Below are 67,415 nucleotides of genomic sequence, written 5' to 3'. Positions count from 1 at the left end.
AAGGAAGGAAGGAAGGAAGGAAGGAAGGAAGGAAGGAAGGAAGGAAGGAAAAAGAAATGTGATGAACAGTTACTTAAACCTTACCAGGAAAGATAGCTTTAAACTGGCAGCAAAGTTACTGCATGTTAGGTTTTTCAGAAGCACACAACCAGAGGAATTTAATTTATTGGAAGAAGTGCAAGGATTATAATAGTTTATATTCTTGTCAGTACATTTTATACCAATGTTCTCAGACCTTTTCATTAAAACAGAAAAATAAAAACCCTACCATTAGGTAGAGAGGCTGAAGTTGCAAACAGTCCATTCAGTTTTCTCCTGCCCTTCACTTTGAGGTTCTTACATATAGAAATCCTGTTCTCATATTTGTTTGCAAGTTTTCTCTCTAGTGAAAAATACTTTATCATTCTGTCTATGGGGAATTAATTAAACAGAATGTGGAAAAATGTAATCTCCAAAGAGCCTTGCTGTCAGTACTCTCAGTAAATACAGCACAGCCAAGAGACTCTACAGAGACCTGACCTAGAGTGGACTGAGACTGGCTTTAGAATTGGCCAGCTTCATACCCTATGACCCAGCAATTGCACTACTGGATATTTACCCCAAAGATACAAATGTAGGGATCTGAAGGGGTACGTGCACCCCGATGTTTATAGCAGCAATGTCCACAATAGCCAAACTGTGGAAAGAGCCAAGATGTCCATCGACAGATGAATGGATAAAGAAGATGTGGTATATATATATATACACACAATGGAATACAGCCATCAAAAGGAATGAGCTCTTGCCGTTTCACAACAACATGGATGGAACTGAAGGGTGTTATGCTGAGCGAAATAAGTCAATCAGAGAAAGACATGTATCATATGACCTCGCTGATTTGAGGAATTCTCAATCTCAGGAAACAAACTGAGGGTTGCTGGAGTGGTGGGGGGTGGGAGGGATGGGGTGACTGGGTGATAGACACTGGGGAGGGTATGTGCTCTGGTAAGTGCTGTGAATTGTGCAAGACTGTTGAATCTCAGATCTGTACCTCTGAAACAAATAATACAACATATGTTAAAAAAAAAAAAAAAGAAGATAGCAGGAGGGGAAGAATGAAGGGGGGGAAATCGGAGGGGGAGACGAACCATGAGAGACGATGGACTGAAAAACAAACAGGGTTCTAGAGGGGAGGGGGGTGGGAGGATGGGTTAGCCTGGTGATGGGTATTAAAGAGGGCATGTTCTGCATGGAGCACTGGGTGTTATATGCAAACAATGAATCATGGAACACTACATCAAAAACTAATGATGTAATGTATGGTGATTAACATAACAATAAAAAATTTAAAAAAAAAAGAATTGGCCAGCTTCAGAGAATAATTTTCTTGAGTTTTGAGCAACTCACATCATTGTTTTGTAGCCCTCTGATTTGTAATATTGGGTCTAATCACGTCTCCATGATTTGTAGGGAATATTTTTTAAATACATGAAATAATTATCATCATTAATAAACTGAGTTATTAATCTCCTCCAAAAATAAGGTGCTGGCATGTAAATAAAATTTACCACTGACCCTTTAGGGCTGGTCCAGTATTAAACTGGCCTTCAAAAGTCCTAGTCAGGGGTACCTGGGTGGCTCAGTTGGTTAAGCATCTGCCTTCAGCTCAGGTCATGAACCCAGGGTCCTGGGATCGAGTCCCGCATTGGGCTCCCTGTTCAGTGGGGAGCCTGTTCTCCCTCTTCTGCTCCCCCCTATTTGTGCTCTCTATCAAATAAATAAATAAAATCTTTTTAAAAAATTTAAAAAAAGAAAAATAAATAAATAAATAAAATCTTTAAAAAAAAAAAAGGAAAAAAAGTCCTAGTCAATTTGTTGCATGGGAAGAACACACTACCAGGATCAGGAAATGTTATTCTACTCCTGGCTCTGCCAATAACTAGTTCTGTGATCACTGGTAACCACTTTACCCCTCAGTTTCCTCAAATGTAGAAGTAGAGAGTTGGACAAGATCAGGGAGGAAAAACACCTAATATGTGCCACTACTCCTGCAATTCTGTGTCCAGGGCAGACATTATTAATCAATCACTGAAAATTTTCTACCAAATTGGGAAGCTGCTTCTGAATTCTCAGCATTATAGAGTTGGCAGTCAAAGTAAACCATACTTGCCACCTTTGGACCAGAAGATCTTTAAAGTTTCTTTTAATTCTAATATTACTCAAAGGCCAAAATGAGAGTCTATGAAATAGCAAATGCCAAAAGACAAATACCTAGGAAAATCTTACTTCTCTTTTTCACATTCCAATCTCTGAGAGTGTTAAAGACTTTGTCTGAAAGGCCTGTCCATGAGGATACTTTGCTCTTCCATGATGGCATTCAGCTTTTTGTTTGTCCAAAATGAACAGAGTTTCATTTTTTCCCCTAATTCTTAAAAATGCTTACTGTAAAAATTTGAACAGTGTAGAAAAGTACAAAATAAAAGTGAAAATTATCTGATACCCAACACCCCTTATTACTATTTGGTAACTGGTCTTGCAAACATAGCTCTAGGTATAAGTGTTTTTCTGTACTCCATTTATTTTTTTAATATGGCAATGTTATGTGTGAGGAACTTTGAGTATCATTCCGAAGCTGTGGTTCTTAGTCTCTACTCAATGTACTCACAAAATTCCATCTTTGTCTGGGGGCTCCCCTTCTAAGTGAAACTTTGCAAATATAGCAGTAGACTGAAAGAGCAAGGGACCTTTAGACCCTTACCACAACCGCACTTAAAGATGTGGTTAAATTCTCCAGGCTCCACTCTAGTAGATACAGAAAGGAAAGATTTGCAAAGCTTGTGGTTAAAATTCAATTTGGAAATGAAATGGACCCAGTGGCTTGGGAGAAAAGCAAGTGTTCCTCCTTTACCCCATAACCCACCCCCACTTTTCTTGCTTATTATTGTAAAAGTAATATGTGTTTATTTAGGAAAATACAGACAGGCAAAAATGAGAAAAATAAAATCATAAGTAATCTAATCAGAATATTTATGATTGGGGCACCTGGGTGGCTCAGTTGGGTAAGCATCTGCCTTTGGCTCAGGTCATGATCCCAGGGGCTCAACCTGATCCCAGGGTCCTGGGATAGAGCCCAAGCAGGGAGCCTGCTTCTCCCTCCCCCTTCGCCCTCCCCCATGCTCTCTCTCTCTCTCAAATAGATAAAATCTTTTTTTAAAAAAAAGAATATTATGACTAACATTTTGGAGCATATATGTTCAGTCTTTTTTTTTCTATGCATATATATTTATATAAGTATCAATACATAATTCAAAAGCGCTCTTTAAGCTGGGGTTTTCTCTTCACTCACTGCACTGCCATTCCTGCACAGCACTGTTTCTATTATCAGCAGGAAACTATACAAGTTAAAACTGGCTTTGGAGATACAGAGTTCTTTGTATCAGTAGTTTGCATAGCAGGGTATGCACACCAAGGAACCAAGGTTATGGGTATGTTTTGAAATTAATACACCAATTACTCTGAATACTGCTGTACGGGAGTTCAGTTTATCCACTGGGCAAGCTGCTCCTGAAGTTCAAATTCCCTCAGCCGATATTCAGCAAGTATCTTACATAACTGGTATAAACGAGGTCATGTCAGGGCCAGAATTTCTAGACGCATTTCTATCTCCATCTATTTAATTGATGAAATGTCTGTGGTCCTTAAGTGTTCTCATAAGAATATCTCATCATCCACCATCATCTATCTAATGGTATGACACAGACATATGCTGTGAGAAGGGGACTTACTTTGTATGTAGCAACAAGTATACATTATAGGAAAGATCTCCTTCTCACTCACAGGGAAGTCAATTTGCTTCTAAGGGTTTGAGACTCTATTAAATTGCAAAATACCATCCCTATTTGTGTTCCCAATGATGGTTAACAAAGAAAAAGCAGCCAGGAGAAACCTTGCCTTTGATATTTAATATATGCTGCTTTGTTATCTATTGCTGAGAAACAAGCCACCCCCAAAATTTAGTGGCTGAAAACAATTGATTATAATCTCTTGCAATTCTCTGGGCTGATAAGGCACAGCCAGGCAGTCTTCTACGGGTCTTGCTTGGAGACTCTCATTGACGATGTCAGATAGCAGCTGGGGCTGGAGCTCACTGGGGGCCTAAGTGGGCCGGAAGGTTCCAAGATGGTTTCTTCACTCACAGGTCTGGTGCTTTGGTTCACATAGCCTCCCTTTCCACCTGGAGTCTCAACCCCAGGGTTTTCTCCGTGGCCTCTCTTCCCACGAAGATAGACTTCTTCCATGATGGCTGACTTGTAAGTATAAAATTAAAAGCTTTCAGGAGTTTTTAAGGCTTGGGCAGAGACCTGGCATAGTATCAGTTTCAGCCTCTTTCCATAAGTTAAAGCAACTCAGAGCCAGCCTTGATTCAATGTTGCGGGGCGGGGGTGGGGGTGGGGGTGCTATACAAACACATCAATATGAGGAGAGGTGGTTCACTGGGTGCCATTTTTGGGAAACTAGTTACCCAGTATTCTCCAACTGTACGCTGGACAAAGTTAGAATTTCGACTATAATTTCAAAAGAGTCTGGATATTTTCTGGCTCAAAGACAGAGTACAATTAAAAAGAAAGTGACTAAAAAAAAAAAACAGTGAAAAGAAGAGGGAAGGAGCCTCAAGGTGATGAAGGATTTTGAAGCAACAGGTGCTTTAATAACCTTGCAAACTTGGTGGATTAGATCACAGAGAAGAAGTTGAAATAAATGGGTCATTGCATCACCACTATCCAAACTTTGTGTACTCAGAAAACTTAGCTGATGATGCTTATTTTTATGATAACTCTAGAACAAAATATTATAATTCTGAAACATCTGAAGCATATATGGAGGGCTGTCTTTTCCAAAGACAGCGGAGAATTCAGACATCAATGGAAATGTGCAAGGGTTAGTAGCATTTGAAACAAATTGGGGGAAAAAATTAGTAGTTAGGGGAGCAGGCAGTAAAGATTCCCATGGCACCAGGACAGGAGAAGAAAACCTGCATCCTCTTTCCTATTCCTCTGGAGCTTCTCAAAATGCATACTATCTGTGCCCCCACAGCACAATAGGTAAGTTTACAGGGCAAGGAAGGGCCCAGGTTCTCACATAAAGACAATGTCATTTCAGTGTCTGCAAAGACTGGGAACCTCTTTGACGTGGATGGTCTGAGACTAGGATTCCCTTTTCTGGTGCGGAACAACCATTTAACACCAAGCAGCTTTTCATTAATGTTTATTTTCTTTAACATGTTTAGACTGTTATCATCCTCCTCCCTTTGAAAATATGTACTCTGGAGGTGCCTAAAATAATACTCTCCCAGCAGTGGCAGTTTTGAAAAATAAAGGTTATTTCATTCATTAAACTCAATGGAAATTTGTTGCTTAACAAGGAAATACCGAACACTTTATAAACTCCTTGAGGGCAGCAACCCTGTCATATATGACTTTGGTATCTCTTACCTCCTGGGTTCATTGTCTACTTTCTCCCATGTAGTAGTTTTAATAAGTAACCAGAATTGTTAAACAATATACTCCTGTGCCCTTCTTTGACGCAGAAATGTCTTTTCATTATGTCTCGGCATGTTTTATGTCAGGCTCATTGTAAATAATTGCTCCTAAGCTTGTTTTCAGTGTGCAGATCATTTTGCAGGCTTTTCAAAGAACAGCTGAAAAGGTTTAATTCAAGTTGAAGAAGTTTGCCTCAATTACAAGCAATTAATTTAGGCTTCACTTACCTCAAGGAATATTTGAACCTATAAATTTACAGATAAATCCTGGGAGTGTCAAATTATGCAACCAAGAGCGGGTAAGTTCTTTGCAGTTTTTCTGGGCGTTGATCTGCAATAATCAGGCTTTTTTTTTCCCGTCAGATTTTTGAATGAAATAGTAAAACTTCTGCCAACACTGTCTACTTCACCTGGCTTTGCATAATTCCAAGAAACTAGAAACTAAAAACAAGGATTCTTAAAGAGTTAGAAAGACTGTCAATGCATAAGAGAAAACAAAACAGAACAAAACCATTTATCTCTTCTAAGAAAGATTTCACAATATTCCTGTTTTCAAGTACTTGAAGTTTTTTGTGGACAATTACTTCTTAAATAATCGCTTTTAATGTAAAACGTAATACATGTTCATTGTAGATTTAAAATTTACTTAAAGTAACAACGAGAAGGATAAAAATCATTCGTGATGTTACAACTACGATTTTGGGTAACAACTTTCCATTTTTTCCCCTACACACCACATGTTTTTACAAGACGGGTCCATACAACTCAAACTATTTTATAATTTGGTCTTTTTTATTCTTATTTTTAAAATTATACGCGTGGTACGTGAAAAGAAACTTGTACAGATTATGGCATGTTGTAGTACTGCAGTGTTAAAAGACGCCATCTGTGGTGTGGTGTGTGCGCTCTGGTGGGAAGAGAAAACTCTTGCTGGGCCAGCCTGACCACTCCCCGACCAGAAGAGACCTCGGCGTTTGCCCTTGGCGATCTGGCCTAGCGGGAGCGCCAGCGCGGGGGAGTAAGCGCAGGGCGTTCAGGGTGACTGCGAGCACGAGCTCCCCGCGCGGTCCACATCTGCCCTGGGCAAGTCCCGCTGGCCCCGGCCCCGGAGGGGACGCAGGGCGAGAGGGCAGTTCGCGTTGCGCAGGGCCTGGGTCCAACCTTTAGCCCCCGCCCCCAAGGCTGGCGCCACTCTCGAGCGGTGGAGTGAGATAAAGCCGGGCAAGGTTCTGTAACTCCAAATCAGGGAGGCGCAGCTCCGATACCCGGTCTCCAGACGTGTTTGTTCCAACTGTTTAAACTGTTTCAAAGCGCCCGAACCCCAGCGACCTTCGGCAAACAACTCTTAATCTCGCGGGCCGAGAGCGTAGGTTTTATTTTCCCGGGGGGGGGGGGCGGTGAGCGCCGGGAGCAGGGAGCTAATGCGGCCCTCTTCCGGGCACCCCGCCCGCCCGCTCGCGGCCACCCACGGCCGCCCACAGGGACCCCCGCCCGCGGCCAGCGAGCTTCTTGCGTCAGCTGGAGCGGGGGTGGGGGATTTTCAGAAGCTCGGCCCGCGCCGCCAGCCCGGGAAGGAAGGCCCCGGCGCTTGCCCCGCCCTCGGGGGGCGGGAGGCGGAGTGGGGCAGGAGCCCCGCTGGCCACTCGGGCCGTGTCGCGGAGTAGCGAGTGACGGGGAGTCTCGTGGAGCCGCCGCTGCCGCCGGGTCCGCGCCGCGTCTCGGCAGCTGGGACAGGGCCGCCGTCGGGGAGCGCCAGAGCACGGTCCCCAGCTCATCATGATGGACTTGGAGCTGCCGCCGCCCGGACAGCCGTCCCAGCAGGTGCTGCCCGCGACCCTTGGAGCCCCGCGGTGGTGCCCGGACTGGGGCAGGGGCGCGAGGGAGCCGCGGACCCGGCGGGGACAGCCGCAGCCGACTTCTCCCGTCTACGGCCGGAGTCCGGACTGCAGCGGCCGCACACTGGAGCCGCTGCGCTTGCGCCGGGCCCGGGCGGGGAAGGGGAGCGAGAACTCCGTGGGCCGCGAGGACCCAAGGGGCAGCGAGGGGCGTGGGGGGTGCGGCCCCCGAGGGCGATTGGGTGGAGGTCTGGAGGCTACGTTCGCGTGCGTAGGGCGAAGGGGCCTCTCTAGCCGCGTCCCCAGCTTCCGGAGCTGGGACTCGGGAGCCCCAGCTGGCCCCCGGAGTTTGAGCTGCCCAGAGGTGGCAGGGCTGAAGGAGGGGGCGGACGCTGCCGGTCTGGGGCGGACGCTGGCGGTCTGAGCCGGCGCGGCCCGGCCCTTCCGGGGCTGCGCTGCTCCTCCGCCTCGGAGCCGGCAAAAATGTGCCTAGTCACGGGGCCGCTCTCGGGGGAGTTGAGGTCTCCTCCGGACTGGGACCCGGCGCCCCTGCTCTGCCACCGCCCCCATCCACGGCCTCCGTGGGCGCGGACTGTGGCGCTCTGCGCCCACCCCGCTGGGCCGTCTAAGGGCGCTCCCTTGCAAAGTAATCAGTCCATCCGTCGATCGCTGGCAGGCAGCTCGGCGAGAAAGCCCAGCCCCCAGGGTGGGGGAGGGACGAGGTCACGAAGTGCCCAGCGCGCTCCGATGCCCCGACGTGCGGCGGCCGAAGCGGGCTTGCGCGCTCGCTCGCGTAGTGGGAAAGGCTCGGAGATCCGAGGTCAGCCTCTGGCAACCCGCAGGTAAGTGCGGGCGAGCCAGCGGGCTGAAGTCGGACGCCGCCGTGCCCCAGCTCGATCCCCGCGCGGTGCCTCCCAGTGGCGCACGCCGCGTGCGTGGATTCGGCCTCCATGACAGTGGCCGGTTGGCTGTCACGGCGGCCCTTGGTTGGCCCTTTCCGGCTTTATAGCGTGCAAACCTTGCCGCGCCGGGGCCAAGGGACAAGTTGGAGCTGTTGGTCTGTTGCGCAATTGTTATTTTCCCCAGGGCGGCTTTGTCTTTGGATTTAACGTTTCAGAATTGCAGTTCCAAAATGTGTAAAGCAGGGTACTCCGTTCTGTGCTGTCAAGGGTAAGAGTTTCTCGAGTGTAGATTAGAATTTCTATTGATTTTAGGCTGTTACCGAATTTTCTGCCATCATACACTATTTCTTCCTTGGATGCTTTATACAGTTTTTCTCTTCTATTTAAGAATTTGCCTCGATTTCTTAGCATGTTGCTTCTTTCGCTAGGGCAGAGGGAGGGACACTTGTGTTTCATAACGTTTTGCAAACAAGTTTTGTAAGTTGTTGTAAAAGTGAAAACAGGTTTCTATTCATAGTTTGTAGGGATTTTTAAAGGAGTAGATACTTGTATTTTCAACTTTTTTGGTAATTGGGTTCTTAGGAAAAAATATTTGGTTCAAGGAAATGTGTAACGTAATAGGTACAGTAAGAACATATGTTTATATTCTTAAATGTGAAGTTTGAGACTAATCTTGAAGATTTAAAGTAAGATTTTAAGTTATTGATAATTTATTAATTGCGCTTTTTTGTTGTTTAAAGCTGTTTGCCTGGAACTTTCTCCCAGTTACGATTAGGATCGTATTCTCCCAGTTTGCACTGGTATGAAGTCAATTGTGCTTTCCAATTTAGCCGCTATTCAACAGTAACTCCTATAGCCATTTATATAGTAATCTTTGTGATCAAAGGCTGTGAGGCTAATGGACTTTTGCTTTTCTAAATTGTAGCCTAGAGCCCTCTCTCATTTTTAAATAATAACGGCAAAGAACTGTAATTTAATATTCCATACATAGAAAAGCTCATAAAGCACGTGTACTGCTTTCTCTTTTAAAGGTGAATTTTCAGTTTCATTTGATAAGGTAACTACTTTTCCCCCTTTAATCAGACACAATTTCATATCTGAAGACTATGCAGAAAGAAAATGGAGTAAAATTTGGAATCAGTTTCATGTCTGTAACTGTGATTCATCCTAAATAATTGTTGGTATTCTGGAAAGATTTCATCAGAGTCAGAAATGGATTCCGACCTCTGTCAAAGAAATTGCAGGTGTGAGGTGGTACTAGGATACGGTTTTTCATCCTGTGTGTGGAGGGGGTATTGATAAACAGGGTAGCAAGGAGAGCCTTAGGTTCTGTATTTCCGTTAAGTGGAAGAAACCATCCATTACCCTTTCCAAGGGTGTCTTGGAGAGAGAAAGTACTTTTATACAAGAAGGGATGAAGTTGATCTTGGACTAGACTGATAAGATTATTTTTAAAAAGAAAAATGGGACAGGCCTCTCATCTGAATGAATGTTGAGCAAAGAACAACTTGACTTTTTAGATACGACTTTTTAGACTTTGGAGAGATTATGGAAGCTGCATGTCAGAGAATAAATTCACAATTCACAATAGTCTTTCTGCATTAAAAATAACTTGGGCCATTTTGGAATCTTTCTTTCTCATTAATTTGTGTTTTTATAAGCAATGCCAGAAAAAAGAACTCCTGTCTTTCTTTAAGACTACCAGAATGAGTTGAAAGCCAAATATACCATTTTTCTTAAGATTTCTTTTTATTCAGGATGAAATATCCTTCAGAGCTACATAGAAAAGGAACCCTCTTTGGACTGTAAGCACATTTTTCTGGGAATTGCCTACCTGCTGGCTGAACATAATTTAAAGGGGGTTTTGCATAAATAATATTTTCTCCTTAATTTTTCCTTGATCTGGGGTTAATTTTTCAGGCGAACTCTTGGGTGCAGGAAGAATTTGGCACTAAGATGATAATAGATGAGTTATTGGGCACTTCTTGCGTGCCGGGCACTGCAATAATTGCTTCACATGCATAATTGCACACCAACCCCATGGGAAGTACTATTCTCTTAAGTTTCCGGGGGGGGGAGGGTGGAGAAAAGAGGCCAAGAGTGCTGCTTAAACTGCCCCAACTAGTTTTTTAATTAATTCATCTATTTATCTAAATAATCCCTGCACCCAATGTGGGGCTCAAACTCATGATCCCGAAATCAGGAGTTACAAGAGCCAGCCAGGCACCTGAGATGCCCCAACTGTTGAGTGGTAGAGATGGGAATCAAACCACCGTAGTCAGACTCCAGTGGCTTTTACTCGCCACTTCCAAGCTAGACCAGGACTACTTAAACTTTAAACAGAAGGAAAAGCTCATACTTTATTTAAAGTGGATTAACTGGGCGCCTGGGTGGCTCAGTCGGTTGAGCGACTGCCTTCGGCTCAGGTCATGATCTCAGGGTCCTGGGATCAAGTCCCACATCGGGCTCCCTGCTCTGCGGGAAGCCTGCTTCTCCCTCTCCCACTCCCCCTGCTTGTGTTCCCTCTCTCGCTGTGTCTCTCTCTGTCAAATAAATAAAATCTTTAAAAAAAAATAAATAAATAAAAAGTGGATTAACTGAGAAAAACTCAGGGAAGGAGAGGCAGGAGTTAAAAAGATTGATCTCTTCACCTTTTCCATTTAACAAGAAATTCACTAACTATGTGTGTATTGGGGGAGGTGGACCTTCTTAAATACAGTGAGAGTAAATACAACCTGTCAAAGGGGCCTTTTAAGGAAGACACAGATCTAGAAGGGTTTAATTGAGAGAGGCAGGACCTTTTTTTAATATTTTATTTTTAAGTAATCACACTCACTCAGCGTGGGGTCAAACTCACAACCCTGAGATTGAGAGTTGCATGCTCTACTGACTTGACTGAGCCAGCCAGGCACCCCGGGACCATTTCTTAATATCATAGTACTTTAAAAAATCCCTGGGATTTCAGCAGTGTTCCAGATTAGGGTTAGAGTTAGGTTAGGGTTGGGGTTAGGGCATCACATTTTTCAGGGACCATTTTCCTTTTTCTTAACTAAATCTGTTAGCTACTGGAATCTTTGTTTACCTTTGTTTGCCTTGTTAGTTGGTACATTCTCCTGTTCCATTGGCTTTTTTTTGTTTTGAAGTAGTAGTCAAAAATAAATTTGATTGTGAAGATACATAATATGGCAAAGAGTGGGAGAGACTGGGTTAAGCCAGGTTGAAGGTCAGTGGGTAGAATGGGGAGAATTTGAGTGGAAAATGGCTAGGAGAAACCTGTTGGCTCAAATTAAACACTAATCTCTTGTTTGGGGCATTTCTGAATTGAAGCAAGTGTAAGAGCTCAAATCAATCTCGGTGAAGCCTACTTAGGGTTTTGAGTACAGTACATTTCAAAATTAAATATATTATTTCTTAGTCTTTATTGTTAAACAAGTCACTTTCAGAATTGTCTTATTTGTCTGATTAAGGCTGCTGCCATCCAGTGGATGATTTGCCTGAAAGTTAGTCTGGGTAAACCCAGGGCATTTAAATGCCTGGTCCAGCCACTTTGAAAGTTTGCTGAAATCTGTTGCACACCAAGGTATAGGAAGATAGGTTTACTAAATGCAGTATTTGGCCTGCCTCCGTTACCTTTGGCTGTATGTTTGTTTTAAATTTACTGTAACATGGAGAAAAGAATTTATATTTGGTAATACAATTTCTGGGAGTTACTAAAATTTCATTGCCACCTGCTTTTAAATATGCTTCAAGAAACGTTTATTTAAAAGGCTCTAAGATGGGGCGCCTGGGTGGCTCAGTCAGTTAAGTGTCTGCCTCCGGCTCAGGTCATGATCCCAGGGTCCTGGGATCGAGCCCCACGTCGGGCTCCCTGCTTAGCGTGGAGCCTGCTTCTCCCTCTCCCACTCCCCCTGCTTGTGTTCCCTCTCTTGCTGTGTCTTTCTCTGTCAAATAAATAAATAAAATCTTTATCAGCACCACGCTCTAACCAACTGAGCTAATTTTGCTAAACAAAATTCTGTTCTGCCTAAAGTTGGGAGTTTTCTGTGTGTCAGCCCCTGCCACAATAAACACTTTTCAGCTATTAAGAATTTTAGGAATAGGGCACCCGGCTGGCTCAGTTGGTAGAGCATACAACTCTGGATCTCAGGGTCATGTGTGTGAGCCCCATGTTGGGTATAGAGATTACTTTAAAAAAAAGATTAAGAATTTTAGGAACTCTCGCGTAGGACACACTTTTAACCAATCATCTTCACTGCACATGGCCTATAATACCTGGGTGTCATAAAGCCTCATATATGAGAGTTCCTTTGTGTGTAAGCACGTACATTTATTTGGCCTAAACTCTGGTGGTAAAGACAAATCCAGGATATAAGAAGAATTAGAGCACCAAGTCCATCTTTCGATGGCCCTGTTGATAACTGACTCTTGCGACTCATTATAATCCCATCAAGAGCCTGTGTTGTGGAGGATTAAAAAAAAATTCCTTGGCAATGCTAAGTACTCACTCCTTTCTCACAAGCTCGGAAATTGAGACTTTGGGGTCTGTAGTAACAGCATACCAGCCAGATCTGAGCTCTCTGTAGCTTTTTAAATAAAAGAAGAACAGTTGTGTAAGAAAAGAGAAAATTGGATCATTGAAGCCTTCCTTTGAACTTAAAGAGTTTTTGTTTTCCATATTAGCAAGTCTATTAAATCGCCTTTTAAAATCTCTGATAATTTGTCTTGACTGTGTATCTTTTTTTCCCTGTACAACTAGATTGTAAATTTGTTGAAAGCTGGACATAGAATTTATATTTCTGTCCTTTTTTTAAAAGCAGCTTTATGAGATCGAATTCACATACCGTATATTCCACCCATTTAAGACAGAAGTTCAGTGACTTAGTGTATTCAGAGTTGTGCAGCCATCACCACAATCCATTTTAAAACATTTTCATTACCCGAAAAAGTACTTATTAGCAGTAACTCCCCATTTCCCTTCAACTCCCTTAGTCCCTAGTAACCACTTAACCATTCTCAGTCTCTAGTCCCTAGTAACCACTTAACCATTCTCAGTCTCTGTGGAGTTGTCTGTTCTGGATATTTCATATAAGTGAAATCATGCCATATGCGATTTTGTGTGATTGGCTTCTCTCATTTGATGTAGTGTTTATAAGGTTTAACCTTGGGGTGGCACATTCTACCGTATGGATACACGCCCCATTTAATTTATCTTCTCATCAGTTGATGGGCATTTGGGTTGTTTCTACTTTACATATTTCTTTTTTGTTCCCTGCAGCAAAGGTTCTTAAACTTTGTTGTCTAGTAGAATCACCATTAGTATTTTAAAATCCTGACATCCAGGCCATATCCCTCATTAAATCAAAGTCTGTGGTGGTGGGACCCAGGCATCAGTATTTTTTTTTTTAAGGCATCTGAAAAGGCACTCCAGTTTGCAGTCATGTTTATGAACAAGTGCCCTAGAGCACCTGGCTCAGTGCTTGGTACCCATTGAAGGTATGGTATTAGGGTGTCTGTCTTAAATAATGAAAAGAAGTGTTTCTGTGTTTGGTCACTGACCTTCATAACCTAAGGTTGACACAAATCTGGGAACTGTTTTAAGGTCCTGGCAAAATGTTTGAAATTCAGTACATATAACTTGAGCTCTTTAAGCTCTTTAAGTTGATTTGGGTGATAATTTTGTTATCAAAACATTTTCTCCAAGTGGGTCAGAATTTTTCTGTTTGGTCAGGAACGTGACCTGTGAGAATGTGCAGTCTGGATTCTTTGAGACTAGCATAGAAGAGGCCTTGAGGACAAAGTGCTTGGGCTAGGTGTTGGAGAGCCTGGAGCCCAGGACAGACTTTGCCTTACTCTAGGAAGTGCTCTGCATTCCTCGGCCTCATTATCCTATTTAAAAAGAACAAAAACCTTAAATCTACAAGGCAACTTTTAGCAATTCATTTTTTGACTGCCTGTAATCTGCCTGGTGAAGTCTACTTTATATTCTGACCTCAGTGGCTGCCATTTGTACATAGCTGAGTGGCTTTCTGGTGTACATCTTTGGAAACTGAGGCTAATTTCTGAATCATTGGCGAGCGCTGTACAGCACAGCAGTACCCTCAGGAGACCTGAAGGTGTGGTTCAGGGCTCCTGAGGCTGGCTTAGCCCCGCCTTGCGGACAGGGTGGGAACAGGCCCAGAGGGGAGCAGGCACCCCGCTCCTGCCTCGGCCTCTCTACAATGTGGCCTGGCCGAGCCGAACTTTTGCAGCCCATCTCCAGCCCTTCCCCACCATCTGTCATTGGAGGGGTACCGTTGAAGTCACCTCTTGGGAAGCTGCTGCTTTTTTCACTCTAGTCAGTAGTTCAGAATTTTTTTAACCCGTTCTTCCTCTTAAGATTTAAAAAACAGTATCTTACTCTTTCATTTGTTCTTAAGAGTTTTGTGCTAAGTGGTGGATGTAATATATGTTTAAAGTACCTTAAAACAGAAGGATTTCAGCGTTAATATTTAGGGTTATATGCAACGCATACTTGTATTTCAGAGAATTACTTCTCCCATTAAATGTCCTTTTCCATCTTTGCAGGAATGTAGCCATCATTCAGGGTAGGGTAGTTCCCATCTACCCCCGCCCCCATGTCTGTGTAAGAGGTGGGGACAGACTGTCCGTGTGGGTGGCCTAGTGAGAATGGGGATGGAATTTTGCTTTACTCCAGACTTGACAGCCTTTTGTCTGCTCTGCTTCAGCACAAAATAATAATGCACATGCATGTAGAACCCAGCCTTTTCCAGTCTGAGGGATTAGAATCCAGGGGAAAATGATTATGGTGTTCTGTTGCTTTCTGTGAACAGAATTGGAACAGAGGTATGACAAACTGAACTACGCTATTGCTTCTTTAGGAGCTTGAGGGTTGACTAAAGAACCTGTCCTCTTTGCCGCTTTGTTTTATAGTATTGGACCTAGGGAGTCTTACTGCTATGTCTAGAGAGTGTTGAAGAGCCCTGACTTTTTTGATACCGCAAAAAAAAATAAAAAATAAAAAAATTTATTAACATTAAAATCCTGGTAATGAAAACCACCAAAAATAAAACCTGTGTTTTTTAATTGCAGTAGGAAAAATTGCCAATTTTTGAAGAAGTTGTTCTTGGTAATTCTCAGTGAAACTTAATTAAAATATACATTGAGAAAACAGCCCCAAAGGACAGGAACAGGGCTGGTTCACTTTGTGCCAGCTGTGGTCCCTGGCCCGTATGTTCTTCTGCTGGTTCCCAGGCTGAGACCAGGACCAAGAATAAGAACCATTCTGTGAATTCAGGCTCTTTTCTTCTCCAGAGACAGAGGCTCACCCTCTGCTGGAAAATTCTTTACCAGGCTGCGTGTTTGGGAGAATTCTTGGGGCAGTGGATTGAGAGTAGGATGATGAATGACTCTGTGAAGGAAAATTCCAGGTTCTGTTTGACTTGGGAAAAAGGTTCTATCATGAAAGGGAGAGAGATTGGGAGGAAAAAGAAAACTAGCTTAAGGGATTTTTTTTAATGAACCCAGGAGGAATACAGACCTTTTGGACTCTTCCTGAGGAAAGCTTCAGATGGACCTGGAATTTTTACCTGAAGATCTCCTAAATCTTTAATCCTTAGATTTGCTCTTCAGCATGCAGCTTGCACTTAGATTCTCCATGTGAGGAAAGGGAAAGCGTTTTCGAGTATTTACTTGTGCTGTTTATACTCATTACCTTTAGTTCTTGTCACAACCCTGTTAATTGAGGTTTGGTCGTTCTTGAGAAAAGTCTTTGGAAAGCTTAAGAAAGAGTCCAGAGTTGAGTTTAGGAAACCAGAAACCGCAGGAGATATTTCAAGCAGGGAATTTAATATAGGAAATTAATTCTATAGGTGATGGACAGACAACCCAGAGATGAGCAGCCTCAGGAGGACACTACCCTCTGGAAGCTGGTACTGCATCAGGAGCTGGCAACCCTGAAAGCAGGGCTCTCCCTCCCACCCTCCAGCACCCCTCCTGTGCCCCTTCTACTGCACTGAGTGCACATATGTGACCACTGGGCAATTCAGTCATAATGTAATCTTAGAAACTCCTGTAGGGGACAGATGCAGTCTCCATTAGGGGAGTTCCCAGTTGGGGGGAGTATTCCCATTGTTGGTAGGTCGTGTGCCTCCCTTCCCCTGTGAGGTGTCCCTGGGATGCCAGGGCAGGATTGATTCCATGTAGGGATGTTTCTGGTGTTGCTGAAGGACTTGGGCCGCTGGGTCCTGAACTTGGGGAAAAGTTCAAAAGGAGGGAAAGTATCTTAAGAGCTGGGGAACCTCACATCTTTTCTCATTGATCCTGATAAATAAAGCCTTTTCTCAAACTCCAGAGGGATGGCAGTAGAAATGACTCCCCTAGATAGCTCATCGTCTCCCTTTCTTCAGCACTCGTGTGTGCTGATGAAGATAGTAATGGAGACCGGGGCGGGGGGGTGGGGGGAGGGAATTAGTCTTTCTGTGCAGTTCACCTTTTACCAGCTCACTTCCAATTTGTGAAAAGAATCAGCCTTTTGATGTTACAAGGCATTTGAATACAGACAACTAGCAATTTCATAGGGAAGGAAAGGAAAAAAGCGAACAACACCTGCTAGTACTGTAGTATGTCTTGGACATGTTTTCTTACTTGATCTTGACAATAAATCTATGGTCATAAGGGTCATTACCTCCATTTTACAGACAAGGAAACCTGTTCAGAGAGGTTAAGTAACTTGTCCAGGGCCATGTCCCTCTCAAGGGCAGAACAGGGATTTAGAATGCCCATAATCCCTGTTCTCCCTTCCCTCTTTTCCTCCTTCCTTCCATTTCTTTTCTTGTCTAATGAGCGACTCCTTTACAAAGAGTAATTAATTAGGGCAGTGTCCCTACCTCACGGAGCTTGCTTCTTGTTTATCAGAAGGAGTGCTCCTGGGCTTCTCTTTGGGGTGGAGGATGTTCCCACATTCCAGGATATTCAGCACCATTGTGACCACTAGAAAATCCGTCCCCATCCAATATCAGTTGCTGGTTGGTGGTGGTGCCAGCCCCAGCAGAACGACTGTGATCCGCTGACTTCCAGAGGTAGTTTGAAGCTAGGACGTTACCGTTTCCAGGAAATCACAGTAATCCCCCATTATTCGTGGGGATCAGTTCTAAGACCCCCAGTGGAAGCCTGAAGCCAGGATAGTACTAAACCCTATATATATTGTGTTTTTTCCTATACCTACACACCTAGGACAAAGTTTAATTCAGCAGTTAGGCACACTAAGAGATTATAACAACAGCATGATAAAATAGAACAGTTATAACAATGTAATGTAGTAAAAGTTACGAACGTGGTCTCTCAAAATACTATGCTGTACTCTTCTCGTGACGATGTGAGAAGATAAAATGCCTGTGTGATGAGGTGACGTGAGTGACGTAGGCCTTGCTGTGGCTGCTGTTGAGCCTCTGACGATGCATCAAGAGAGGGTGGTCTGCTTCTGGACCTTGGTTGAGTGCAGGTCCCTGAAACTGGTGGAAAACAAAACCGCGGATCGGGGATGCTCCGTGGGTACTTCCCTTGTTCTTTGTAGGGAAGCCCACCATCTCCTCAGATGGCAGCCTAGTCACACCTTTTATTCTAAACTAGAAGGGAGCGATAGAGAAAGATGAAAGCTCCAGAAACCAGAGGGGCCCAGTACATTTCATTTATTCTGGTAGTGTGTCTGGTCCAGTTCACTTAACTGATCCCTGGATCAGTGTCATTTGATACGGTAATACTGTCACTGCTGGTATTTACCATTTCTCAGGCCTACAGCTGCAAGAAACCTGTCCTCCCAAGGCAAGCATCGTTTTAAATTTTCAAGATGAAGTTAAAAGTCATATACCATATCTCTCTGAGTCTTTACTGCCTTTTCTACTGGGTACTTTGTGAAGAAGTCTGAGTACTGACTATAGAATAGTTGAAGAGGTTAAGATATTGTGATAATAGATTGATGCTTTGAAAAAAAGTCTAGAATATGGGGGCAAAGTGAGGTTGCCATGTTTGACCATCAGTCTGAGGGACATTAGTGTTGTCCTCTAAGAACATACACTTAGCATTTATGTTGACTGATTGATGTCTTACTCAGGTTCCAAGATTCTTTGATGGATATTTGAAGATACTGTCATGTTGATTCCCTCAAAAATTCAATTTTATTGTTAACCTGAAGGGGTAGGTGTTTATAGTTTTTAAGGTGTAATACGTGGTTTTTAGTAAAGCACCAAGGGATAATTTGAAGTATTGGTAACTATGAAATAAGTCTAATAATTAAATTTTGGGGCGCCTGGGTGGCTCAGTCATTGAGCGTCTGCCTTCGGCTCAGGTCATGATCCCAGGGTCCTGGGATCGAGCTCTGCATCGGGCTCCCTGCTCAGCAGAACCCTGCTTCTCCCTCTCCCACTCCCCCTGCTTGTGTTCCCTCTCTTGCTGTGTCTCTCTCTGTCAAATAAATAATAAATAAAATCTTTAAAAAAATAAATAAATTTTCTATGACTAGTAGGTCATAACTGATATCAAACATGGTATCTTTGTTATTTAAGTAATTAGAATTCTTTGATCCCAGATACCTTAGGTATACAATTAAAATCCTGAATCCTGAGCCTAAATGTATACTTACTCATTCCACAAATATTTATTAGGTGTTTACACACCCTAGGAACTTTCAGGGCATGAAGTTGTTACTCTTCCAAGGTAATTCAGCAAATACATTGTCTTCCTTGAAGGACATTGGCTTTTCAGATGGCCCCTCCTCCTAATCAATCCCTTTGTTCTTTGTACACCTGGATTATACATGTTTCATATCAGTGAGCAAAAATTACTTTACATCTCTGTCCGCTCTGCTTAAGGTATGACTTCCTCTAGGGCAGGGATTAAAATGTATTTTATTCATTTTTATAACTCTGGTGTGTGGCATCGTGCCTAGTGTTTACGTAATGGTAGTCGTTCAGTAAAGTGAGGGTGGGCCTGTTACTGCCCTCTGCGAGCTTGGTACTTCTACAAGCTCATGGGTGATGTGTGACGGTCCAGAGGAGAAAATGTCACTTCCACCTGGGGTGCTCAGAGAGGACATCCTGGAGGAGGTAGCATTTTAACTAGATTTTTTTTTTTTTTTTAAGTCAGTAAGATTTCTTTGGCTCAAGCTTCCGTTGGAAGCCTGAGGAAGGGTGCAGGCAGGAGCTGGGCTCTGGCAACAGATTGGGTCACTAGGGATGAAAAGGTTAATTTGGGGCTGACTGTAGAGAGCCCTGCAGTGCCCACGTGTGGCGTTTCAGGTTTTATGTATGTAGCTCAGAATCACAGAAGGCTTTGGAAAGGGCAAGACACATGAGCTGGACGTGGACAGGAAGTTATTGTGGCCCATGAATCAGAAGAGGGATGGGCTGGAGGCAGAGAGAAGGATGGCGGGGAAGAGGGGTCTGGGGTGGCTTAGCTGACTTGGCCTCAGCACATGTACTGAGGATCTGTATTGGTAACTCGAATCTGTACCACCTTTGTTAGCCATTTAAGAAGAATTTTTTCAGCCCCCTTTTCAAAGGAGGGGAGATTTCCTCTTCCCGTTGGTCCCGTCATGATAGCACTTGTGCTCAAGCACCCTGCTGTTCCTGTGTGGTGAGAGAAAGCATCCGCCACTGTATTCGTGCCCCTGATGGAAGGGGAGGGAAAATGAGCCAGAAATTGCGCTTTGCTGGAGGGATGGATTGTTTTCTTGTCCAAGGTAGCACAGAGGGAGTTTGTCTCTTCGTGCCCTCTAAGATCAATTCACTCTTACTGCCTTTATTCAACTGTTAAGTGTCATCCTTGGCGTCCAAGCCCAGTGATTAGCAGTATTCACCCCAGAGAAGAAAGCATAGACAATATCCTCTCTTTTTCTCTCCCCTGCGTGCTTTGCTTGTAAGCCCCAGGTGAACAGAGGTGGGCATCTGACGCTATCCGTGGTGGCCGCTGTGGTCTCTCGGGCTCTTCCCGGTGCTGGCCAGCATGCTCATGCTTCAGCATACTGATCTCGTCCTGTGCGCTCCTGATTCTGCCCTGTGAGGTGGACCTGATCCCTGTTTTGTAGGCAGAGAACTGAGGCCCAGAGAGGCTAAGCTGATTTATATTCCAGTGGGATGTGCTTCATTTTCATCATCATTAGAATGTGGAGGAGCCCACCATGGCGCTCTTGCAGTTAAGCCAGAAAAGAACTGGGCCCGAGACCGAGCAGACTGTGCACATTCAACAAACAGTGGCTGTGCTTATTGTTCTCATGATTGTGTCTCTTCTCCGTCAGGGATGTTTGATGTGGGGGGCTGAGATTTCTTTGGCACACCTGAAAAAAACCCCTCCTTGAATTCTAGCTGTGTAGTGGCATAAACATTCATGCCCTTTTTTGCTCTGTGCTGTAAACTTATTCTCCTGTGCTCTTCCCTATGCATGTCCCTCACGTTGGGCACTGAAGTTTCCAGAGACAGAAAACCAGTCTGTGGTGACCACAGAGGGGCTGCCTGCTGCCCCGGGTCTCCCCTTTGGGACCCTGCAGCCTATCTGCTGGATTCCCTGTACTGATGCGGATTGATAAGCCATCTCATTGAACTCCTTCCCAGACAGACTCCTTCACTCGTGGCAGAATTTCTTACTCTGGGGTTCTGGGCCTAGGAAAGGAGCAGTGTCCACAGGCAAGTTGAAGGAGTAGAGTTTGGGGAATAGAAGTATATTAGTAGAAGGCCAAATCCAAATAGGAACTGAGCTGACTCCGCACCTTGTCCTCTTCCCAATCGTACCCCTTCTTTTAGTCTTTCAGGACTGAAATGTTCCTTTTGTAACAGCTACCCCCGAGTAACGCTGGCTTAAAAAAAAAGGGGGGTGGGGGTTAGGGTGGTGAAGGGAAAGAAGACATCTAGAAAACCCTCGAGGGGAGATGACACAGCTGAAAACTTCTTACGTTCATTTACCCTTTGATGTTGCCATGCAGATGTCTGTACGTAAATAAATTATGACCTCACCTTCTATTTTTTATATAGTAGTTAGACCCAGAAGCCTAAAAATTAGATGCTTCTCGTGTTCATTTGACATTGCAACAGAAGTTGAATTTATTAACAGTTTTAATACCTCACCCCTGATTGCCCTTTATATTTTTAAGGGGCGTTACATACTTTTTTTTCCCTATGGAAAACAGCTCTATGAGGCTAGCCTTAGTGTCCTGGTTATTCCTGATAGGTGTGGCACAGTGAGGCCAGGTGGCAAGGTCCAAGCCTCACAGCAGAGGCCTAACTGGTACCACACTGGGCAGTCTCCCTGAAGAGATCCTAGGTTATTCTGAAGAAAAGCCTGTGTTATTTTTGAGTGCTCCTGTGACATACACCTGCGTTGGATCTCATTGTCATTTAGTAGTGGGGGTCTTCAGGCAAAATGACTTAACCTCTTCGTGCTTTGGTTTCCTCGCTCCAAAAGGGCGATGGTTATAATACTGCCTGCCTTGCAGATTGGTGTGCGTAAATGAGATAATAGACACAAGCACTTGTGGAAATGTTGAGCACATAGAAAGTGCACAATAAATGGTAGCCATCATCATTAGTATTACTTAAATTGTGTCATACCTCTCTTTATCTGGATTCAGAATCCTGTGGCACTGTGATCTTTCATTCTCAAATCTTAATGTGAAGGCTCACCAGGTAACCCTTGTCTTTACATATTCATTTAGCAAGTTAATTGAAAAGATTTGCATTAAGGAAAATAAAAGATTTCTGTACTGGTCTTAAGAGCATGAAATACGGTAGATACACTAATTACAGTTTTTCTGTAAGAGGTCCAGATTGCTGCCTGGCTGTTGGCAACAACAGTGGGTGTTGTGCATCTTCAAACCTGTGCATCTGAAAGTAGCTCAAATATAATTTCCAAACTCAGCTTAATTCATATCCTTAGTTGAAACAGATAGTGCTTTCCCATCACCTAAGCCCCCTATTTCTCCCCATTCTTCAGATGACCTTTGCAATAGTCTGGTAATTGTGTGGTGTCTGGACTAGACAAGTGCTGAGTAAGGACCATCAAGGTCCCGTCAGTCATTAAGAGCCCCTTTAGGCATTCAGATTCAACCTAGCACTTGCTGGTCACTGTAGTAGCTTTTTACAAATAATTGCTAGCAGTGTAAATACTACCTAGTGAGGTTTGGAAGACTTAATGTTCCCAGTGTATCCTCAGGAAGTAATTTGCAAAACAGAAGAGATTGGTGCACTAGAATTCCCTCCATAGGAGTGCGGAGGGCTGACTTTGCAAGCTTCCGCCGGAGCTGCACTGTCATTAACCACCTTGTCACTTTTGAGCACTTGAAATGGGGCTAGTGCAGGTGAGAAACTGAATTTTTAATTTCAATGAATTTTGATCTAAATTTAAAAACAGTAAAACAAAATTAAAAAGAGTATTAAGATTTATTTTTTTGTTAAATATAATTTTATTCTGGGAGCACACTACATTTCATGTGGTCATATCCATGAGATTTGTTGTAGTGTATATTAGGTGTATTCACCACTTCTGATACCTCATTGATAATTCTGAATTTTTGGTTATGTGTTAAAATAATTTTTTGATATATTGGATTAAATATATTATTAGAATTAAGTTCACTTGTTTATTTTTTGGTCTTATTACTAAGGCTACTAAAAATTTTTAAATGATACATGTGGCTTACATTATATTTCTATTGGACGGTACTGCTTTAGAGCATCTGTTACAGGTAGCTAAAATTAGCTTGTCGTCAAATTCAAAATTAGATGTCAGACTTACATTTTGGACATCATAGAATCAGAGGTATTTAGAGGAAGGGATCTTAGGAGTTACCTAACCCAGCCGTGTCCTTTGGCAGAGGAAGAACCCGAGGCTGAAAAATACTGTAAGATGGCAAGACTAGATGGGGACTGGAAGCTGGTGTTCTTAATAGCCTACTGCCTCGGGTCTAAGGTTTGCTTGGCCTCGGAAAGTTGGTGGACGTCAGGGCTGCGAGGAACTTAAACTTCCCCCAGATCCAGACTGAAGAAAAGGCCTTTCGGAAGAAATTATTTTAGATGGTAAGGAAAAATCATTTTCTTGCTTCACCTACCAGTGGACAGGATGGTGGATTCCGTGTTCGACACGTGTTTTTGTTGGGCTGTATAATGATACAATCACGGGGAATAGTAATAAGGTAATAAAAATAATTCCCATGCTTTGTGTGAACATTTACTTTGGGAACCTCCACACATCTGGTTTTCATACTTAAAGTCATTTTCCCAAAGCCCGAAGATTTTAAACCAGACCCACAGCTTTTGTCCTTAAGAAAATGACTGAGAGGGGCGCCTGGGTGGCTCAGTTGGTTAAGCGACTGCCTTCGGCTCAGGTCGTGATCCTGGAGTCCCGGGATCGAGTCCCACATCGGGCTCCCTGCTCAGCGGGGGGTCTGCTTCTCCCTCTGACCCTCTTCCCTCTCGTGCTGTCTCTCATTCTCTCTCTCTCAAATAAATAAATAAAATCTTAAAAAAAAAAAATGACTGAGAGCTTGACTTCATGTGTTTATTATTTAGGTAGGTTGTCTTAGGTCATTTGGTAAAAGTCTAGGCCTGTTTTATGGTTCTGTTTTCTTACAAAGGCAGCAAAACTGATTTAAAGAAAGAAGCCACCAGCAAACTACAAGGAACACCCTTAGAGCAAACCCGAACTTTATTTGTATTTTGAGGCGTGGAAGAAGAAAGGGAGACATTACGATTTACCAAATGGTGATTTGATTTATGAGTATGTCCCTCAGATTAGAGGAGGCTACTTCTGCTTAAATTGCAGGTGACAAGTGTGTGACCTTTGACATTTAGCCTTTCTCAACTTCAGTTTCTTCATCCCACTGATCTTCGCACAGAGTAGCGTGAGGATTAAATGACGTAAGAATACCCGTGAGGGGCGCCTGGGTGACTCAGTTGGTTAAGTGTCCAACTCTTGATTTCCGCTCTGGTCATGATCTCGGGGTTGTGAGATCGAGAGTCCTGCGTTGGGCTCTGCCCTGGCAGTGGAGTCGTTTAAGATTCTCTGTCTCCCTCTCCCTACCCCTCTGCCCCTCGCTGGTGTGCACGTGTGCTCGCTTGCTCTCTCCCTCTCTTAAGAAAAAAAAAATGCTCGTGAAAGTGTTTTCTGATCTTAAAGCACTATAAATGTATGGGCTGCAGTCTTCAAGGGCTTGCTTTCTCCAAGACAGTGTAGAACCATCTCTTGGATCACACTTGTTCTCAGCGAACCCTTGGATGATTCCGTCAAGTTTGGAATGTGCATTTAGTAGGTACATGGCCTTGTCTCTGGGATTTGGGGATTTGGTGGGGGGGGCCCACGTTGATTCTGAGTTGCTTTTGTTGTGGTAGCAGAGGTGATCTGTCTGAAGGGGTTTAGTTCTGCTGTGTTGAGCAGGGGCGCAGTCTTCAGGAAACTATTTAGAGCTTGGGGGTGGCAGAAGGAAAGTTCTGCACAGAAAAATGCATGTTAGACATTGATCAAATAACATGGTTTTATAGGCCACTAATTTGGCTGCAGGGTTCAGTGCCACACAGCAGTTTTGTGAAGGTCTGTTTTCAGAGTAATTCCCAATATTTTATGAGTCCTAAGTAATGGATGTTGTAATAGAAAGTCTACCTTAAAATCTTAATTTGTGTTAGGTTGACCATATGACCCCTCCTTGGTTCTGCTTCATCATAGGAGACCTAGGGACAGTTACTCATTTAGCATCTCGTGGCCTCAGGAACCTCATTTATAAACCTGGGGTTTGGACTGTGGTCTCCCAAGATCACGGTCAGCTTTCCTTAGTCCGTTGTGTACTCTAAATGTAATTTAGTGACCAAGAAACATCTGTTCCTGAGAGACCCATCCCTAGAAAGAATGCTTTCTCCTGGTCTTTAAGAACTTGGGACAGGGGTCAGCTAGGCTGGACTTGCTATTTTCCTTTGGCATTTGCCTTGTCTATGAGAAAGGCAGAGGTTTCTGGTTCTCCCTGGCCTGCTGTGGTTATTTCCGCTGGTGAGACCTTGGCCAGCCTCTGTCCTACCTGTGGTACCACAGCCTCTCCGTTTGTCACTCCGGCACGTGTGCCGCTAGCTCCAGAGGCACCAACCAAGGTTAAGTTGGCAGGAGCAAGGCTGGATGTAGACTGGTGGTTAAAGAAGTGCTGCTTGCGAGCCAACCGACTGTAATGTTTATTCTCACTGTAGAGGGAAGGGCTGGTTTTGAAATGATTCTGGAATTAATAGAGGAGACCTTGTACAGCTAATACGTGTTTATCGTACGGGGACCATGTGCCACTATGATGCCAGCTGTGCAGGACACACGAGTAGGAAGCGGGCACTCACACACATTGCTGGTGGGGGGGTAAAAGGCACAGCCACTGTGTAGAGCTGTTCGGCAGTATCTGTCACAAGTACAAATGCAGGTGCAGTTAACCCTTGAACAACACAGGTTTGAACTGTACTGTCCGGGTCCGCTTACACACAGATGGTTTTGGCCCATGTATTTTCTCTTTCTTCTGATTTTTTTTTTTTTTTAAGATTTTTATTTATTTAACAGAGAGAGCACAAGTAGGCAGAGCGGCAGACAGAGGGAGAGGGAGAAGCAGGATCTCCGCCGAGCAGGGAGCCCGATGCGGGGCTCAATCCCAGGACCCTGGGATCATGCCCTGAGCCGAAGGCAGCCGCCTAACCGACTGAGCCACCAGGCGCCCCTGTTTCTTCTGATTTTAATATTTTCTTTTCTCTAGCTTACTTTATTGCAAGAATGTAATATATAATTCATAGAACATACAAAATATGTGTTAATCTCCTCTTTGTTACCTGTGAGGCTTCTGGTCAAAAGTTACGCCCGGGTTTTTGACCGTGTCGGGGGTTGGTGCCACAAAGCCCACGGCGTTCAAGGGTCAGCTGTACCGTTTGACCCAGAAGTTGCACTTATAATTCTTTATTCCACGGATGTCTTCACACACTTTTATGGAATGAAAGGATATTCATTATAGCATTATTTGTAATAGTAGAAGATCCAAAATAACTTAAAAACCCAAGGAGGGACTAATTAGTTATGTTATCAAATAATATATTATTCTAGTGCATCTTTATGATGAAATACTGCTCAGCCATTAAAAATAATGTAACAGGAGCCTGGCCTCGGCGGTGAAGTGTGTGACTCGATCTCAAGGTTGTAAATTCGAGCTGCTCTTTGGGTGTAGAGATTACTTAAAAATAAAATCTTTAAAAATAATAATAATATGGGCGCCTGGGTGGCTCAGTTGGTTAAGCGACTGCCTTTGGCTCAGGTCATGATCCCGGAGTCCCAGGATCGAGTCCCGCATCGGGCTCCCTGCTCAGCAGGGAGTCTGCTTCTCCCTCTGACCCTCCCCCCTGTCATGTACTCGCTCTCTCTCATTCTCTCTCTCTCAAATAAATAAATAAAATCTTTAAAAAAATAATAATAATAATAATATTAGAACATCTCTATGCCCTGATTTAAAACTGTCTCTAAAATACATTAGTAAGTGTGGAACACAATGATGATATGCTATTTTGTGTGTATTTAATAGAATATCTTCCTAAGAAAACACAAAAATTTGATGCCGGCAGTTGCCTTGGGGAAGGGTAACTGGGAGGTTACTTTTGCATCTTTTCAATTCTGTACCACATATGCATGTGTTACCTATTTTAAAAAGACACTGGGGCGCCTGGGTTGCTCAGTCAGTTAAGCGTCTGCCTTCGGCTCAGGTCATGATCCCGAGGTCCCGCAATCGAGCCCTGCATCGGGCTCCCTGCTCAGTGGGAAGCCTGCTTCTCCCTCTCCCAGTCCCCCTGCTTGTGTTCCCTCTCTTGCTGTTATCTCTCTCGGTCAAATAAATAAATAAAATCTTAAAAAAAAAAAAAGACATAACGAAGTATGGGGAAACTACTGGCCTTATGGGAAGGTAGGTTGATTGACTGATTGATTTTTAAAGATTTTATTTATTTGACAGAGGGAACACAAGCGGGGGAGTGGGAGAGGGAGAAGCGGGCTTCCCGTGGAGCAGGGAGCTCAGTGCTTGGCTCAATCCCAGGGTCCCGGGATCATGACCTGAGCCGAAGGCAGACGCCCAATGAGCCACCCAGGCGCCCAGGAAGGTAGATTTAAATGCAAACGTCTCCTGGCGCAGCTAAGTGGACCTGACTTACCAGCAGTCATCAGGGTAGGCAGGCCCTCATGTAAAGAGGGACGGCTTCCAAGTCTGCCTGTCCTGCCTGGGGAGAGGGCATTGGGGCTAAAGCAGTTTCCAAGACCTTGTCCTGTTGGGGTGTGAGTGCTGGGGAGTGGCCCCACGGCTTGGGAAGAGCCTGGCAGGCCCGGAGGCCGTTCTGGGTTGGAGTCCTGGCTCTGCCGCTTGCCAAACATGTGATTTGGGGCAGGGTTGCTCAGTGCCCAAAGCCGAAATGTGTTCATCCCTAAGTGAAGATAAAGCAGCTCCCTCGGGCACTGCAGTGAGGCTGGAATGAGAACTGCCCGCGGATGCCCCTGTAAACCATGAGTGCTTGGCAGACGCCAGCCACAGTGCAAGCCTGCACGCTGGCAAGTTAGAGCCAGAGAGGGTCATTTAAAAATTAAGGTGGAGCAAAAATGTATCAGTGTATCTCTTCCTCTCTGCCAAATAACTTGGAAGAGTTGTAGAGAGGTTGGTGATTTTGGAATCCTTGACCTCTGACCTTGGGGCAAGTCATTTCATCCTCTGGCCTGTTTCCTGTTTGAAAAATGAAAGGGGGGCGCCTGGGTGGCTCAGATGGTTAAGCATCTGCCTTCGGCTCAGGTCATGATTCCAGGGTCCTGGGATCGAGCCCCACATCGGGCTCCTGGCTCGGCAGGGAGCCTGCTTCTCCTTCTCCCTCTGCCTCTCTCCCTGCTCATGCTCTCTCTCTGTATCTGTGTGTCTCAAATGAATAAATAAAATCTTTAAAAAAAAGAAAAATGGAAGGGGCCGTCCGTGTGAGTCCTGTGGTCCCTTCAATTGTAGCATTCCGGGATGGTGTGGCATTAGCAGTAATACCCAGCTCAGCTGACGTGAGTCATGCTGACGGAGAAGTCCACGTGTGTGGGGAGGAAGCCTCTGGGTCTGAGAATCGTCCTTGTGCTGGGGAGTCTGAGCCTCTGTGGGGAGAGGAGGTGACACACTACTGCCTCAAAGAGGGGAGACCAGGAATGCATAAAGTGAGTGGTCATGTGTTCTGGTTCGCTCGTCTCTCCACCTCCATAACCTCCTTTGCTTTCGAATGTTTCCTTGGATTAGACCTTTGGAAACCAGGTGTGACACCCTGGTTTATTAAGTGGACATTCACATTCACACAGTTGTGACTTGGTCGGTTGTGACCTCTCTGCAGTTTAGTGATACTTGCCTTGGGGCTGCCTTGGCTCCTATATGCTTCTCATCGTGTCCAAACTAAGATCAGAGACTATCTTATTTTTTTCCCCAGGCACCTTGCACAGTTCCTGGCACCTGAGAGGTGATCTGTACATACCTATTAGATGGGGAGATGGAGGGCGCCTGGGTGGCTCAGTTGGTTGGGCGACTGCCTTCGGCTCAGGTCATGATCCTTGAGTCCCGGGATCGAGTCCCGCATCGGGCTCCCGGCTCAGCGGGGAGCCTGCTTCTCCCTCTGACCCTCTCCCCTCTCATGCTGTTTCTCTCTCAATTAAATAAATAAATAAAATCTTTAAAAAGAAAAAAATTTCATTCTCAAAAGAGAGCATGCTAAAAAAAAATAAAACAGACCCCTTAAAATGTATTTTAACAGTCTACAGTAAAAAAAACGAAAAACAAACAGTGTTTTAGATAGTTTATATGTATTACCACGTTTAATATATCTGTATCTAATATTCAGCACCCACCCCACCGTGGCAAACAAGGTCTCTGGCTAGCGGTGGTCAACCAGCATATAGTACTTACTCAGCCTCCAAGCCTGGGTGACTCTCCTGATTCTTTTTAAAGCTAATGGCGGGCAGTTAAATCTGAAAAGGAGCTTTAAGATTGAAATAAATAGAAAATAAAAGAAAATAATTTCTTCTTACAAATGCAGGACCTAGGGACGCCTGGGTGGCTCAGTCGGTTAAGCGTCTGCCTTCTGCTCAGGTCATGATCTCCAGGTCCTAAGATTGAGTTCTGCATCAGGCTCCCTGCTCAGTGGGGAACCTGCTTCTCCCTTTGCTTGCTGCTCCCCCTGCTTGTGTGCTGTCTGACAAAATCTTAAAAAAAAAAAAAAAGCAGGACCCAAAGAGGCTAAAGATGACACAGGGTATTTAGAAGTAGCAGAAGTGGCTGTAAAGAGTGCCAGCAGTTGAGGCATCCTGGAGCACTGCTCTCCCTCCTGGTAGCTGCCCCATAGGAGGAAGGCACACCAGGATGGGCAGACAGGGCTGTTTGACCTCAGTGTGGATAGCCGAGCCATGTGGTGAGTCCACGCCCAGTGAATTTCAGTGAACCTCAGGTAAAGTAGGTAGAGGAGTTAGATCCAGTGCTCCTGAAGGTTCTTGAAGGGCGGGGGGGTTGTTTCCCAGTAGGATCATTCTTTTTTTTTTTTTTTAAGATTTTCTTTATTTGTCAGAGAGCAGGGGAAGCGGCAGGCAGAGGGAGAAGCCATACACAGGACTTGATCCCAGGACCCCCGGGATCATGACCTGAGCAGAAGACAGCCAGCCGCTTAACTGACTGAGCCACCCAGGCGTCCCCCAGTAGAATCATTCTACTAGGGTTGGGAGACCTACTCACAGAACTCCTTTTGTGTGTGGAGGACAGTGTCCAGAACTGAATGTGATGTGAAAGAGATTAGAAAAATATATCCTGAAGTTTGCTTATCAAACCAAGCCATTCTCCTGCAAACTCACGATAAACCTTCCCAGAAGCCCTCACAGGCCTGGCGGCAGCATCAACCCAAATACAAACCACCAAGTAAGGAGTCTGTTAGGGTGCAGGTGTGAAACTTCTTTAGATGAGCTGGATCCGTGTACTTTTTGTAGCAGGTGGGATCACCTACCTTTTTGGAAATTCAGTGTCCTTTCTGACTTCTTTTTGGCTAAACACATATGTACCTCCTGAGAAAACCAGCAATCCAAGTTCCTATTCTCTTCACTCTCCAGTTTTGCTTTATCTTTGCATCGTGTTTGCAGCTTGCAGACAAGCATAATGGGTGAGAGTTCCAGTAAACTGGCTGGATCATATTTCTTAGATTGAGTCATTGCTGAGAAATTTGTTTGTGAACAGGAAGCAGCCCATGAAAATGTCTGTACATAGTAACATTGCCAGACTCCGGAAACTGGACTGTTTTCTAGTTGAAAGACAAAAGGGTGGAAGGATGATTCCACTCCTCAGGGAAGAACAAACTCGTGATCTAGGGTTTTAACTTGTTGAATAATTGATCTTTCGGTGTATGTGTGAGAATTTTTATTGTTAGGAATCACTGGGGGCACCTGGGTGGCTCAGTTGGTTAAGCGACTGCCTTTGGCTCAGGTCATGATCCTGGAGTCCGGGGATCGAGTCCCGCGTCGGGCTCGCTGCTCAGCGGGGAGTCTGCTTCTCCCTCTGACTCTCCTCCCTCTCATGCTGTCTCTCATTCTCTCGCAAATAAATAAAATCTTAAAAAAAAAAAAAAGAAAGAAATCGCTGATTGTTGAAGATTGGAGAAATAATCCTTAGAAAGATTTCTCTAAAAGGAAAACCTGGACGAGTGGTAACTACTACTACCTACTAGGAGTCTCTGCCGACAGAACTTTTTGCTAGGCCAGTTATTTTTAAAAATGGAGCTGTAGTTACACAGAAGTTAACTCGGTGACATTTATACTTGGCCTAGACAGCTAAGAGGCCCTTTCCACGCCTAACATTCTGTGGTTTTACATATGTATATACATAACACAAACTTTGTGACTCTTACTACTTCACAATTCCTGTAGCAATTATATTTAGACATTAGCACATCAGTGCAGAACCAAAAGTGCAAGAATAACCTGTTATCTGCCTTCTCTAGAATGCTCACTGAAAAAACACTTGGCATTGTCTTGTGTATCTTCTTTTTTTTTTTTTTTCCTTTTAATTTATTTGTCAGAGAGCACGAGCAGGGGAAGCTGCAGGCAGAGGGAGAGGGAGAAGCAGACTCCCTGCTGAGCAAGGAGCCCGATGTGGGGCTCGATCCCAGGACCCTGGGATCATGACCTGAGCTGAAGGCCGATGCTTAACGACTGAACCACCCAGGCGTCCCTGTTGTGTATTTTCTTGTAATGACGCCATGGGAGAGAAGCTAAGGGAAGTAAATGGGCAGATAAATATTTATGAAATGTAATAGTCATCAGTGAGATGACTGCAGTTGCAGAACCTTCAGGAGCACTGGATCTAACTCCTCTACCTACTTTACCTAAGGTTCACTGAAATTCACTGGGCGTGGACTCACCACATGGCTCGGCTATCCACACTGAGGTCAAACAGCCCTGTCTGCAGTCACAAGGAGAGAATCAAGGAGAGATTTGTTGTTTTATCAGTTCTTCAGAATTTGAGCATGCCCTCGGTTCTGTTGTAGCCAGCTATGGCGCTTCGTGTCAGAAGGCGGGGTAGGATATCATGTTCCACTGGGCTTTGCTCAAAAATATTGGAGCAGCTTCTGTGGAAAAAAAATATATTTTTTAAAGATTTTATTTATTTATTTGACAGACAGCGAAGAGGGAACACAAGCAGGGGGAGTGGGAGAGGGACAAGCAGGCTCTCTGCTGAGCAGGGAGCCCGATGCGGGGCTCGATCCCAGGACCCCGGGATCATGACCTGAGCTGAAGGCAGCGCTTAACAACTGAGCCACCCAGGCGCCCCTTCTATGGAAAAAATATTAAACCAGATTTCATTTTCAGGTGAATAATATAACCACCTGGGCATAATCTAAAGACTGACATGGATGGGGGAAAAAAATTACTGAAAAAAATAAGACTCTGAATGCCAATAATTAATATTTGAATGAAGGAGAGATCTCAGAATAAACTTTAAAAGACTTACTATCTTCTTAATGGAAATACATGATTTTAAGGAGTAGCTGGAGACATGGTTTCATGCTTACACAGTAAAATTGAAAGTGAGTAGCAGTTTTCATTTTCTGTTTACAAGCTTAGTAATCTGTGCAGTTTTTTTTTTTAAGTTTATTGGTGAAATTTATTTTTAGAAGCAAACCTCCCACCACCTTCCCATCCTCGGGACAAAATAAAGGATGGAAGGGGGGGGGCAGGGCAGTGGGTTGAGAGGTGCAAGCCTCATTTACATGTGTGGATATATTATAGAAGTCATTTTATCTTTCATTTCAGATACTTTCCCAAAGCCTCGGTTTACAGAATTACTTAATTTAAGAGGAGATGGTGCTATCTTGCCTTATCTTTTCTAATTTTTTTGGTTCATCTGAGTATGAAAAATGCTGATTTGTTCAAGGCCTTTCTCCTTTCTTTATCCTGGAACAAAAATGTTTGTTTCAAAATGGTAGGAGTTAATAATCCAACTTCAGATTCCCCATAAAACATGTAATAGATTAAACAGATGGCAAATGATGATATATACATTTTAAATATGAAGATTTCCGTTGGACCAGATGGTGATTTAATGCAAATTGCCAAACATTTATGTTTCTTATTAAATTGTCATCTTTTGTGTAAGCCAAGCTAGCAGCATAATTTGCAACACACTCAGGAATCACTAAAGGACAACAACAAAAAATTCAGATACAAGTGGCTCCATATGGCATGTGAAGGCTCACAGTCAGCTTTTTCCCTAGCCCTAAGGAAATACCTGTTGGAATGCTGTAGAAACCATTCCCCTGCTTTCCTCTCCTTCCCCAGACTCTACTGACCTGCCAATTAACGTGGCGGCCTTCCTCTTTAGGGGCTTGGAGGGGTTAAGAAGCTATTCTTTCTCAGGGCCTGGGATTTATATGCCTTAGAGCAGTTTTAGCTTTTCCTTAGGCATTTCCCTTCCCCACTGTCTGGTGTCCTGTTTTTGTTTGTTGATGGGCTGCGCCCAGACTCCTTCCTCTTAGATGGTGCACGTGCGGGGATAGGTCATTTGTGGAAGAAGTCATGTGCCCCGTCACAGGGCTCCTTGCAGGAAGTGCCCCCTGCCTGTGAGGGTAGCACAGAACAGTCCCGAGGCCGTGGGGCTCGCCAACAGCAAGTCTTGGGTGGACACAGTTCTCATTTTCAACATAAAGCTTTGAAGATTGCATACTACAATATCAAATCCCTGAAGGTGTTTTCTTCTGAAAATGATGTGAAAATGTGAGTAAGACAGAGGATAATATATGAAGGCCATGACAAGAAACCCATTGTTGCTTCATTCTAAATTTGATCAGAACATCTGTTTTAAGGAATTCAGGGTAGTTAAGACCACCCTTGCTTTTATTTTTAAGCAGAAGTTTTCTTCTAGAGACTTCCCATAGCAACAATAAACATTACATAAAAATAAACGTTAAAACACAGAGGAAAACCTTTGAGGACACTTTGAAACCTATTTTGGTCCCACTATGATCTCATGGAAGGCTGCCCAGTCTGCCTTAAGAACAAATAGATGTTGGGGCGCCTGGGTGGCTCAGATGGTTAAGCATCTGCCTTCGGCTCAGGTCATGATCCCAGGGTCCTGGGATCAAGTTCCACGTCAGGCTCCCTGCTCAGCGGGGAGTCTGCTTCTCCCTCTCCCTCTACTGCTTCCCCTGCTTGTGCTCTCTCACTCTTTTTGTCAAATAAATATTTAAAAAAACCAAGTAGATGTTGTCACTTGAAACATCTTTTGGTAGCATTCCTGGTGGAGACAGTAAGCTTGGGCTGTAGGAGATGCTCCGCCTCCCTGGGCCCAGCATTGTTTCAGATCACAGGAGAACAGGATGCTTAAGAGCTGATCCAAGTGATGCTTTGTGATCTCTTTTTCCTGTTTGTTGATAAAGATCCATCAAGGTGTTCTTTTCTGAGTATGTTAGGGGAAATTTTTAAAAATTGAATCAGTTTGGGCGCCTGGGTGGCTCAGTCATTAAGCGTCTGCCTTCGGCTCAGGTCATGATCCCAGGGTCCTGGGATCAAGTCACACATCGGGCTCCCTGCTCGGCAGGAAGCCTGCTTCTCCCTCTCCCACTCCCCCTGCTTGTGTTCCTGCTCTCGCTGTCTCTCTCTCGTCAAATAAATAAATAAAATCTTTAAAAATAAATAAATAAATAGAAATAAATAAATAAAAATTGAATCAGTTTGGCTGTGCATTGAAGGGTAGTCCTATCAGGAATTGAACAACAGTTGAATGGGTGTATGTATGTACATAAAAGTAAACAGGAAAGTGTATGTTATGTGTTTTTGTTTTCAATACATGTTGCACAAGCCCAGTAGTCCATTTCAGACCCTCCCTGAGGAGCAACCAAGTAGCTTCATTGCTGAATGTTATTGCAGGCTCCCACTACACTTAGGTCCACAGCTTCATGATCATCCATTGGCCTTGCGTTTGATCTTGCTTATATTACAACAAGTTCTAGAACCATCACTGTCAGCATGCACAGAAACATTTGCATAGACTTTACATTTATGGAGAGATTTCTTTCACGTCTCACTTGATCCACCAACATCTGTATGATAGGGGTGGGATAGAATAGTTATATACTGAATGTATAGCTAAACCATCTGAACCCACTCAAGACAGCTCATCTGGTGGGGGGAAAGGGGAGGAAAGGAAAGAATAGAGTTGTATCAACTCTTGGTGTGGCCGCCACTGATAATTTTAGAGTAAATTACAGTAGAAATTTTCTTTCAGCCCATAGAGCTGGGTTCTGGGGATACTCTGGAAGTCTGGTTTGTGAGCAGGTATTTGCAGCATAAACTGCTTCAGTGTTCTTTTATGAAAAAATCAAAACTGGATGATGCTTTTTATCCTGGGATCTCTTAACAAGGAGAGAAGCCCCCGCCGAGGCATTCTGGGCAAGTGAGGAAGGGATGCGCCAGAGTGACCCCAGGTGCCAGGACACGTGTTTGCATTTCTCTTCTGTTGATCTGAAGAGGTCAGCGCACCGTCTGCATCAGTTCTTGAGAGGGACTGGAGTTCAACTGAGACTATGTGATCATGCATTCTTTTAATTTTTAGTGCTGGCTTTCAGTGGATGTGAATAGTCTGAAGACCTCCTTAATACCTTGCTCCCTTTGCTCCAGCTTGGAGAACAGCCTAGTTAGGATTCTCTGCTGTATCTAAATTCACTAAGAAGATATGACCTACCAAATCAGAATTTTAAAGTAGGTTTCTCTCTGCCTTGGACCTTTGTCTTTCACATGACCTTTGGATAAATGTGTCCATTAAAATGGTGGAAACACATCATTTTTAAACTGGAAATGATTTTCATGCTCAGTGTTAGTGGGGAGCTGTCTGAGGGGAGAGCCATGTATGAATAAATGCTCTATGGTTGCTATGCTCTTGTGGCCAGGAAGACGATCTGAGGCTCAATCCAACCTTCTGTATTGAAACTGGCCACTTTTTCACACCACCAAGATGTGAAAGCAAAGTATATATATGACAATGGATTTTATATCCTGCCCAATTTTTTTTTTTTTTAAGATTTTATTTATTTATTTGACAGAGAGATAGAGAGCACAAGTAGGCAGAGAGGGAGAAGCAGACTCTCCACTGAGCAGGGAGCCTGACGCGGGGCTCGATCCCAGGACCCCGGGATCATGACCTGAGCCGAAGGCAGCCGCTTAACTGACTGAGCCACCCAGGCGCCCCATATCCTGCCCAATTTAAGAACCACTGGTCAGTGATCAGATTTTATATTTTTTAGTGTAACTTGGGGTTTAAGACAGCACGAGTCCAAGATTGAGGCTGCCCAGGACATATCCCTGTACACTTTCTAGCAGTATCCCTTTTTTCTAAACCTCAGTATTTTCGTCTGTAAAATAAGAATGTTATCTTTATGTGGTTGTCTTGTGGATTCATTTGTATATATAGTAAAGTACTTCGAACAATGCTTGGCATGTAGAAAGCCTTCAGTAGATGTCAGCTGTAGTTCTGAAGAGCTACAGATGCCGTCCTAACTACACCTACTGTGTGTGCCGGATACTCTTCAACCCTGCTCCGGACGAGAATACTGATAAACAGCATTTATGATTCTACCACCAGGGCTTAGAGGTGGCCTCTGCTGCCCATGCAGCTGTGCTGCCCTTAGGCTGGGTGGCCTGCTCCTCTCTGTTGGGTAGAAATAGCCTAACTGCTCAGTGAAGCAACAGCCATGTTATTTTTGTCCTTGGAGGCAGAAAGTAGTAGAGTCTCGACACACCGGGCCACCCAGTGCCGCCAGCCGTCATCAGAACCGAAATGCATCTGTGATGGTTGTGCGCACTGTGTCCACCTGCCTTCAGGCTCCAGCTCCCTTCCCCCCATGTCTTGATTTTTCTAGTCTCAGTTCATTATATTATTTTCAGAATAGATGATGTCTTAAATGGAAAGTGATTTAAATTTCCTACCTGTGTAGACTTTTCCAAAAACTAAAGTTATAAATCAGAAAAACTGCTTTTAACACGTGGTTAGGAAAATCTGGACATGGTACCAAGGCCTCGCTTTGTTACAGAGATCAAAATAACCATTCCCTCATTATAAGATTCTCCCCATATCTTAAAACTTCTAGTAACTTCCGGGACGCCTGGGTGGCTCAGTCGGTTAAGCATCTGTCTTGGGCTCTGGTAATGATCCCAGGGTCCTGGGATCAAGTCTCGCATCCGGCTCCTTGCTCAGCAGGGAATCTTCTCCCTCTGCCCCTCCCCCTGCTCGTGCTCTGACAAATAGATAAAATCTTTAAAAAAAACAAAAAGGGGGAAAGAAAACTAGATGAATCAGACATTATAAAAAAAAATAGAAATAATAAACTTTTAGTAACTTCCTTCCTTCCCTGGAGCCATGTCTTTTGTTTCTTTGTTTTTAATTTTGTGCGTTTTTTTAAGAGGGTTATTTGTGATTTTTCAGAAGTGAAACTAGTGAGCACTACCTCTTTCTCAAGGCAGCCTCTTGCTGCATCCCTGGGTCACAAGATTAGGACTGTTCTTTACGGATTTGTTCATGCCTCAGGAGCTAAAACTCAAGTCAAGAGGAAATTGTTTCAATAAATGAGCCACGGGGACAAGAATAGCAAGAAATGATGGGGGAAGGTAATTCAGTGTAGGAAATACCAAAAGAATGGTGATATTTCACAATGGCTAGATTGACATTTAACAAGGGTTCTCCCCCTCTGTAAAATGGATATTTGCTGAGGTTTAGAAAAAATTCCACGTATTTGATTATGTTTTCCAAACTCCATTTGTCATAAGAAACCAGTGGCTTGGAGTGCTTGCTCTAATTTCTATATTCCATTAAACAAGTGTGGGATTTCTTTTAATTCAAGAGCTTTAATGTGCAGCATGTTACTTTGCTCTTTAGTGACCTCTACTATCACCCAGTTGTTAATAATCCAAGTAATAAGTGATTAGAATGGATGGCTGTGTTTGTAGGCTGTTGTTTCTTTTAATGAATAGATTCATTGAATGGAATTAACTATGCCCTTCCAGAACACTGGATCTGTGTTACCATTCAGATTGTCATCTCCCTACCCCCGACCATCAACAATGGCATAATGTAAATTATAGGATATCTACCATTTAAAAAACCATCTTAACCGTGGTCTCTTTCCTTTTTTTTTTTTTAAACACAGGACATGGATTTGATTGACATACTTTGGAGGCAAGATATAGATCTTGGGGTAAGTCGAGAAGTATTTGACTTCAGTCAACGACGGAAGGAGCATGAACTGGAAAAACAGAAAAAACTTGAAAAGGAAAGACAAGAACAACTCCAAAAGGAGCAAGAGAAAGCCTTTTTTGCTCAATTACAACTAGATGAAGAAACAGGTGAATTCCTCCCAATTCAGCCAGCCCAGCACATCCCATCAGAAACCAGTGGATCTGCCAACTACTCCCAGGTACAGAAAACTCAGTTCTTGGGAAGGTGTCAGGGTTTAAGGAACAAATACTGGCCCAAGAGTTAAAACATCTGGATTTGAGTTCCAGCTTTGCCTTTTACTATGTCTTCATTACCATATCAAGTCAACTTCCCAACCTCCTGATGAGTTCAACACCTGACTAACTTACCTCACAGAGTTGTAAGGATTGCGAAGGGCATAAGTTACATGACAGTGCTTTGTAAGCTGTGGAAACATTACGTAAGGATCTAGCAGCAGTAAAACTAGTAGTACAGATTACTAGTGTTTTGTTCACAGATGAGCAGTTGAAGCTCAGAGACTCAGTAACTTGCCCAGAGCACTCAAGAAATTGGGGAAGCCAAGAATGGAACCCAGATAGTCTGGTTTGTTTGATTCTGTGCTCTATACTACACTAAACTGATTTCTGAAAGAAGATAAATGTTTGATTAACTAAATGATAAACCTTGTATGACACTGAACAATCTTTTTCTTCTTTTCTGTCTTTCCTTTTATCTAGGTTGCCCACATTCCCAAACCAGATGCTTTGTACTTTGATGACTGCATGCAGCTTTTGGCAGAGACATTCCCGTTTGTAGATGACAATGAGGTACAACATTTGGCTAACAGTGAAACTCCCCAGCTATATCTAATATATCCTATAAGTGTGTCTCTATTAAAAAAATATTTTAGGAGGAAATTTTGTCAAAGAAACCTTAGCCTGTAGATAACTTTACAATTAAAAAAAAAAAAGACCCTTACACAGTACAAAACCAAAACCACTTATCCCTGCATACTCAGAAGCATGGATCTGCATAACCATGGAAACGAATAACTCATTGGTTATAGGTACTTAGAAATAAATTGGGGTGGGGGGGCCTGGGTGGCTCAGTCGTTAAGCATGTCTGCCTTCAGCTCGGGTCATGATCCCAGGTCCTGGGATCGAGCCCTGCATCGGGCTCCCTGCTCGGCGGGAAGCCTGCTTCTCCCTCTCCCACACCCCCTGCTTGTGTTCCCTCTCTCGCTGTGTCTCTTTCTGTCAAATAAATAAGTAAAATTAAAAAAAAAAAAAATTTTTGGTGAGTGAGAAGCAAGCTGGGTAATAAAAAGACTTGCTCAATTAACAATTTTAAATTTATTGTGTTTGAAGCACTATAATAGGTATTTTTACCAAGAGATACAAATTAAATCCTAAAGATTGTTAGTTATTTTGAAATTCACCTTCAAATGCAAGGGATAGAACAATTAAGCTAGTAAATGAGTCAATTTGGAGTCAGTTGGGCAGGGGAAAAAAAGATTTGTTTCATTATATAGAACTAGGGGTTGGGTTATAAGTGGTTATAACTAGAGAAATACAGACTGTTAGCCAGTTCCAGTTTAAGGTGGTGTGATGGTGCCTGGGAGTGTACTTCCCCACTGTTGCTGGCAGACTCATGTAGAGAAATGCTCAATTTTAGGTTTCTTCAGCTGCGTTTCAGTCACTTGTTCCTGATATTCCCAGCCAAATCGAGAATCCAGTCTTCATTTCTCCTAATCAGGCTCAGTCACCTCAAACTCTCGTCGTTCAGTCAGTCATTGCTGATCTAGACAATATGCAGCAGGACATCGAGCAAGTTTGGGAGGAGCTGTTATCCATTCCAGAATTGCAGGTAACTAAGATCTAATATCAATAAATGCCAAAGATACTTTTATATTCAGTGCCTTTAAATTAATTACTCCAGTTATTTACATGCCACCTACTTAATGGAAGGATTGGAGGGTGCTTTTAAATTAGTCATGAGAGGGGCGCCTGGGTGGCTCAGTCTTTAAGCGTCTGCCTTCAGCTCGGGTCATGATCCCAGGGTCTTGGGATGGAGTCCTGCATCGGGCTCCCTGCTCACCGGGAAGTCTGCTTCTCCCTCTCCCACTCCCCCTGCTTGTGTTCCCCTCTCTCGCTGTGTCTCTCTCTGTCAAATGAATAAATAAAATCTTAAAAAGAAAAAAATTAGTCATGAGAGGGCTGCCAGGTGGCTCAGTCACAAGAGCATGCGACTCTTTCGGGGTTTTGAGTTTGAGCCCCACGTTGGGTGTAGAGATTACTTAAATAAATAAACTTCAGTCACGAGAGCTCCCTGTGCTCACTTTTATTAGTTAAATGGACTGGATGTCTTGAGGAAAGATCTGGTCTTTGTAGGCCAGAAGTCTGATCTAGGAACTGTGAAAATACATATGCTTAGACCTAAATATCTGTTAGAAGTGGGAATTACCTGAATTACAGAAGAGCCTGGAAAGAATGGGGGTGGGGAAAGAGTTTACCATCAGATACAGACTATCAGCTATTAAAAATATTTGCCATCAGGGGCACCTGGCTGGCTCATTCAGTGGAGCATGTGAATCTTGACCATGGGGTTGTGAGTTCAAGCCCCATATTGGGTGTAGAGATTACTTCAAAATCTTTAAAAATAAATATTTGCCACGAGATATATATAATCAGCTATGAAAATATTTAACCTTGATTTACATTTAGTCAAAATTTCTTTTCCACACAGTGTCTTAATATTCAAAATGACAAGTTGGTTGAGACTAGCACGGTTCCAAGTCCAGAAACCAAAATGACAGAAATTGACAACAGTTACCATTTCTTCCCATCAATGCCCTCGTTGGAAAAAGAAGTAGGTAACTGCAGTCCACATTTTCTCAGTGCTTTCGAGGATTCCTTCAGCAGCATTCTCTCCACAGAAGATTCCAGCCAGCTGACCGTGAACTCATTAAATTCAGATGCCACAATTAACACAGATTTTGGTGATGAATTTTATTCTGCTTTCATAGCAGAACCCAGTAGTAGCAACAGCATGCCCTCCTCTGCTACTTTAAGCCAGTCACTCTCTGAACTTCTTAATGGGCCCATTGATGTTTCTGAGCTATCACTTTGTAAAGCCTTCAACCAAAATCATCCTGAAAGCACAGAATTCAATGATTCTGACTCTGGCATTTCACTCAACACAAGTCCTGGCATGGCATCACCAGAACACTCGGTGGAATCTTCTGTCTATGGAGACACACCACTTGGCTTCAGTGATTCTGAAATGGAAGAGATAGATAGTGCTCCTGGAAGTGTCAAACAGAATGGTCCTAAAACACCGCCAGTACAGTCTGCTGGAGATACAGCCCAACCCCTGTCACCATCTCCAGGGCACAGCGCTCCAGCGCGGGATGCCCAGTGCGAAAACACACCAAAGAAAGAATTGCCTGTAAGCCCTGGTCATCGAAAAACCCCATTCACAAAAGACAAACATTCAAGCCGCTTGGAGGCTCATCTCACAAGAGATGAGCTAAGGGCAAAAGCTCTCCATATCCCATTCCCTGTTGAAAAAATCATTAACCTCCCTGTTGATGACTTCAATGAAATGATGTCCAAGGAGCAGTTCAGTGAGGCTCAACTGGCATTAATTCGAGATATACGCAGGAGGGGTAAGAATAAAGTGGCTGCTCAGAATTGCAGAAAAAGAAAACTGGAAAATATAGTGGAACTGGAACAAGATTTGGATCATTTAAAAGATGAAAAAGAAAAATTGCTTAGAGAAAAAGGGGAGAATGACAAAAGCCTCCATCTACTGAAAAAACAACTCAGCACCTTGTATCTCGAAGTCTTCAGCATGCTCCGTGATGAAGATGGAAAACCTTACTCTCCTAGTGAATACTCCCTGCAGCAAACAAGAGATGGCAATGTATTCCTTGTGCCCAAAAGTAAGAAGCCAGATACTAAGAAAAACTAGATTTGGGAAGATCTGACCTTTTTCTGAGCTAGTGGGTTGTTTGTTTTGGGGATTGTTTTTTGGTTTTTTGTACTGTTATACTAAAAGCTCCTACTGTGATGTGAAATGCAAAAATATACTTTATAAGTAATTCTATGCAAAATTATAGTCAAAACTAGTATAGAAGATAATAAAAACTTTAAAAAGCATTAAAATAAGTCATCAGTATGCTGAATCAGTAGTTTCACTTTAACTGCAAACTTAATTTCTTAGAACACCATTTGGGCTAGTTTCTGTATAAGTGTAAATACTACAAAACTTATTTATACTGTTCTTATCTCATTTGTTACGTTCATTTATATGGTATCTGGCTAAGAGCAAATTGTTGCAAAACTAACCACTATGTACTTTTTTATAAATACTGTATGAACAAAAAAGGCATTTTTTTATATTAAATTGTTTAGCTCTGGCAAAAACCAATTTAGTTAAAAAGCTGGTACTAATAAAGGAGTATTATGACTGTTACTTCTTTGGAATTCATTTGAGTTTATTCACACTATCTTCCATAACAGTAACACACTTAACATATTTAAGTATTTTGCATTTTCAGAATGTTTGCATCCACTGAAAATATGAAAAGCATTTTGTACTAAACTTCTGGTCCCAGAGATACCAAGTATATCAAGAAGATATTTTCTCTCTTCAATAGCAAGTATATCTCAACCAAGGAAAATACTGTATGTTGACATGAAAACATTGATTCAGTTTACTCACATCAGTACATGTATGCCTACCATGTGCTAGATATTTTTTAAAGTACAAAGGACACAGTGGAAATCCCTGTCCTCCTGGAATTGAAGACAGCAAACCTTACACATGCCAGGATTGGGAATGCCAGTAGAAAGGAAGCATTGCAATTTAAAATAGGGTTGCCGGGGCACCTGGGTGGCTCAGTCGATAAGCATCCTACGCTATTTTGGCTCAGGTCATGGTCTCAGGGTCATGAGATAAAGCCCCATGTCAGGCTCTGCACTGGGCGTGGAGCCTACTTAAGATTCTCTCTCTTCCTCTGCCCCCATGCTATAATAAATAGGGTTGCAAATAGGAAAAGCCTTATTGAGATGGCAACATCTGAAGATGTGGGAGACCCATTCTATTAGCTAAAGAGTATTGCAGACAAGACACAGAAGTCCAAAGGCTCTGAAGTCTATTTGAGACAGAACAAGAACTACACGGCTGAAAACGGAGGGGGGGAAACTGAGGGCAGGTAGAGTGGAACATGGCACAGAACCCTGTTACACATTCCTGACGGCTTTGGCTTTTACCTAGCAAAATGGGGAGCTATAGGTGTTAAGTAGTAACATCTGATTTTTAAATTTCCTTAGCCTTGTGTGTTGAAAATAGTCTAGAGGGTTAAGGTGGGAGTGCAGTCAGACGAATGGGGAAGCTCTGAAATACTTGGGAGGGATAGTGTTGTCTTGGTTTAGGGTGGTGATAGGAATAAGGCACTGGATTCTACAGGCTTCAAAGGTAAAACTAAAATACTTTTCTGACAGAATGGATGTTGGGTGAAGGTGGAGTCAAGGACTTAAACATCCATTAAGAATTGAGTTGCCCTGAGATGAAGACTGGTGAGAAGGGAAGTCTAGGTGGGAAAGTCAGTTCACTTTAGGACATACTGAGAGATTAAACATAAAAAATTAAGGCCCCACAAAACTCTGAAAATCTGCAGGCTGTCCAATAGACCGCTCACAGCATTGATTCACTATTTCTTCATCTAATCAGTTTGTCTTTTAAAGTAGGGAAATGGAGATTTATCTTGAGAATTACATTTAGAATAATCTACTACATGTGGATTATTCACGGAGTCGTATTAATCCTTTAAGAGCAATACAGTGCAGGGGCACCTGGGTGGCTCAGTTGGTTAAGCGACTGCCTTCGGCTCGGGTCATGATCCTGGAGTCCCTGGATCGAGTCCCACATCGGGCTCCCTGCTCGGCGGGGAGTCTGCTTCTCCCTCTGAGTCTCCCCCTCTCATGCTCTCTCTCATTCTCTCTCAAATAAATAAATAAAATCTTTAAAAAAAAAAAAAAAGAGCAATACAGTGCAAAGGTCCACAGGCCCTAAAACCAGATTGGCTGGGCTTGCTATTTTCCTAGAATGACCTCCAGTAACTCAAAGCACTCAGGCTCATTTCCTTGTCTGTAAGGCAAGAAGTTTTGAGTTACTACACAAAAAGTACTGTGCCTAGCTCATTAAGCACTCTATAAATGGGTGTTTTCTCATTTTCCTTATTAGCCTTGTTACTAGGATCACTTTTAGTTGCTAGTGAAAGAAACTAAAGTCAGATAAAGAGAATTTGACTTGAATGACAAAGCTCAGGGTTGAAAATGAATTCAAGAACTAATGGGAGTAGGGGCGTCTGCCTTTGGCTCAGGTCATGATCCTGGGGTCCTGGGATCGAGCCCTGCATCGGGCTCCCTGCTCCGTGGGAAGCCTGCTTCTCCCTCTCCCACTCCCCCTGCTTGTGTTCCCTGTCTCTGTCAAATAAAATCTTTAAAAAAAAAAAAACCTTTAATGGGTGTATGTTAATAGGCATTGAGATTCTGCCTCAGGCCTATTTCATGCAGTCAAGTATCTTCTCCTGTAAGTGGTTGATGGTGAGATCCCTAGAGACATTTTTCCAACCTCAAGGAAAAAAATCTCGGATCTTGACTGAAGTGCCCCACCCTTAGACAAAATTATAGGGGTGTGTGTGTATGTGTGTTGGGGGTGTGGCATGAATTTGAAACCAGCAGCACCACCTGGAATTGGCTGGCACTGGCAAGGGGTGAAAAACAATGCCGGCGGATTGGAACAGACTTCTAGCCGGATAGCACATGAGTTATTTAAGTAACCATAGTTCTTTACAGTACCTGAAAAAATTACTTTGAAGTACTAACCATACTGCACTATGCAGAATTAGAAACCAAATTTTCAAATATAGCAAATCCTAACCTCATGACAAAAAAACGAAGCCAAGTTTTCATCTCTTGATCTGGACTTCAGTTAGAGCTTTTTACTGTCCTCAGATTAAATTTGGCTATCCAATTGTTAAACATCAAACTCAAGTTTCTAGTTTTAAAATGTGTACCTATGCCTTTTACACTAATGTATACCAAGCATTCTTAGAAATCTTAACGATACTGCATTTGTTAATGTAAAGAAACATCTTCTTGCTGAGATTTCTCAAGCCCAGGATTTTTAGGGAATGGGTGGCTGCTCAACTTACACTACTTCTCTTACCATACTTGTTTAAGCCTCAGAACACAGACAAAATACTTCTCATTCCTAGTTTAAAGATACTTATCAGGGGGCGCCTGGGTGGCTCAGTTGTTAAGTGTCTGCCTTCGGCTCAGGTCATGATCCCAGGGTCCTGGGATCGAGCGCCGCATCGGGCTCCCTGCTCAGTGGGAAGCCTGCTTCTCCCTCTCCCACTCCCCCTGCTTGTGTTCCCTCTCTGTGTCTCTGTCAAATAAATAATAAAAATCTTAAAAAAATAAAAAAAGATACTTACCAGGACAGGTTCAGTTTTCAGTTACTTTTTATACTTGAGAGCTGGAGAAAAAACTTAAAAGACCTCAAACACTTTCATTGTGTATGGAGAAGAAAACTCAAGACATTGGCATATGGGGCCCCTGGGTGCCTCAGTCAAGGTTAAGCATCTGCCTTTGGCTCAGGTCATGATCCCAGTGCTGGGATGGAGCCGAGTGGGGCTCCCTGCTCAGTGGGGAGTCTGCTTCTCCCTCTCCTCCCCACTTGTGTTCTCTCGCTATCTCTTGCTCTCTCAAATGAATCTTTTAAAAAAAGACCTTGGCATAATTACCTTGGTCACCCATTAAAATTTTAACTATGCCTGAAGATATTAAGATGGTACCCATAATTACTACCAAAAATATCTTTAGGGGCCAGGCAACAGATTTAAGTTTGTCTTCTTTTTTAAGATTTTGACAGACAGACATAGCAAAAGAGGGAATACAAGCAGGCGGAGCTGGAGAGGGAGAAGCAGGCAGCCGGATGTGGGGCTCGATCCCAGGACGCTAGGATCATAACCTGAGTCGAAAGCAGACGCTTAATGACTGAGCCACCCAGGCACCCCCAGATTAAGTTCTTTAAGCCCATTATCAGATTTAAACTTCAGACTTAATGAGGGTAGGTGTATCTCCATTTTACAAAAAAGGAATTAGGTAAAAACAGCTAATCTGGATAGAATTTCAGAATTTTGAACTGAGTTACTTAAAACATTTAATGAAACTTAACATTTCCTTCAATATTAGAGACAAATCACAATGGTATTCAGTGCTTAAACTATTAAAAATCCTTACAGATTCCTGTTATTTCAAAATACAATTTATGCATCACAACCTCAAAATCCGAAGTCAGACCCACTAGCCTCATTTAATACTTGGAGCATGTGTTACTAAACCAAACTTAATATATTTTGATTACTGTTTTTTGAGAAAAGGAGCGGGAGAGAATCTTAAGCAGGCTCCAAGCCCAGCACAGAGCCCAACATGGGGCTCTCACAACCGGGGCTTAAAATCAGTCGGATGCCCAACCAACTGAGCCACCCAGGTGCCCCTTGATTACTATTTTCAATGTAATGCTTAATTCTACATATTTAATGTGTATGAAACCAACATTCTTAGGAGCCTACTGGCACCACCAAACTGCCAAAGTGTAGCATGCATAAAAAAGAAACCCCAAGTAACTTGCCCAAGCTCACAAAACAACTTAAGTTCTGTATTTAAGTATTTTACTGATAGTTAAACTTGATACTAAGAAACAAAAACCTAATTGCATTTTCCAATACCTGTTAAGGATGTAAGAGTAGGAGACAAATGAGAATAAATCCAAACAGACCACCTATCAGTTCTTTTCATAGGTACGTATTTTAAAGGACAAAAGTTTATTCAACATTTCTGTCAACGCACAGATTAACGATGTATTTTAACTTCAGGCGTAACTAGTTAACATGAGATTCATCTTCGTGATTACAGTAGGCCCTTGTAACCATTATAATGGCTATATACACAGATGTGGTGACACTTAACCATTTCATGTATTTTAAGATTTTATTTATTCGACAGAGACACAACAGGAGAGGGAACACAAGCAGGGGGAGTGGGAGAGGGAGAAGCAGGCATCCCACAGAGCAGGGAGCCCGACAGGGGACTCCATCCCAGGACCCTGGGATTATGACCTGAGCCGAAGGCAGACGCTTTACGACTGAGCCACCCAGGTGCCCTTAACCATTTCATGTCTTAAGTTAAGCTGCCAGCACCCTTGTACTTACATTTATCCACACTTACCAATAAATTATCTTGGGCAAATTCCTATTTCCTAGCTAGCTTTCAGTAGGATGTCCACTTAACTTTTATCACTTAAAAGGCAGTTCGACATCATTACCAATCTTTGAAAAAAATCAAGCAAAAATGGCGTATTTTACTTATTCTTTACCCCTTCTCAATCCTTGGTACTTTTTATACAATCCTAACTTAAATTAACCATAACAAGGTCCAATTTTTGTAAAACACTCATCTCCCAAGACTATAGTCTATGAATACATGGAAGATTCCAATCTTCCGGTGCCTGAACATTTTCATTCTGAAAAAAGGCAAATATACTCTTACCAACTTACTTTGGAACTCAAATATTAAACTAGGATTATAAGGTACTTAAAGCTGCACATGTGAAACCACTGCATATACTGTGCTGTAATCAAGCAAAATGTGTTGCAATCCTAACAGCTAAAATTCCTCACATGGCTTCAACTCCCAAGTATTTAACATGCTAACAGTTCTTAATGCCAAGAATCTAAATACTTGTATATTGTAGTCTTCCTAAAAATCACAATTCCTCAAAGCCCTACCTTACAAATTGATCACTTTGAGATTATCATTTTTATTTGGGTTAAAATGCAGCACTGCAGTTAGACTAAACTTCATGCTTTTTCCTCCCAGCCCACCCTCACCCCAGACTCAACCAATCCACTTTGGGGGGAAGGGGAATTCATCCACCACCTGAAGCCCTACTCCTATCTTTCTTCCCAACTTTCACTGGCCTATAATAATCTTAACTGTATTTTCCCTCAAAATCTCAAGATTCCTCACTTGTCACCCAGCACCTCACCTATTGGTATTCAAGACTTCCATCCTTAACAGGCTTTCCCTTTATTTTCATACCTACTTCTAGTGCCATGTATTTGTTTTCCACTGAATAGAATCTATAATCTTTAAAATTAACTATGTAAAGGATCATTCCAAGCTTCCTGTTATTTTACTAATGTAATATTCCCCTAGTGTTTAAATCACATGAACACTGTGAAGCAACAAACAACACACACATTTCTAAAAATATTTTAATGAAAAAGTTATCTTTCTGTAAACATTTCATTATACTACAAATGAAACATTTGAATCCATTACAGACCACCTCTTAAGTCTTAAAAATCAGGGTAAAACATCGAAATTTAAAAGTAATCTTGAATATTATATAGGCTAACAATCCTTAATACATCACCCCTGCATTAACTTGCGAATTATTCAACTACTTCAGACATCAATTATTGGAACTCCGAGATACGGTCCTTAACTAAGAAATGTTTCAAGTTGTGACTTCCATAGTGGAACTCTTCAAGACAAGCTTATTTCAGTTGTTCAGATCCTTAATAAATGATTATTACCCAATTTCCTTCAAGATTTCAATGTGTATCAGGTTTTTTTGAAAAAAATGTAGCGTGGGAAGCGGTAACATGTGAGATGGCTTGACAAGATCAGTTGAAAAGTTTGCCTCAACCATTTCCCCCTCCTTAGAACTTTTTTTTTTTACTGGTGCTATGACTGAAGAGCACATTTTTCAGGAACGACAGTGGAACTACATTTAAATAAAATCACTTTATTTCTTAAGAAATAAGATGGACTGTAAAGAACAATGCCTTTTAAAAAAGTTTCCTAATTTCACACTAAAACCACTTTTATAAAGAAAATTAAAAGGCTATTACCTTCAACACTTCATTCTGTATAGAAATTCAGTCCTAATCTGATTAGGTACAGAAACAGAGCCAACCATTTTCTGAGAATAAACTCTGGCAAACTAAATCTATCGAATGAACTTTATCATTTAGACACTGTTTTAAGCCTGTCCAAGTGTTTGCCCAATGTGGTGCTTGAACTCATAAACCCAAGCAAGAGTTGCATGCTCTACCAACGGAGGCAGCCAGGTACCCCTCAAATCTCAATTTTTAATAGGCCCTTTTCAGGGCAGCAATAGCCCTTATGAATGATCACCAACGGATACTAAAAGTAACTGAGTATTATTTTAGTTATTCTTTGGGAAATCTTCTAAAAAGGGAACATGAGCATAATTAGGCCCCTACTACTTCTGGCTAACTGGTTAAAAAGAACCAAAAATGTATCCTATTAGTTCAAATTCTTCCCTGAATTTATATGCAAGAGAATTTATGAGGCCACTTGAATGAAGACCATTTTTTCTATCTGTAACACCTGACAATTTTGAAGGTTCATCTAAGGTGTTTTCCAAAGAATGATTGGCAGCTTAATGCTTCTGTTACAAGTGTCATACTTACTACCTTTCTTATCAAAACTCAACTTTACCCTAAAGACACCAAGAATGAATCGTATACATGGAGCCACATGTGACTCAAGATCCTCATGGTTGTTGCAGGGCCTAAAACTGTTTAAAATGTGTTGGATGTGCTTCTTGAAGTGTTCAGCGGAATAATTTTGCCAATGTACCTAATAGTTTGAAAATATGTAATACGTTTTTGTAGGGAAACAAATGGTGTCATCAGCTTTTACTGTGAGCTACAAACCTTACCCAGCCAGAAACCTTCGTATTTAAGATGGTAGGAAAGACATTCCTCATTTAGGCAAGTAGGGTTCTCATTCAACCTGCAAATCAAAAAGATTACTCTTACCTTGCTTTACAAAAAATTACTCTTTAATTAGTGAAAAAATTCAAATTCAAGCCTTACCTAATGCTTATTGCCCTTCCTTGCAGGTCTAAATGCTAGACCTAGTGACTGTGGCAACTATCTCTCATTGATGTTCCAATAGGCGAAGAGCTCCTTCCTGCTAGACTTTCTTCGATATTTCAGTTGTAATAAGCAGATTTAACTAGCTTTTGGAAAGTTGCTCACTATCACCATAGTATCTTATGCCTTCACTTCTCTGTAGTTGAAGCTCTTGCTGCTGCCTTGTCATTCTTTATTTATGCTGACTTGTCCATACTCAAAAGGCTGCTGAAGTCCTGTCTTAGTGAGTCTCCTTTGATCCAGACTGTGCTTAAAATGCACATCTTAGGTCCTTTAAAGCTGGTTAAATCGCTCTCCTCATGGCTTACTTTTCCACACTGTTCACAAGAACTAAGCTAATACAACTTATAAACAGGTCACATACACAGATTTCACCTGCTTATAGGTTGCAAACATCAGCTTACTGAAAATATTTTCACTATTAAACTAGTTCCAGAACATAAAAAGTTTGTTAACAGCACAATTAACCTCATATGCCATTAAAGGATACTGTCAAGGTTGTGTCAAACAATTCCACAAACATAGAAACAGGAAATGTTAATCTCCCCCATTCCTTCAACCTTTATTATATGAATAAAAGAACTTGAGACAATTTAGCTCAATTTTAATGTTTCCCAAGCAGTACTTTGACCAGGTACCCAGGTTTAAGTTATGAACATTGACAGTGTCCATTTATATAACCACATTTGAAGTTGTTAAAGACTTAACCATTTTCTAATTATTAGCCTATTTTCTATGCTGCTTATTCACATATGTCCATTAACAAATGGAATGTTGTCTGTTACATTTATTGGTTTGTGAGTGTTTTCTGGAAAACTGCAGTATCTGTGAAGACCGATTTCCATGCTGGCATTGCATGCATCCAAATATTAATAATGCACAGAGGCACAGAATTAGAGCAACAAGAGAGCATATTCAAACACTAGCACGCCCCATTCCCCTTTTTATTGCTTGTTTTGCTTAGTACTTTTGAAAACAAAAATAATCTCGAATTCAACGTTCAACTGCCAAAGAAAGAACAACAGCAGAGCACATAACTTAGGGCTTGAATGAAATTGTAAGCACTAGCTGGCGCAGAACAGTAGACATTGGTGTTTATATATATGACCTTATCTGAAACTCTTCTCAACCAAGATCTTCCAAACCAAACTGTTAACTCATACCAACATGATTTAGGTTCAAGCATACACATGGAATAACAGTGTGTTCTCTTGGATTTTGAGTGAGCAAGAACTCAGACTATTCAAATTTGAATTGAGGTCTCTGGGAAGTGAGAAGCTTGTACTAAGCAACTGTGCTACACTTCTACTGCAGTAAGGTCATTTGGGATTTTATTTAGACTGTCCTTGGTTTTATCCAATAAAACAGAGAGGGTACAAAACAGGAAAGCATGCCAGCCAGTTAAGGGTTCAACAATGCATGATTTTTATTCTCTTGCTTCTGAAAGCTTGTATCAAAAAAATATATATATTAAACCAAGGAAAATAACTGAAGACTTATGGGCCTCTTGTGCTTTGTAAAGTAAGAAAAAAAAAAAAGGATAGCCACTAATTTGCTCAAACACAATAGGCTTAGTGGTCCTGTATTTTGAAGTTTTTAAGAATGGTTTTTAAGGAAAAGGGATAACATCCACTACCCCTTTCCAGAATTTAAACAGAGGGCAGTAGACATTTTTTACACCCAAATAAAACTATGGCAGTTCACATGTGACCAAGGTGAATGTAGAATGGAGATGTTCTAAACACGGCTAGGACTCTCAGCAAAACTAACACACTAAAATCATATGATTACATTTTGAAAGAAAATGCACAAAAACCAAATAGGAATTTTGAGATTTTTTCATTTGAAGGTAAATCTTAATGCTATTAAATTCACAAATATGCTAATTTAAATACCCAATTCTATTTATCTAAAACACACATTGCAAACATACAAGTATCTATTCTCTCCACATGTCAGAGCCCATTCATTTCATGGTTTGGAAATGCGGAGAATAGATTCCCCTTAAACTGCAAGTCAGCAGGTGTTTCTTTACAGTTAACTTTAGCAAAATTCATACAAAATAGTAATTAACAATGATCTTCTTTACTTGTTAACTCACAAGGAAACACCTTCAAAACTGCATTTTGTTAAAGTTTCTGTACTAAAATGTAGAAAAACTGAACTACACAAATATTGAAAAGTTAAAAATTCCTTAATTTTTTATTCCTGGTACCACTACCACAATTTACAGGGCAATATACCTGATGTAATGAAAAGAAAAAGAAAAAGACAAAGCTACAACAGATAAAAGACCTCAGGAATGTACATCTAATTGACACTACATTGCATTAATCAATAGCTGCACTTTTTGCAAACTGTGGCTATGACAGTCCTGAACAAGAAGGGTTTCCTGTTTAAGCTGCAGTAACTTTTCTGACTATGGATCATCGTTCCTTCTGTGGCAGATTTTTACAGTTCCTCTAATGCATTTGGGACGACTGTCTCAAAGTAACCTGCAGCTTTCCTGACAACTCCTCGCTCTCTCTCCTGCTAAGAACTGTAGCCTGTTGAATAATACAGGATAAAAAAATTATTACACTCAGTGAACAGTTCCACATATTCTTTATCATCACGATAAAATTTTAAAGATACCTACCCTTTTCTTCTGAATTTTTTTTTAGAACCTTCTGCTACCATATCCACCACTTCCACCACCAGATCCATAACCACCTAGAAATACACAAGTTTTTTTTTAAATATGTTTAAGTTTTTAAATTAAGAAATCCATGAAAATTTTTAACCAAAAGGGGGAAGGGGAGTACTTACCACCATAGGGACTGCCCGAGCTTCTTCCACCAAAACTGCCCCCCTTCATGGGTCCATAATTTGATTGCTGTTGTCCACTATAATTTCCAAAATCATTATAGTTCCCACCACCACCATAGTTACCTGAAATTACAAGTTTTATTTGTGGTTAACCTACACAATTATTTTCCTCTTTTAATATATGTGACTATAATCTTTCCACAATCACGACAACACACTCTAGGAACACTTACAATGCAACCCTTCGAAAAACATATATAGCTACCGACTCCACAAGACGCCTACTAGCAGACTTCAGGCATTAAGAGAAGGAAAACAATGAAGATGGTCCAAAAGAGCATGTATTTAGATGTGGGCAAAAGATGGCACCTATCAGATGCCAACCCCCTAGCACACATTCTTGCCTTCATACCACTATCAGCTGTACTTGATTCACTCTAATTCGGACATAGCACAACTTTTAAGTCAATGACAAAGAAGGTATCTAAAGTGGCTGGTCAAAAAATTTTCCTAGGGGTGCCTGTCTGGTTCAGTGGGTAGAGCATGCAACTCTTGATTTTGGGGTTGCGAGTTTGATCCCCACGTTGGGCAGAGCTTAAAATAAATTTAAAAATAAAAAAAAAACAAACCTAAAAACCGAAAGTTGAAACATTAATGCACCCCAACAAAATTCAGTGCATTTGTTTATAACAAAGCTCTTTATTTGTAGTTATCATGGAATAATGATGCAAACTTATTGTCTGAAATGTACCTAGGACATTAAAATTCCAAGTACTTCTGTCCCCTGAACTCCAGACCACACCCTATTCATTTCCATGTGTCTGCCTTCAATTTGCAGTTCCCATTTGTCCAATTTAAAAGTGCCCAGAATTAGCACTAAATACTAGCAAAATACATTACTGAAAAACGTCCATTTCAATTACATAAAAAGTGAACGTGCTTTACCATTTGCTAAATAGCCAGCAAAGCAAGAAAATTCAGTTCAATCATTCATCATTTGAGTATTTTCTAATATTACTATTTGACCAAATGCTACGTTTTAACATTTTTGAAATTAAAACAATTTTGAATATTTAGAACAAGTGAAAGCTTACCACCTCCAAAATTTCCTCCTTCATTGTAACCATCATATCCTCCACCACCACCTCCATATCCGCCTCCTTGGTTTCCATATCCTGGTCCACCACCACCATAGCCTCCTCTACTACTATATCCAGGACCACCACCATAGTTGCCACCTTAAAAAAAAAAAAAAAAAAAAGGGAGTCACAAAAACATAAACGTCTAAAGTCAAATTATTGAACTCTATATTACAACTCGTCAACTTGAAAATAAACCAATGACGTGATTTAACATTCTAAAGACTGGCACTACCCTCATTAACAAAGCATCAAAAACCTGGGCTAGAGACACCTGGGTGGCTCAGTCGGTTAAGCGTCTGCCTTCCACTCAGGTAATGATCCCAGGGTCCTGGGATTGAGCCCTACAGCAGACTCCCTGCTCAGTGGGGAACCTGCTTCTCCTTCTCCCTCTGCCATTCCCTCCCAACCTGCCTGCCTTGTGTTGTCAAAATAATTAAAGTTAAAAAAACAAAAACAAAAATCCTGACCCAGTGAGGATTAAGATGAATGCTTAAATATCCTTTCATACTAAAAAAAATTGTTCTTGTTTTTTAGACATTAAAGTTCACTAAAGAAAATAGTAAACAGTCTCCTGAGACAGACAATTCAGCTCAAATGCTAGCACAACGTTTCTGACTAAAAAAGGAACTAGCTAGGGGCCCCTGGGTGGCTCAATCGTTAAGCATCCGCCTTCGGCTCAGGTCATGATCCCAGGGTCCTGGGATCGTGCCCCACATCAGGCTCCCTGCTCAGCCGGAGTCTGCTTCTCCCTCTCCCACCCCCCTGCTTGTGTTCCCTCTCTCGCTGTGTCTCTGTCAAATAAATAAAATGTTTAAAAAAAAAAGGGAACTAACTAATGTTACAAATTTATTGGGGGCGGGGGGGAGTCTAGTCTTCCATGGTATTAGTTCAGAATCAATTTGAATGTAGTCAAGCCATGCAAGTTACAACTAAAATTAAAAATATAAACAATTATGTGGGGATTAACATAAGAATAAAAAAATTTATGTATGCAAAAAAAAAAAATCCAAGGTAAGCTAAAGTAAAATATTGACACAGATGTATACAAAAAAAAACTAATGAGGTAATGTATGGTGACTAACATAATAAAATTAAGGAAAAAAATATATATATAAACAATTATGTAACTTTCCAAAAAGTAGAGAAACAAAATTAAAATGTCAAACATCCGTTAAAAACTTACCATCACCTCCAAATCCATTATATCCACCATCACCTCCTCCATAACTACCTCTGCTGCCACCACCTCCGCCACCATAGCCTCCTGAGGAAAAGATAGGAATTAAAAATATACAACTTACCAATAAATTTCAGGAAAACAATCAAAGATAATCCTCTTACCTCTTCCACCGAAGTTTCCACCACGGCCAAAGTTACCACCACCTCCAAAGTTTCCTCCGCGACCCATGAAGTTGCCAGATCCACCTCCACGACCTTTAACATGGGCAAGGGAGAGCTTTAAAAACTTTACAAATGCCACTCACACCTATTTTATGTATATATATTGTACTACTCACCTCTTTGTGATCCAGCAGACTGCATTTCTTGTTTAGAAAGGGCTTTTTTCACTTCACAATTATGCCCATTAATAGTGTGGTATTTCTGAACTAAAAATTTTTTTTAATCAAACAAACGAACAAATTATTCGAGGTTTGGAAAAGCACATATAAACAATAACCTCTATCACTACATAACAAAGTATCATCAAGAAAGTAGTGACTTTGGGCGTCTGGGTGGCTCAGTTGGTTAAGCCAACTGCCTTCAGCTCAGGTCATGATCCTGGAGTCACAGGATCGAGTCCCGCATCGGGCTCCCTACTCGGCAGGGAGTCTGCTTCTCCCTCTGACCCTCCCCCCTCTCATGCTCTCTCTCTCTCTCTCTCAAATCAATAAATAAAAACTTTAAAAAAAAAAAAAAAGAAAGTAGTGACTTTGTGAGTGGGAATCAGTGTTCTAAAATGTCATTTATGAAAAATTGAACCACATGCTTTATATGCTATTAAATGCAATACAAAATAAGCAATTTGGCAAATCTAACATAGCACAAAGGGACCTTTTCTTTTCTCATTCAAGTTCCAATAAATTTCTACTTACCAACAATTTTGTCAACTGTATCATGATCATCAAAAGTTACAAAAGCAAATCCTCTCTTTTTTCCACTCTGCCTGTCTTCCATAACTTCTATGGTTTCAATCTTGCCATACTTTTCAAAGTAGTCTCTCAAATTATATTCTTCTGTATCTTCTTTAATACCACCAACAAAAATTTTCTTCACTGTTAGATGGGCACCAGGCTTTACAGAATCCTACAAATAAAAAAAAAGTCAAAAACCAAATTCTCCAACAATCTCACATATTACACAGCATTATCATCATCAAAATACCTCTCTAGAAACAGCTCTCTTTGGTTCCACTACACGCCCATCAACCTTGTGTGGTCGGGCACACATTGCTGCATCCACCTCTTCAACACAAGAGTAAGTCACAAAACCAAAACCCCTGGAACGTTTTGTTTGGGGGTCTCTCATCACCTACAAAACAAAAATTTTTAAGTACTGAAATATATCTGTACAGGTCCTACACCCCTTAACCTTTTTTTGTTCCATTAGTAACTCACCACACAATCTGTAAGTGTACCCCATTTTTCAAAATGTTCTCTTAAACTATCATCTGTAGTTTCAAAGCTCAAACCACCAATAAACAGTTTTCTCAACTGCTCTGGTTCCTTTGGATCATGGCCCTGAGGAAACAAATACGTTTTAATTATTTCTTTTAGCAGGTGAATTGCTGAGATGCACAAGTCTTTAATCTGCTACAAATAATAAACCCAGCATCAAATTCCTGTACCATTAACACTTTGTCCAATTAAAAACTGGAGTAAGATCACATGTCAACTGATTAAATCTATACAGCCTTTCAAATGCCAACATCACTTCAACTACATTTAAGTCCCGAAAATTCCAGAATCAAAAGTCCTTTAACTTTAGACTACAACTAAAAGCATCTGGGGACAAATTATTTTAGAAGTTGCTACTAACAAACTGCTCTTCAAGAAACCAAAGTGCTGTAAAAGTAGTGTTCCATCCATGCCATTTTTCATGTCTTCCCTCAACACTCTACACTTCAAACATTTAATGTTAAACTACAAAACTGTTCACTATGTAACTTAAAGGTTCTGAGGGCCAAAGTTTAAAAAACTCAACAGTTTCAAGCAAAGCAAGGTTAAAATAGGTATTCCTCAATTAAAGGCTGAACCATCACCCCCCCCCCAAAATTACAAAAAGAAACCATTACCTTGATAGCTTTCTGTAACCAATTTATGTTTTAGGTTATATACTGTAAAGTTACCTATTTGCACTTGTATCACAGGGCAGAAACTTCAAAAACATCTTATAGGGTCACAAAAAAGGCAAGTTGCACTTCTATTAAATGTAGTATATACTTTTTGACAATGGAGCACAACAGAAACAGATTTTTAAAAAAATTAAGATACAGCCTGAATTGTTTTGCAATTCAACTAGCTCCTCAGTAAATTACATGAACTGCCATTTAATGCATGCATTAAGTATAGTTCATCCAAATTCCTTAAATAAAGGGGCTCACATTTACATTCTAATGTCTTCGTGTCTTCCAAAGTAGAGATGTTAAGGCATTTAATATGAAAAGACTGTCACATGCTAGAAAAAAATGTTAAATGATTAATAGCCTAAAGCATCAATTCAGTTGGTCTCATCTTTTCAAATCGTGGTTAACTGTATTTAATCGATAGAACACAGATGAAAAAAACAATTATAATCCACGTAAGATTATCTCAAACACATGAAAAATTCAAGTGTGGTTGCAGTCCTCTCAAACAAAAATCCAAAAAAACTACAATGAGTCGACCCACATGGAGCTAAGATACGTGTAAGTACTTTAGCAAGAATACCAGATCAGGTAGTATTTTAAAGCAGCAAACTTTTAAAAAAAAATTTCGTATTGTCAACTGGGTACTGCGAAGAAAAAAACAGGAGAATTAAATTCTCGTCGCCTTAAGAGATCTGAAAGGACTAGAAACGCCCCGGCATTAACTTCAGCGAAAGCAGTAGGCCGCAAGATCCGAGGCCATTTGTAGCATTTTCTGCCGGGCCGCCTCCTCCCTCTTCCTTCCAATCCCGCGCTCTTTCCCGGCGGCGGAGCGAGCCGGCGGCCATTGCGGCCCAATGCGCCATTTCGTAACGCGGCAGCGGATCAATGTCAATGTGGCCGCCGCCCGCCTGCTCGCTCGCTCGCCCGGATGTGACTGCTCGTCCCCTCCCCCACCGTCTCCTCCCAACCGCTCCCGCCGGGGCCCGCCATGCCGCCCTCGGCCTCGAATCAGAGGCCGCGCGGCCGGCAGGCCGGGTCCCCTCCCGAGGTCTCCCCAGCCACGCAGCGCCTCCGAGGGGCCACTTGTGCAGCCGAAGGAGAAGGCGAGGAGGGCGAGGGGCCCCAAGAAAGCCTCTGAGGCCCGCTCCCCTCCCCCCCCCCCACCGCCCGTCTCAACGCAGAGCGCGGGACGGCCGATCCGGTCCACCCGGCCTCCCCGCTCCCACCGAGCTAGGCCCCCCACGCCGGCCACTACCCATCAACCCCCCGCTCTCCCCCTAATACCTCCTCCCCCCGGCGGCGGCGGCGACGGCCGGAGTCGGGCTGGGGGCGACCGGGCGGCGGTTTTACCTCCATTTTGAGACCGGACTCGCCTCTTCCAACTCGAGTTCAATATGGGACCGAGAGGAAGAGGCGGGGCTAGTAATCACGTGATGCGCTTTCCGCGCGCCGCCGTGCTGGTGGGGGAGGGGCGAGTTGGGAAGGGGGCGTGGCCAACTGGGCGCGAAGAGAGAATGGACGAGCGGGTTGGCCGGCGGGGAGCGGGGGCGGGCCGGGCTGCGGGAGCGCGCGGGCCTAGCCAACTTCCAGTGCGGTGCCGCCCTTTCCGCCGTTCGCGCCTGGGCTGCTGCGGTGACGCCAGCTCGGACTCAGCCAATGGCGAGCGTCCACGTCGGGAGAACGCCTTGTGACCGCTCGTCACCGGAGGAAAAAAAGCCTTTCTCTTTCTTCTCGCGTTTCTTTCCCCTCCCCCACGTAGGCCTCCCGGTGTTCATTTACGAATTCATTTCTTTCCCGTGCCTGAATAAAACCCCACTTTTCTCTCTTGTACTTAAAGGTTGCAAGAAAGCCCTCTGGGCCCCTCGGCATCTCCTCACACGTTTCCGGATGCCGGAGACCAATTTCTGTGACTGCGACGCCCACTGTGAGGGCCCACACAGAACATTTCTGCGACCCCGACTTACATTAATCATGGGCACCTTGGAAAGGCCTCAAAAATGCGCCTGATATAGTGAAATTTCACCCTTAATGAGCTGAGGCAGAACTGGTCGAGGTCAGTTCATTAAGTACTCACCGAACTCAAGAAATCTGTCGCCACTGTTTACTAACTTCTGGTTACTGTGGAAAGAGCTGAAGCAGCTGTTCTCGCGGATTTAATTTAAAAAATTATTTACAAGATTTCTAAAAGGATGGCCAGATAGGCTTCCTATGTGCGAGTGATTTTTACCTTAATGTTTCCAACTCGGTCTCGAAATAAAACGCACGAGATAAAAGAGTTAAAAATCAGAGATCTAATAATCCTTTCTTGATCTAGCCAAGTAATTTTAAATCATTCGACCTTACTGAGCTTTAGTTTTTTTAATGAAACTGGGGGCGTAATTAGGTGATCTCCAACACCTGTGAGAGCTGTAAATAATCTACGGATCCATATTTAAACAGAGGTACTGATAAAAATGACCACAATTTACGAGTCTCCCTGACCTGCTTAGAAATGCCCTGTATTTTAATGTAGCAGTCCTTAAGAGCAGCTCCTTTAGGAATTGATCAAGCCCTCCATTGGAAAGATTAGAAATCAAAGCAAATATATTATAAATTGCTTGAAAAACAGTTTGTGTTAACAAATGGGGAATGGGGGCGCCCGGGTGGCTCAGTTGGTTGAGCGACTGCCTTCAGCTCAGGTCATGATTCTGGAGTCCTGGGATCGAATCCCACATCGGGCTCCCTGCTGAGCAGGGAGTCTGCTTCTCCCTCTGACCCTCCCCCCTCTCATGTGCTCTCTCTCTCTCTCATTCTCTCTCTCAAATAAATAAATAAATAAACAAATGGGGAATGGTCGGTTTGGAGTTTGCAAAAGGGAACACAAAGTAATAAGAATTTGTTGATATTTATCTACCACTGCCAAGCAGAACAGGTGTTTTATTTGGGAGACGTGAACAAGAAGTACTCTATTATGCGGCAGAAACCAGTCACCAGGCCTTAATATAACTTGGATGAAATAGCTCTCCAAACCAGCCTCCTCCTGTTACTATGATCGCATATCACAAGCAAACCATTACATATTCTTATCAGGTACGCCTGATAGCCAACAATAGTAGTTAAGACGTTCAGAAAATGTATACCCTTAGTGTTTTGTTTATACATCAAGGCTTTGTGAGTTTGATTATTGTGATTACTGTGGAATAGTCATGCATAACTTCATCAATTCTGAGTACTTAGAAAAACGTGAAGTTAAAGACCTTAGCAAGATGGTATCCACATCAAGGTACCTAAGAGGTGCTTGAAGGGTGATCAAGAAGACTGATCACTTGGCTTCACTATAGGGGATGTTTCCTAACCAAGTTATTTCTAATCAATAATAACAATCATAATTTGCTATTATTCTTTCTTTTTGAATTGTATTAATTTTTTTTTTTTTTATTTATTAGAGAAAGAGCAGAAGGAGAAGAAGACTCTCCGCTAAGCAGGGATCCCGCTATGAGGTTCAATCCCAGGACCCTGGGATCATGACCTGAGCCGAAGGCAGACGCTTAACCGACTGAGCCACCCAGGCGTCCCTGAATTGTATTAAATTCTTATATTCATATGAGAAACGATGGGAGATGCGATACTAAGTATTTCATCCAGGAGCATGGTATGTCAGTCCATTTATTCTCATCTTTTGTCCTTCAGTAAATGTAGATTCCTCTCTTTGGATTTGTCAAGGTTTGTTGTTCATCCAGACTCTGTGATTTTTAGACATTAGCTATTTTTTATGCTTTTGTCTAAGCTTGCCCTCCAGCCCTGCAGCCACATGGTATCTCAAAGAAATATCCATGCTGGAGTTCTTGACCCTGTTGGATACAGACTTGAACCTTGGCCACTGTCTACCCCTGTAGCCCTGGCTCTCTTTGAAATGTGAGAGATAGGGGCGCCTGGGTGGCTCAGTCGTTAAGCATCTGCCTTTGGCTCAGGTCATGATCCAGGGTCCTGGTCTCGAGCCCCACATGGGGCTCCCTGCTCGGCCGGGAGCCTGCTTCTCCCTCTCCCACTCCCCCTGCTTGTTTCTGTCTCTCTCTCTGTCAAATAAATAAATAAAATCTTAAAAAAGAAAAAAAAAATGTGAGAGATAGAGAAAGAGAGTATATGGGGTGGGAGGCAGGGGACAAGGGTCCTGGGGTGAGATGAGGTGGCAGACACACTTTATAAATAATATCAGGGCCTCTCAACTTCTTTCATATCACAGCACATACAGAAAATGATAATTTTTGCACAGCACACTAGGTTACATAAACAAGATTTGGAAGCATCGAAACTATGGTAAAAAAAATTCATAGCATTGTCTTTATGTAATGATAAAATAAATTACAATGTGTTAGAGAAGATATTAAAAATTGCATTTGAATAAATCAAATTTTTCCACATTTTTTAATGATCAACTTGGAACTTGTTTCTGTGAATATATTTTGATACTAGGTTTTATAGTTGAAGTGACTTTATGCAGTTTCTGATCTAAAATTTTTTTTTTAAGATTTTATTTATCTATTTGAGAGAGAGAGTGAGAGAGAATACAAGTGGGGGGGGATGTGGTCGGGGGAGAGGCAGAAGGAGAAGCAGGCACCCTGCTGAGCAGGGAGCCCGATGTGGGGCTTGACCCCGGGACCCTGGGATCACCACCGAGCCAAAGGCAGAACCTCAACCAACTGAGCCACCCAGGCGCCCCGATCTAAATTTCTTTTTTTTTTTTTTTACCTCTTTTATTTTATTTTATTTTATTTTATTTTTTTATTCTTATGTTAATCCCCATACATTACATCATTAGTTTTAGATGAAGTGTTCCATGATTCATTGTTTGTTAACACCCAGTGCTCCATGCAGAATGTGCCCTCCTCAATACCCACCACCAGGCTAACCCATCCTCCCACCCCCGATCTAAATTTCTTAATGATAAACTTCTCATATTCCGAATAGTAATTATCAGGGAGGGACTATGATCACATAAGTGGGTGATAAAATATTTAAAACCATTGTATACAACCATTCAGAATTTAGTTATACTTATATGTAAAGAATAACTACTCTTCCTTTTCTTTTACTGACAGATGTAATATTGCAATTTCATAAGATAATGCAAATGGCTTTGGATCCTATAGTATATTTTTATATCTGGATTTCCACATTGAAACTCTAGCTTTCAGAACATGCATGCATTGTCAACAGCTAGCCTGGGCACCAAAAAAAGAGTGCATTGCTACAAAGGGTAGAAATAGCCACTATATGTTAAGAAAAATGTTAAGGGCATTGCCTGGAGTTGAGCCCACCGGAAACCCCACTCTGCCCAGACTCCTCTTTCACCCTCTAACAGACTGCCCTTGAGACTGTGTGCTCTGCCCCTTGGATATCTGGATCACAAGCTTGAGCATTGGCTCCAACATCTCTCTGGTCCATTATGGACAGTGAAGTGCTTTGCATATGGATGCCCATGTGATAGGCATCTCCTTGGCCATGCATACTCAGCAGGACTGTAACTGCTGGTTATTGTCCACAGTGCTTGCTGCTGCTTTGGCATACATCCCAGACTGCTCTGCACAGGCTGCTCTAAGGAGACCTAAACAAGGTGGCTCGTGGCCAGAGGTACTGACCCAGGGAGCTCTGGCTCTCCCTGACCCCTCTCAACTGCCCCATTGCAGGAGAGGTCAGTTCCTTAATCCACATTCAGGACACCAGCATGCCAAAGTTCAGTAGTTGTGAAGCACTACCTAGATTGTGTGCCTCATTTTATGAATGAGAAAGTTGTTCTGCAGATCAAGGAGTTAATTTTTTCTAAGATGAATAGCAAATTATGGCAGAGTCAGAACGAAAAGAGAATGGAAATGGATTGAAAATATTTTGGAAGAGGAAGGTAATTCTTTTTTTTTTTTTTAAAAGATTTTATTTATTTATTTGAGAGAGAGAGAATGAGAGAGAGCACATGAGAGGGAGGAGGGTCAGAGGGAGAAGCAGACTCCCTGCCGAGCAGGGAGCCCGATGCGGGACTCGATCCTGTGACTCCAGGATCATGACCTGAGCCGAAGGCAGTCACTTAACCAACTGAGCCACCCAGGCGCCCGAGGAAGGTAATTCTTAGAAAGGAGGAATTGTAATATACTATAAGCTTTGTTACCCACCACTATATTCAGAATATAATAATAGCTTTATTTTCCTAAAATCTTGGGGTTTTTTTTTAATTGATTTTATTTATTTATTTGACAGACACAGCGAGAGAGGGAACACAAGCAGGGGGAGTGGGAGAGGGAGAAGCAGCCCCCCGCCACCACCACCAAGCAGGGATCCCGATGCGGGGCTCGATCTCAGGACCCTGGGATCATGACCTGAGCCAAAGACAGACGATTAACTGACTGAGCCACCCAGGTGCCCCTAAAATCTTGGTTTTTTTTTTTTTTAAATCTTAGTTTTTAAATAAGGAATGTATAAAGTAAAACAAAACCAAATTCCACTTATGTTTTCTTCTATACCTAATGAATACATTAAAAATACATGAATGTATATGGGGCGCCCAGGTGGCTCAGTCAGTTAAATGCCTGCCTTCAGCTCAGGTCACAGTTTCAGGGTCCTAGGATAGAGCCCCACTTGGGGCTCCCTGCTCAGCAGGAGTCTGCTTCTCCTTCTTCTTCTACCCTCCCCTTGCTCCTGTGTGTGCGCGCACTCTCTCTCAAATAAATAAATATATGAATATATATATGTAACCATAACTTTCATTTATACAAAAATATATCAAACTATCCAGATTGATCTGAAGTTTTCATTTTACCCCCACTTAATAAGCCAGTCATTTATTGAACTCTAACTATGTGCCAGGCACAGCTAAGTACTGGAAATTCATTATAGTCACATTTTTTTTAAAGATTTTATTTATTAGAGTGGGTGTGCACATGCTTGCACAGGCAGGGGAGGGGCAGAGGGAGTGAGAGAAGCAGACTCCCTGCTGAGCAGGGATCTCACGCTGTCAGAGGCAGGGGCCTCATCCCAGGACCCTGAGATCAGGATCTGAGCTGAAGGCAGAGGCTTAACCAGCTGAGCCACCCAGGCGCCCCTATAGTCACATTTTTGAACATGCACTATATACCGGGCACTGTTCTAAGCACCTTCTATTCCTGATCTCATTTAATTTGCTTAACAACCTTAGGAGTAGATCCTATTATTGCCATTTTTTAGGTGAGTAAACTAGGACTTAGGAAGTTGAATAAATTGATCAGGGTCAAATAGGCCCTACAGCTGAGGAGTTGAGGTGGAATGTTATGTCATAGCTGTTTGTACATTTTAATATTCTTGAAAGTAACAACTTTTTCTTAAAAGATTTTCTGTCATGTATCTGTCACGTTCACTACTTCTTTCATCATGTCACCAAAAACTACAAGAGTGGGTAACTCATAGTAGGCAATTCATTTGTTGTTGAATAAAAAAGTGAATGAGGGGTGCCCAGGTGGCTCAGTTTGGCATTTGCTTTTGGCTCAGGCCATGATCTCAGGGTCCTGGGATCGAGCCCCACATCGGGCTCCCTGCCCAGTGGGGAGCCTGCTTCTAACCTCTCCCTCTGCCTGCAGCTCCCCCTGCTTGTGCTTGCTCTCTTTCTCTGTCAAATAAATTAAAAAAAAAAAAAATCTTTAAAAATAAATAAGTGAATGGGGCGCCTGGGTGGCTCAGTTGGTTAAGCGACTGCCTTCGGCTCAGGTCATGATCCTGGAGTCCCTGGATCGAGTCCCGCATCAGGCTCCCTGCTCGGCAGGGAGTCTGCTTCTCTCTCTGACCCTCCCCCCTCTCATGTGCTTGCTCTCTCTCATTCTCTCTCTCTCAAATAAATAAATAAAATCTTTAAAAATAAATAAATAAATAAATAAATAAGTGAATGAACAATGAATGAAATATTTTGGGTCCCCTTCAGGAGTACCTATTGCATAATTTGTGGGCCTAGTGCAAAATGAAAATGCAGGGCCCCTTGTTCAAAAATTAGTAAGAATTTCAAGACTGTGACATCAGAGCATCAAGCTAAACCAGGACTCTCCAGAGCCTAGCACCCTGTGTGGAATGTCCTGTCATACACCCATGAGGCTGACCCTGGTGCCTAGCCGTAGTGCTCCGTTTAGAGTAGGCTCTTAATCTCTTAAGCAATTTGTTCACTTGTCATTTTGTGATGTATTTACACTTCCTCATCAGCCACTCATTTCTTAAGTGTTCATAATCTAGTTTGTGCCTCAGGCTTTGGAAATTTTTCTTCAAAGTCATAAATGATTATCTAATCATCAAATTAATTTTTCTATTCTCAGTGTTAATCCTTTTGACTTAGTTCAGGCTGCTTTAACAAAATACCACAGATTGGGTAAATTTAAAAACATTTATTTTTTTTACAGTTTTAGACTGGGAAGTCTATCAAGGGTGCCAGTATAGTTGGGTTCTTGTGAGAGCCCTCTTCGTCACTGCAGATGGCTGCCTTCTTGCTGTGTCCTTACATGGAAGAGAGAGAGAAAGACAGAAAGCTAGTTCTTGTGTTTCTTCTTTATAAGGACACTAATCCCATCATGAGGACTCCACCTTAATGACTTGTCTCCTAAAGGCCTCATATCCAAGTACCAACATATTGGGGATTAGGGTTCCAACATGAATTTTGGGGCAACACAAATATTCAATCCATAGCATACCTCCCTAACCTGGGGATTGACAATACTGCCTATCCCTCCTTTTTGGTGTTCCCCTACCTTGTCTTTATTAAGGACATTGATTCTCCCCTTCACTGTTCTCTCTGCTCCCCTCTGGATCCTTTCCTCCATTTCCTTCTCCCTCTGTTTCCATGAGATTTGTAACACTGAGAATCCTCAGGGATCTGTACATGCTTCCCAGGAGGTTAAAGTAGTGGTCAGTTCTGGTAAGTGTGTTGAAATGATGGGATAGATCACAACATTCTCCTCCCCAACCCACACAACACACACCCCACAGGTGGGTGATTTAAAGGATGAGGTAATTTGATACTAGAAGTATTGATGAATGCACACTGATTATGCTCTCTCAGACAGGTCCCAGCTTGGAAGTTTGAAAAGGCTAAAAATCTTTGTAATAAGTCTTTTACAAATGACTTCCCTGTGCTTTTGTCATATCTTGTGGACTGAATATCTGTGGTTTCACCTGTCTAGCATCTAGTTTCCTTCTAGTAATCACACTCTGGTTTTCTTATGGAACTACCCACTTCTCATTCTTAGACTATAGGGTTCAGGGGGAGCTAACTGATGCCACCCCTGACCACAGAAGCCCCATTTGACTTAGGCCTGGCCAGTTGGAACATTGTATCCCTTTGTAACTGAACTAAGGAGTTTGCTCCTTGGTGAGTTACAAGTAAAGGACTACACCAAATGGAATTATCACACAAAGGGACCTTTATTTGCAGCAAATAAGGAGATCACAAGAAATAACTTCTAAAGCTGTGACTCCCCAAGCAGGGGTGAGTGGGTTCTTTTTATTTAGGGTTAGGGTAAATATTCAGAAAGGGGAGTTTTATCATCTTATGTAGAGGTAATAATAAGGTCATGCACGCATATTTAGGAAACATGCCTATACATGCATTGTATATTATGTTAATGACGTTTGTACTCCTCCTTGGGTGGAGATTTTAACATAATTAGGTAGAGGTAACTGTCCAACACTCCAGGGCCCACCTGCAGAGGTCCATTTGTGCAGGTGTGTGTCAGTGGTTGAGTTCAAACTGGTCTAGACCAGCAGGAGCTCTTCCTGTTGTTTGCCTCTAAAAGATAAGGTTAACATTCTTGTGAAGAAGGGGGTTGTTGGGGGTCTTGCTGGTGGCACCTCTAAGCTATAGTAATTGGTTCAAGATTGGGCAAGTGACTTATCATTCATTGATTCGTTTATTCACTCAACAAATATTTATCGAGCACCAGCCATGTGCCTGAAAATGTTTTAGGTGCAAGGGATACATCACAGGAAAAAAAAAAGATAAAAGACAACATTCATGGAGCTTACATACAAACTGAGGGAGGCAGACAATAAACTAAATAAATTATATAGGAATAGAAAATAG

General features: G+C 42.4%; 2 protein-coding genes across 9 annotated transcripts; one reads left to right on the top strand and one right to left on the bottom strand.

Moving 5' to 3' along the window:
• Window positions 1-7,097: 7,097 nt before the first annotated feature.
• On the top strand, window positions 7,098-42,489 carry NFE2L2 (NFE2 like bZIP transcription factor 2). Of its 5 annotated transcripts, none has more exons than XM_021703373.2 (5): window positions 7,098-7,339; window positions 37,967-38,233; window positions 38,751-38,840; window positions 39,688-39,879; window positions 40,759-42,489. In XM_021703373.2, exons 1-5 carry the CDS (start codon window positions 7,295-7,297, stop codon window positions 41,983-41,985), a joined length of 1,821 nt encoding a protein of 606 aa, XP_021559048.1. In that variant the 5' UTR covers window positions 7,098-7,294; the 3' UTR covers window positions 41,986-42,489. The 5 variants fall into 5 exon arrangements, with proteins under 5 accessions (XP_021559048.1, XP_021559050.1, XP_021559049.1 ...); XM_021703375.2 differs by having other exon boundaries at window positions 7,099-7,339; window positions 39,769-39,879; XM_021703374.2 differs by lacking the exon at window positions 7,098-7,339 and adding an exon at window positions 8,494-8,523.
• A 5,848-nt stretch (window positions 42,490-48,337) lies between these two features.
• HNRNPA3 (heterogeneous nuclear ribonucleoprotein A3) lies at window positions 48,338-58,763 on the bottom strand. Of its 4 annotated transcripts, none has more exons than XM_021702842.2 (11): window positions 58,640-58,763; window positions 56,625-56,747; window positions 56,392-56,538; window positions 56,103-56,313; window positions 55,527-55,616; window positions 55,351-55,443; window positions 55,193-55,273; window positions 53,962-54,105; window positions 52,868-52,990; window positions 52,698-52,771; window positions 48,338-49,916 (listed from the first exon to the last, which is right to left on the bottom strand). In XM_021702842.2, exons 1-10 carry the CDS (start codon window positions 58,709-58,711, stop codon window positions 52,719-52,721), a joined length of 1,137 nt encoding a protein of 378 aa, XP_021558517.1. In that variant the 5' UTR covers window positions 58,712-58,763; the 3' UTR covers window positions 48,338-49,916; window positions 52,698-52,718. The 4 variants fall into 4 exon arrangements, with proteins under 4 accessions (XP_021558517.1, XP_021558516.1, XP_021558518.1 ...); XM_021702841.2 differs by lacking the exon at window positions 48,338-49,916 and adding an exon at window positions 51,886-52,605; XM_021702843.2 differs by lacking the exon at window positions 48,338-49,916 and adding an exon at window positions 51,886-52,605 and having other exon boundaries at window positions 53,965-54,105.
• Window positions 58,764-67,415: the final 8,652 nt, after the last annotated feature.

The sequence above is a fragment of the Neomonachus schauinslandi genome, chromosome 3 (genome assembly GCF_002201575.2).
Source record: "Neomonachus schauinslandi chromosome 3, ASM220157v2, whole genome shotgun sequence".
NCBI classification, from domain to species: Eukaryota; Metazoa; Chordata; class Mammalia; order Carnivora; family Phocidae; genus Neomonachus; species Neomonachus schauinslandi.
Note: the sequence above shows the minus strand (reverse complement) of the source record. Positions and strands in the feature narration are given on the sequence as shown.

Excerpts from the sequence above, each read along its gene's own strand:
- NFE2L2 (XM_021703373.2), top strand. The coding sequence starts at position 7,295 with ATGATGGACTTGGAGCTGCCGCCGCCCGGACAGCCGTCCCAGCAG. Across the intron at positions 38,841-39,687 it reads CGTTTGTAGATGACAATGAG|GTTTCTTCAGCTGCGTTTCA; the intron begins GTACAACATTTG and ends GCTCAATTTTAG. Across the intron at positions 39,880-40,758 it reads TATCCATTCCAGAATTGCAG|TGTCTTAATATTCAAAATGA; the intron begins GTAACTAAGATC and ends TTTTCCACACAG.
- HNRNPA3 (XM_021702842.2), bottom strand. The coding sequence starts at position 58,711 with ATGGAGGTAAAACCGCCGCCCGGTCGCCCCCAGCCCGACTCCGGCCGT. Across the intron at positions 56,539-56,624 it reads GTACACTTACAGATTGTGTG|GTGATGAGAGACCCCCAAAC; the intron begins GTGAGTTACTAA and ends TTTGTTTTGTAG. Across the intron at positions 56,314-56,391 it reads AGAGAGCTGTTTCTAGAGAG|GATTCTGTAAAGCCTGGTGC; the intron begins GTATTTTGATGA and ends TTTTATTTGTAG.